The 56303-nt window shown below is 34.6% G+C and overlaps 3 protein-coding genes across 7 annotated transcripts; all 3 read left to right on the forward strand.

The window, feature by feature from the left end:
• The first annotated feature begins 1383 nt into the window (after positions 1 to 1383).
• Positions 1384 to 26344, forward strand: LOC133524077 (putative inorganic phosphate cotransporter). Of its 5 annotated transcripts, none has more exons than XM_061859885.1 (11): positions 1384 to 2066; positions 16340 to 16432; positions 16994 to 17214; positions 17923 to 18108; positions 19915 to 20053; positions 20735 to 20958; positions 21853 to 22005; positions 22397 to 22529; positions 23771 to 23892; positions 24212 to 24334; positions 26092 to 26344. In XM_061859885.1, exons 1-11 carry the CDS (start codon positions 2003 to 2005, stop codon positions 26266 to 26268), a joined length of 1635 nt encoding a protein of 544 aa, XP_061715869.1. In that variant the 5' UTR covers positions 1384 to 2002; the 3' UTR covers positions 26269 to 26344. The 5 variants fall into 5 exon arrangements, 4 of the variants coding, with proteins under 4 accessions (XP_061715869.1, XP_061715871.1, XP_061715872.1 ...); XM_061859886.1 differs by lacking the exons at positions 16340 to 16432; positions 16994 to 17214; positions 17923 to 18108; ... (5 more) ...; positions 24212 to 24334; positions 26092 to 26344 and adding exons at positions 5299 to 5630; positions 5875 to 6054; positions 6437 to 6575; ... (5 more) ...; positions 9434 to 9557; positions 9886 to 11868 and having other exon boundaries at positions 1607 to 2066; XM_061859887.1 differs by lacking the exon at positions 16340 to 16432.
• Positions 26345 to 26667: 323 nt separating this feature from the next.
• Positions 26668 to 36729, forward strand: LOC133524079 (putative inorganic phosphate cotransporter). Its single transcript, XM_061859889.1, has 10 exons — positions 26668 to 27431; positions 27542 to 27738; positions 29992 to 30177; positions 30369 to 30507; positions 31438 to 31661; positions 32523 to 32672; positions 33090 to 33222; positions 33690 to 33811; positions 34108 to 34230; positions 36531 to 36729. Exons 1-10 carry the CDS (start codon positions 27302 to 27304, stop codon positions 36696 to 36698), a joined length of 1572 nt encoding a protein of 523 aa, XP_061715873.1. The 5' UTR covers positions 26668 to 27301; the 3' UTR covers positions 36699 to 36729.
• A 5669-nt stretch (positions 36730 to 42398) lies between these two features.
• On the forward strand, positions 42399 to 53549 carry LOC133524080 (putative inorganic phosphate cotransporter). Its single transcript, XM_061859890.1, has 10 exons — positions 42399 to 42622; positions 46761 to 46987; positions 47368 to 47553; positions 47813 to 47951; positions 48416 to 48639; positions 48997 to 49149; positions 49489 to 49621; positions 50581 to 50702; positions 52412 to 52534; positions 53350 to 53549. The coding sequence occupies exons 1-10, from the start codon at positions 42496 to 42498 to the stop codon at positions 53515 to 53517; spliced, it is 1602 nt and encodes a 533-aa protein (XP_061715874.1). The 5' UTR covers positions 42399 to 42495; the 3' UTR covers positions 53518 to 53549.
• Positions 53550 to 56303: the final 2754 nt, after the last annotated feature.

Below are 56303 nucleotides of genomic sequence, written 5' to 3' on the forward strand. Positions count from 1 at the left end.
CCAGTTGTCCCAACTACATTGCTGACACATATCAGGTAACTATTGCACTTTGGTAAAAATAGCAGGAGCAAAAGTTATTTATTTATTTATTTTACCTTTATTGCACAATACAAAAAAGTACAAATGGCGGACTAATGCCTTAAGGCATTCTCTACCAGTCAACCATTGGGCCAAACAGAAACTTACAATTGGTGCGGAAAGGAAAATAAGTACAGAGAGATAAAAGTCAAGTTAGTAGTTTTTTGACCTAGATCTTATAAGGTTTCGGGTGTTGAGATAATATGTTCTGAAATATATTATTTTTAAGTGATTATGTATCTAGCGAAGAACTTTATTTGCATTAATGAAATATGAAATAAACCATTAGTCATTTACTATATTCGGCAACCCAGGGTTCGTCAGATCGGTGCAAGCGCAGATCAGCGACAGACTTCGTAACAACACAATTAATAATAAAATTCACAACAGGGTTTGTAAGCCTTAATTAATAATTAAAACTTAGGTACTTACAAAGACTACCACAGGTGCCGTATCAAGCTCGACCGACCCCAAGACACTAGAAGTGTTGCTATGCAGATTTTCGAAGGAAACTTGTTGCCAAATGATAATGGTCGTATTGTAATGATGAAATAATGGCGCATATTGGCTATACGCTATTTTTCCAAATATACGTCCTGCGATAACAAAGTAAATGTTTACTTTATTTGAAACTGCAAAGTAAAAAAACTATAGAAAATAAAATATAAATATTACAACTAGATGATACCATCAGATGACCTTATCACTAGACGCAATCTGAAAGCAATTAAAATTTATGATAGCTGCATCAAATAGGTACGTATGTACTTTAACGATGAATATATACGTGGACGAAGTCGCGGGCAAAGGCGACTTACATCAAATATACAACATGCAACCGCAATAACAAATTTAACAATTAAAAGCAACAATAAATAATGTGCTTTTAAAACACTTTTCGAGATAGGCAATTTGAGTTTATGGACGTCGTTTGAAAATACAAATACAATATGGTCGAGGTAACAAGTAATAAATAATGCCTTACAGGCTTATAATCCTCAGTATCAAAATAATTTTAAAACACACCCAGGCATTTTATTTCTCTTCTTCTTCCTCGCGTTATCCCGGTATTTCGCTTGACAACTAATCTCAAGATTTGGCGTAGGCACTAGTTTTTACGAAAGCGACTGCCATCTGACCTTCCAACCCAGAGGGTAAACTAGGCCTTGTTGGGATTAGTCCTGTTTCTTCACGATGTTTTCCTTCACCGAAAAACGACTGGTAAATATCAAATGATATTTCGTACAAGTTCCGAATTATTGGTACGAGCCGTGGTTTGAACATGTAACCTCCGGATTGCAAGTCACACGCTCTTACCGCTAGGCCACCAGCGCTTCCATTTTATTTATATATATTTATAGTAAAATAATAGATAAATATAAAGTCTAAATTTATGTTTTACGGATTTTTCTGCGGTATCTCTTTTTTCCACGTCTGTTAATCTTTTGTGTTCATGCCCATCAAGTCAAGCGTGCGTCAGTGATGTTGGAGACTAGTTTGCAAGCCTAATTCCGCTGTTTGAGGAAATCCTTGTGATATTAGACCTTTCAGTACTTGGAAAAGTGATAAAAAAGTGTCTGTATACCTCAAAACAACAATTTTCAGTTTGGCAAATTCCTAACGATTCGGGCCTTATTCTTGAATATTGAAACTAAAAATCAATATCTAATAAAATCAGGTCTTATAAACGGAAGCCAAATTAGAATATGTAATTATCAACGTACACTACATGTAAACAAGTTAATTACACGTTAAATAAGATAACTCTTACACATTACAAATACCAACGACACAGATATAACGTAAACAACAATTTTATCTTAGCATCTCAGTTTGACTTGTTGCTTAGGGCCTGTAGCCTGCTAGCAGGCAGGATTATTGTCATAAAATTAATGTTCGTTTTTAGATATTACGTTCTGACACAATGAAGGAAAGTGAACGGGAAAGCCGATATCAAAAGGTGCCGACCAGAGAAATTATTAAAGATAGTGAGTACAATATGAAGACACGGGGGCCTATTCGTATTAAAACAAAGACAAACTTGTATTGTCGTTTTGTTATCTGAGTTTGGGCGAGATACACAAAAGGCCAATTCGAATTTACAGATCAATATCAAATTCTTAAAATTTGGATACCACACTGACGCGTAGGTACAACTTTGCGGTACGAGTAATAATAATGTATATTAATAGCACATTAATAACAAATAATTTAAGATTGGACGAAAATCAGTAACAAATTAAGATGATTTATTTAATGTATAAATTAGCATACTGTACTGGCTTACATAGAACTTATAGATTCCGGGGCTAGCTTTGCTCAGTTAGCCCCGGAAAATGGTAAATGATAATGAGAGCAAGGAAATAGATAGTTTTAAAACTATCTAGTATTTTTTAGGGTTCCGTAGCCAAATGGCAAAAAACGGAACCCTTATAGATTCGACATATCCGTCTGTCTGTCCGATTATGTCACAGCGACTTTTTTTTTGTTAGGGGGGAAAATGCATTCCGCATACCACCCGGGTGCGGGGGGTGACCCGAGTGGTTATGTGGGACTCCCGTCTAGGCTAATGAGGCCCACGGTATTCCCACTAAAAACCCCCCATATGCCACCTCACCGCCCTAATGGTGGGGTTACGGGAACGCTTGCGTACTCATCCGCGACCCCACCGGCGGCTCCTACGCCCTGCCCAAAAGCCCTTCACGATGGTTCGACGCGCCTTCCGCCTCGGCTTCCTTGTGTACTGTAGCGGACCCCTCCGAGCCCGCCACAAGGAAGCCACGGGGCCAGAAAACTCCCCGGCGCCCGGCGACAGATCAGGTCTAGGGTTCTGCCGCAAAACCACAACGTATTTTAACAATATTTTTCACCCCTTTATATTATTTAGTATCGCTTTAGTTGTCTTGAACTTCATGTTATTTCAAAAGTAGTTTAGAAAACAAAAGCTGAATATTAGACTGTATTATTTTTGTTGTCGTTTTTGGTGAACTGTGATGTTGTTCGTGGTCATCAAGAAAGGGGAAGGCCAGTTATAGGTGGCGCTCTTGAAAACAAATTAACATTTCCTAATTATTAGTATAGAGTGTGTATTTTTGATATAACCACAAACGTGAACTAGACGTCGGTTTTAAAGCTCGAAAACGATTTTAATTTTTTTTTTTAAGTTAGTGTAACTACCAGAGCATAATTAATTTTTGTAAATTTTTCGAGCGGCAATGTATTTCATACATCATAGGCACTTGTCGCAGTTGTAACGTCGCATCACACACGACAGATCGCTGGCCCAATATTACAGGGTTCTATATTACATATTCAAAATGCTTGAAATTCAATTCAATTCAATTTATTTATTGCAATCATGTTCATTGTATACAGATGTATTACAGTCACTAAATGATACCCTGTTAGGGCACACCAATTTTCTTATTTACAAAATAACAACTACCACAGTATGTATTTATTTATTTTATACTTTATTGCACATCAAATATTAAGTACAAATGGTGGACTTAATGCCTTAAGGCATTCTCTACCAGTCAACCACTGGGTCAAAAAGATACTTTTGTTAGGTGCAGGCTTTGTACTTGAGAATAAGATATCACTACCTACTATTTATACCTACTAATTAATATAATATAATGAAATCATAAATTTAAACATATACTTTGTACAATATACTTACATAAATATCTACATATATACATTATACATGTACCTACTGTGAAACATTACTTACATCTGTCAGATAGATGCTTGCGCAACATGCGCTTGAAAGTGAATTTCCTTTGAGCTTTTCTGATATTGAGTGGAAGGTCGTTCCACAGGCGTATCGCCTGAACAGTATAGAAGTTGGTCAGGAAACCGGTGCGATGAGGGGGAAATGGAAAGCTTAAGCTACGGGAGGTACGAAGAACACCACCAGGGCGAGCGGTAACAATTTTAAATTTGGATCTTAGATATTCGGGTGTATTTGGATCAAAAAGAAAAGAGTAAAGTGTACTTAACAGTCTCAAAGATCTACGCTTACGTATCGTTACGTACGAAGCCAATTAAGTTGCTTACGATAAGCTGATACGTGATCGAACTTCCTAAGGCAAAATATGAACCTAATGCAGTTGTTAAGCAGTCTGTCCAGTTTGTTAAGTGAAGTTTGAACGATATTGGAGTAGCACACATCTGCTTAATCGATAGTGGGAAGTACAAGAGCTTGAACGAGAAGGGTCTTTGTGCTTATTGGCAAGAAGTTTTTGAACCTGTAAAGCGATCTTAACGTGTTCGTCACTCTGCGACATATATCAGACACCTGGGGTTCCCATGTAAGGCCACTGTCTATAATCAGACACAGGTTTCTCACTTTAGGTGATACCGGTATCACGACATCCTCAAACCTGATCGGTGTTAAACTATGTAAATCCATCAACGCGAGCATTCGTGGGCTCCCAAGTACGATCGCTTGACATTTGGTTGGATTAACTACGATTCCAAAAGAAAGTGACCAAGCAGAAAGACGGCTTAAATTGCTATTCATGATAGAGACTGCATGATCCATGTCCTTGACGTTCGTCTGTGTGTAAAGCTGCAAATCGTCAGCATATAGATGGTAAGAGCAGTTAATGTTAGGAGTGACCATATTGATAAAAATTAAAAAAAGAAGAGGTGAGAGAATGCCGCCCTGTGGAACTCCAGCAGAGAGATCACACCAGTCAGAGAAGGTTCGGTTGGCACGAAGTGATTGACGGCGATCTTGAAGATAAGAAGAAAACATGTATTTACTTTAAAATTAAATGTGCTAAAATGTATTGTCTAAATATGAACTAATAAATATTATTTCATCCTCTAGATTATCATTATCAATTTATCACTCAATGTCACTAAGACAATGTTCAAATTTTAGTTCGTTAAAAGTGAAAAATAGAACCCTGTAATATTGGGCGAGCGAGATGTGACGTTTTAAGTTAAAACAATGTGATAAATTGCTTGCTGAATTATTTTATATGGAAAAATTAAAGTCGTCTGTTTTTATAAAACCTATGAACCTTCAATAAAGCCTAAACTAACTTCCCTTTGGTTATGCGGTCGTATCAAAAATACACGCTGTATAGGGAAATTATAACCAATCAGAGGATAGTTACCTTTGCTATAGCCTTGATGCACTCCCTTTTTGAGGTTTAGGAAGAAGGTAGGTCATATTAGACGCTAGTTAAAAAAAAACCTTTTCAGATATTCCAGAGATACCTGTGTCTTATGGTTATGGAATTCGACATGTACAAGTTGCACTCTTACTGTTCAGCTTGACAGTTGCATATTCGGCACGCGCACATATAGGTCTAACTGTAGTTGCCATGTCTAAAACACCACGTAATGCTAATATAACCATTAGTAATTCTAGTGGTTTCATAAATGAAAGCATCTACAATAATACAGTTGATGCCATTGTCATGAGAGGAGAAGACAATAATGGAACAAACGCATTGGAATCTGAAATAAATAGAACTATCTCAAAAATAAGCAAGGAAAATGAAACAGATGGAAGTATTTGGAATATTTATATGGTAAAATTTTGTTGTATTTTCTATTATTCACTCTAAAATTAATTAACGCTGCACACAGTTAATAAACACTGCATTGATAGACATTGTATTAAAAACCAAAGAACAAACGTTATGATTTTTTACGCATGATAGTATGAGATGTATTTATGTCTAGTGTGGGGCCAGAATAAATGTAACACTTTTAATCATTTATTTCCGAAATAAAACTGTTGTATTTGTATGAAAATTCTTATATTATTTACAGACTTATGAATGGCCAAAATCAATTCAAGAGTTGATTTTAGACTCCTTTTTCTTGGGTTACTTTCTGATGATGTTTCCTATGGGAATGATTGCCCAACGTTTTGGAGGGAAGATACCTCTACAAATATGTATGCTAGTTAACGGAGTAGTTTCACTTATCACTCCCTCAGTGGCTGCATGGGTAAGACATCTTTATTTTAACATTGCAATAGTTTTGTTTGTTTAGTTTTTTTATAATTATTATTTTTTTTTTTATTAACTTTATGTAATGTAAGTATTATCCGCTTAAAACTTGCATTAAATCAAATTTTGAATACTGTAATAAGAGACAAAAAAAAAACATAAAATAAGAAGTTCACCATTATAATTTGATATCCAGACACTATATAAATATAGATACCGTGAATAATTGGAATGAAATGATATAATACTTGGAATGTAACAAAGGAATGATAATACGAGTATTATCCATGTAATACTTACTGACTTACTGATTTGAACAACAATAAACAAGAAGGTAGTCGTATTTCTTAGGTAACATAAGTTTGGTTTCAATATGCTAGGGAGGATGGAAAGCAGTATGCTGCTGCCGGGTGATACAAGGACTGAGTCAAGCAGGAGTGTACCCTAGCATCCAAACTGTACTATCTAAATGGGCGCCAGCAAGTGAACGAGGCAGATTTGCCAGCTATATATATTCAGGTGCAAAAGATATGACATGATTCAATAAGTTGAACAGATGGCCTTGAAAATCTCAAGATTCTTTTTGTTGAGGAGGGCAATACATGGCTAGATATTATGAAAATTAGACGAGGCCTTTAAGGATTTTTGATATTCTTCGGTTTTAAATAATCTCTGCCGCAGGCATACCAAATACATACCTTGCATGGTTTATAATTAAATTATAATAATTATACTAACAGCGGTATAATTTTTTTGTCATCGGCTTCCAGGTTCGACAATAGGCACTGTTATAGCATTCCAATCAAGTGGTGCATTATCATCTAGCAAGGCGGGATGGCCTGCCACATTTTGGTTATTTGGATCAGTGTGTATTGCGGCTTTTATTCTCTTGAGTATGTTTGCTGCTAGTTCCCCAACCGAACACAAAAATATCAGTGAGGAAGAGAAAACCTTCATTTTAGGAAGAATTGATGATGGTGTAAAAAAGGTATTTAGTTTTGAATATTTCCATAGAAAGTATCCGGCTATTTTTTAATTCGCGCTTTTTTATTTATGATACTAATTGTATTTCAGAGGATGAAAACTCCATGGAAACAAATCCTGACTTCAAAGCACGTTTGGGGAGCATTTGCAGCACACGTAGCTTCTGGAGTCTGTTTTGTCTTTTTTATAACTCAAACACCTACTTATATGTTTTATATACTCGGTTTTAACATTAAAAATGTATGTATATATATAATAGTATTTTGTTCCAAATTTTATATAACATATATCAAGAAGAAATATTAAAATTCTATTTTATAGTTACTACCTAAGTATCACATTCACATATTTTTTTAGGCTACCAATATATTTTCAAATTAATAAGTGATTGGCTCATGAAGCGTGTAAGACCTGGAATGTAAAATTTGTCGTGCAATGTCAAGTAGAATATTCATAGCCGACAACACTAATTTGTATTAAACCAGACATTGTCAATATTTATCGTTGTAAAGTTAACCAAGTCGTGACATTTATTTTTCAGAGCGGCGTTTTGTCCTCTTTACCCTATATCGCAAGCATTATCTTATCTGTAGTCTACGGGGTAGTGTCTGACTATTGTACCAACAGAGGTATCGTCACTTTAAAGACAGCAAGGATCGCATCGAACAGTCTTGGTATGTTGTCTAAAGATGTTTAACCCATATAAGACCAGATATAATTTTTAGACTGAACTGTAAAAGATTAAATTGTATATTCTGTCCTAGTCATTTTAATAAGCAGGAGACAAACAAGAGACAATATTGAGGGTTCCTCAGGATAAGGTTCCGTCGGGCTTACAATTTCCAATACACTGGAGCATTTTTTTAAATATGCAGCAATTTTCATATTCACTAGATAACGCTACAGTCATTTAAAATGTACCCCCACCGCTTGTTCTTTGTACAGCACAAATTGGACCAGCTCTTTGCCTTGTAGCAGTGTCATTCACTGAAAACAGTACATTCGCCGTTATTTTACTGATTCTTGGAGTTGGACTGCTTTCCGGCGTCCACGTCGGTTGGATGGTATGCATTAATAATTTAACTTTCGTGTATCGTAGCCTCATTACTAGAGGCTGGATTTCTCGTGGAATTTTTGAATTTTATTGTCCTATATAAATACTACATGTATCGACACAATGTAGAACACAACATATTAAAGAAGTTGTAGGGGTGGTTACACATAACCGTCTGTCATCGTTAAAACGTTCGCAAAATATTATTTTATGGGAATTTTCGTAGTTCATCGCTGAGTGACGTTGATAATTACGCTGATTGTGGTTATAGTAACTGGCCCTTAAAGTACAACAGGCGCTCTTATCGCTAAAAAGCGATCTCTTCCAGATAACTTTTGAGTAGTTGAAAATAGATTCATGCAATAAAATGAAAACAAAAACTTAAATTTCTTCAGTTCAGTGTTTTTTTTTTTTTATATTTTTTTTTTATGATCAAAGTCTGTTTTAAGTTAACAAGTGTTCCATGAGGTTCCATTACTTTCTTTTCTTTTTTCTGGTATATATATGGTATATAACGAAGTCGATAAATGAGAAGTCCCTATGACAGTTAAAAAATCATGAGGATTCCGGTCTCTGTTCATTACTTACTTACGTCCTGATTCTAATTTCGAATACGTCAAATATTAGGTTAATATGGATCTGATATGTCACTTTTGACGTTTTTGTTTGTAGGTCCATATCGTATCTTGACCTAATATTTGACGTATCTTAAAGTTCGAATCGGGCCGTTACGGTTTTGTTTCTTTAACTTTGCATGCGTTTATGAAAAAAATATTAAATTTATAAAGAATATCATATTTGTCACAGTCTGATTCTAAACATTTCTTTTTAAATTACGTTTGTCTCCATTTTAGTTGAACTACATAGACCTATCTCCAAACTTCAGTGGGTCTCTAATGGCACTTGGAAATACACTGACGGCGTTCACTTCTCTCTCTCAGCCAATATTGATCTCGAACATCGTCACCGACGTGGTAAATATGATGTCTGTTAAATGTTTCATATAAACTTAATCATATACTTTTTTTTTCAGCCTGTTATAGTGTCCCACTGCTGGGCAAGAGCCTATTTTTTTCTATTTTGTTTATCTATTTAAAAGAAAAAAGAAAGAAAGAAAATAGATTTATTTACGCAACAACATAGTACATCAAAAAAGGCATGCAGACATAAAAAAAAATGGACGCTAAAATAGGATCCTCACTCAGCATAATGCCGCGGCAATCCGTGGCTAAAAGACAAATATTCTTAATGATGTAGAATAGATGTTTACTACTAGTCGATTGATATAAGATAAAAGTATCAGAGAGTATGACAGTGTAAGGGAATGTCTTTTTTACAGAGAAACCGCTTTCAGTGGCGTATTATGATGTTCCTTATTGCCACTATAATCTTCATTACTAATGGAGTGTTTGCTTGGTTTATATCAACGGAAATTCAACCTTGGGACCAATTTGATTCCAAAGGTAAGATAGACCTTTGTAGCTGCTATAAATGCAGACTGTGCAATATTTTTATTATAAAAGAGTATGTACACATCACACGCTTTTTTATTATAACACATTTTCAGCTATCGATGTAGTGAAGTTTAGCTTAGAAACTTAAAATTTGAGTCACAGTATCGTTTTTTTTGGTTCATTAAATACATCTTTTTAACATTTTTGCGAACTAGTAATACGAGTAGGTTTTGGTCTTGACCAAATGAGCTTAATTCTTGCTTGCCTACCTTCTTGATATTTATACCTACATTGCGAACTTTTCTATTCTAATGAGTAATTAAACTTTGTTTTTCAGAAACCAGTGACACGGAAAAAAATAATCAATAATTATTTACCAAATGTGTTTATAATGCCAACGTTTTACGGTTTTAATCAACGATTCACCTTTATCCAATGTTCACGTCGCTTTCTGCAGAGTAAATGTACAAGTTTCTACAAAAAGAAAGTTACTATAGTAAATCAAGATTTCCCGCTATTTTTCCAAGATTGTAATACTGATTTGATGACCATAGAACGCAATAGATGTAAATGAGATTAAGTTGAACGAGAATGAAATAAGTAAAAAACAAATTTACCATATTGGTCCAGCAACCACTGAATTGGAATAGTTGAAATTTTTCGAATTGTTTGATGTTAAAAAAAAAAACAAGATTTCTACGGTTTAAAACCTCCCCTATCTGAAATTGAAATATTTATTATTCGGATATATTTATGAACTTAACTTTTATTATTTTAATTCACGGCGCCTTCCCATTCTCATTTACAGATTAGAATAAATAGTACATTACTACAGAGGCCGGGAAACGAAGGGTTGCAGGTCAAGTGTATGACGACCGGTTTGGTCTAGTGGGTAGTGACCCTGCCTACGAAGCTGATGGTCCCGGGTTCAAATCCTGGTAAGGGCATTTATTCGTGTGATGAGCATGGATATTTGTTCCTGAGTCATGGGTGTTTTCTATGTATATTTAAGTATTTATCAATATTTATATATTATACAGGGTGATTCAGGAGACGTGAGCAGGATCAAGCTTGAGCATTCAGTAAGTTATAAGCAACTGTTTCCTACCAGTATTTGTGAGATTAACGTTCTTTTATTTTTTACTGTTCAAAAAAAATGTTTTAATTTATTTACGCCATGTATGGTCACCCTCTTTGTTTTATCCATAACAAGTGACAAATTGAATGTCATCGGAGTCTGGTTACTTTTGAAAAATCGTGTCTCACTCAAGTGTGGCATTTTGTTTTCTTCATAATCAAACTGCTGTCATAACGGTTAAAGAGGTTTTAACTTTTTTAATTAAGTGTTGTAGAGTGTCCATGATTGTAGATTATCAAATTTGTCCTTCCCAAAAAGTTAAATAACAGAAATAAAGCGAGATTGTTTTACTTAAATATAATGATAAACGGTTCATTAACATTTACTGATTGTGTAGGCTTAGTCCTGCTCACGTCTCATGAATCACCCTGTATATATCGCTGTCTAAGTACCCTCAACACAAGCCTTATTGAGCTCACTGTGGGACTTAGTCAATTTGTGTAATAATGTCCTATAATATTTATTTATTTAATATTTATTTAAGTAGATATTGATATACACAGAGAGGATCAGGGATACGCGGCCGGCAACCCCGTTTCTCGCTGAGATTTGTTTTCTTAAATCTACAATGAAATAAAAAAGTTGTAGTCAGTTTGTTCAATTCGTAGGTTTACACAGCTAAAATTACGAATCTACTACTATTTGATGATGAAATGCCAGATGACGTTGGATTACAATTTGACGTTTTAAAATAAAAGAAGCTTGCTTTACAGAACTAGGTGTGTAAGGCTGTATAAAATTCCTTTATATATCATTTTCACCCATCGCACCGGGTACGTAGTATTTCGGGACCTAATTTGAAGTAAGTCATGTCAACGTTTCATTGCAAGATTGAGAAAAATAAATAATATATATCGAAGATATATTTTGGACTTTTTCCCACAATAGAACGACAAACAATGCACAAACTTTAAAGTGAAGTCTTAATATAGCTTGCAAGCCTTTGTAGGAGCCCGTCGGCAATCGAATTAATTTCCATTTTAAGTGCTAAGAGACTGCAAAATCGACAAAGAGTGGGGATTGGTGGAAAACAAAAGAATCGCTGAAAGCCGCAACGACCACGATGAAACCACAATACAAGTTAAGCTCGGGAAGACATTTAGTTTTATTTTTACGAAGTTTTATTGGAATACAAGTAACAAGTGACTGTTTTTTGCATATATAATATAAGTTTTCCAAATATCAGTATGTTTGTTATAGATAATTTACATTGATACAATGAGTAAGCCTATGCAAAATGTACATTGTACATTTTGTCTAGAACGAAAGACAGGTGATTAAAGGTTATAGTATGTCAGATTAGTCATGAGTCCGTAAAAGTTCTATGTAACAAATAGGGTAATGGTTAGGACTCAGTAAATGTATGTACATACATACATACATATAATTACGCCTATTTTCCGGAGGGGTAGGCAGAGACCACGGATTTCCACTTGCTACGATCCTGACATACCTCTTTCGCTTCCTTCACTTTCATGACATTCCTCATACACGCTCGTCGGTTTAGGGTGCTTTTGACCTGGCCTTTCTTCAGGATTTCCCTGATTTGATCAGAGAAAAGTCCGCCGAGGTCTAAATGTATGTATGTTAATTAATTAACATTACAAAATACGTTTTCATATTTTTTTATATTCTTGCGTTCGGGTGTTTATACCAAACGTACAGAGTGGGAAACATAATTTTATAAGCATAATATTTTGTACGCAATAAAGCTTTATTAGTAACAAAATATTTCAATTTCCCATTTTTGTACACCAAATATAATTTATCGTCTTTCTATAACCGATTTGGTTTGGTTTTAGTAAACTGTTTTATATTTTATAACGATTCAATCTTTTGGTTAATTTATAAATAAAAGTGTATCAAGCATTTTAAAAGCATGTTTTCAAAATATGCAATGCGCAAATTTAAATTATCTCATCAATGCGCAATGAGATACAGGCAACTTGAAAGTTATCGACCAAATAAGTAAAGTTTAATAATATGTCAAAACACAGGCAATTGCCAGGCTCCATAATAGTAATGAATGTTATTTTATGAAAAAAAAACAGGTTCCCGGAATTTTGTTTTGTGTTCATATGCTGTAAAGTATACCTTCATTTTAGATGTAGCTTGTAATAAAATTATGCGTAGGTATTTAATGCTTCTACGTATTCTCAACTAGCTGTCAAAAACAAGAGAAGTACTAGTGAATTAGAAGCCATAAACTGTTATGAACCAAATTCATACTTACTGCTTACTAATGGTGCTATCAGAGAGGCTCCTGGGAAAAGTTACAGCTGCGGATCTAATGCAACTCTTTTCTCCGTTCATAGTTGCCGATCAACTAAAACGAATGTAAGATATTATATACACGTAGCGGTAGAAATATAGTCGTCTTTGGAATTCACTCCCTCTAAACATCAGACAAGCTCCAAGTAAGTTTTCTTTCAAGCGGGTGTTACGTAAACATTTTCTAAAACAGGAGCTCAAATAATATTCATCAACATTGTATTTATAGTATGTATGTGTATGTATATGTATGTATGTGTGTCTTATATTTACAGTGTGTATGATTGTATGTTTCTATTTATGTGATATATATGTAGTTTATAAGTATATTAGTTTGCTTTTCTTTTTAATTCATTGACTTTTTATTTCTCTATCTGCACCAATTGTAAGTCTCTCTGTTTGGCCCTATGGTTGACTGGTAGAGAATGCCATTTGGCATGAAGTCCGCCATTTGTACATTGTTGTATATATTTTGTGCAATAAAGTTTAAATAAAATAAAATAAATAAATATAAATATGTATAATATTTAGGTTCAAGCGTTAGGAACTTGCGATATCAGGGTTAAGTATGGATTTATTTTTCGTTCTAAGTCGTATAATTAATTAAGAAATTGAAAAATTCCAAACAAAGGGGCATAGCTATCATTAATATGATTCTATCAAATTGTGTAAATATATTTTCCAAAATTTCAATATCCAGCGAGGAAAATGGGGTTACGTTTGTATGGAGGCGCGTGCTCTTAACTAGGTATCCTCTTAAGTTCACTAAATAACAAGTACATAATAGCACAGCGAACTAATCATTTTAGGGCCGAGTATTTATACCAATATACCGAGTATACTTTGCTAGCAAAATGAAAAAATAATAATGTATGGGTAAGCTCTATATGTTTTGTCGTTATTTATGTATATATTATAAGAAATATAAGCATGTATATTTATGTATGTATGTATTATGTATGTATGGTATGTTATTGTATTATATTTTGTTGTTGTTGTTAAAGTAGCACCGCCCACAATCTCTCTGCTTTGCCTAAAGGTTGACTGGTAGAGAATGCCTCATGGCATTAAGTCCGCCTTTTGTACTATAAGGTTTTCTTTTGTGCAATAAAGATTAAATAAATAAATATTTTCTTAAAAATATGAAATTTAACTACTTATGACGCGCAGACGTTGTGGCATCATTTGTAAAAGTTTTTGTTATAATGAGTATAAACGCGCAAAATTTAATGCAGATGGCGCTGCAATCTTTTAATTATAATGTCATTCGATAGGCCAAATTTATTTAAAGAAACAACTATCCAGAGACCAATTTTTACGATAAGACCGCTTGTTGTTTACCTCTACTTGTGTTGCTGTTTTGTTTTGTATTGTTTTCTTCTGATTGAGGTATGTAATAGTGTTTGTATTGTATTGTGTCCCTATTTTTTTTATTTCTAACAGTTGGAACCATTTATATCAAGATTTGGGTTCTTAATCTCATTATTTTGTTACATTTTATAGTTATAGCATATAGTCATAATTGATTTTCGAGAGTTATGAATTGACCCTTATATAATATATATATGAAACTAAGGCCTATCGTTTAGCTGATAGCCTTAGCTTCATAAACAATGTGTTTCATGAGGAGCCCGTAAGATTTTAATAGTGTATTCCTGATCATATGTAAAGACTAAAATGTCCCATAAACTTTTCTGGAATTCGCCGTGCCCATTTAAATAAAAAACATATTTTTATTGTTACTTAGAGCTAAACGCCTTTTTGATAAAACGCCAAAAAAAAGATAAATGTAAATAAGTCTACTTATATTCCAGTCCAGTACAGCAAGAGGCAACACACAGAAACTAAATATAATTTTAGATAGCGAGCCTGTTAAAGAAGTGCAAAATACAAGGTTTTTAGGCATAACTATTGACAGCCACTGTAATTGGATGGAGCATGCTGCTAATATGCGATCCAAAGTAAATAGTTTTATTTTTGCACTTTACGACGAATTAGCCAAACTGTTTCGACCCAAGCAGCGCTACTCGCTTAAAATGGCTACGTTAATTCTCTCTTGCGATATGGACTAGTAGTTTGGGGAAACTGTATTGACAAAGACGCAATATTTATAACACAGAAGCGTTGTATCAGAGCCATATTTGGCATACACTATATGGGCTCATGTCGCACTTATTTTATAGAAAACAACATACTCGCTTTCCCTAGTATGTACATTTTCGAAGTGTGTGTTTTCTTACACAAGTATAAATACTTGTTTGTGGAATTCCAAACCATGGGTCCCCGCGCGATAAGGCACAGTATAAGATTACTTTACATAAACCTTCGGTTAATTTGGCAGTTTCCTCGAGAAACTCGTATATTATGTGTATTCGTATTTATAATAAATTACCTGACATTTTTAAGAATAATAATTTGAATATATTTAAATCACAAGTCCAAGCTTGGCTAATACAGAGATGTTTTTATAGTATTAATGAATTTTTAAATAATGATTGTGATAATGGGATTTGATTGTATTTGACTTCAATTTTATTTTATTTCATTTTTGTTATTGCATGATTTTTATTAAGAGTAAGAGTTTAGATTATGATTTATTAGTGTATTAATGCTTCGTTTTAAGGAAATGTTTGTTTGGACTCACCAAGACTACCTGTAAAGGTAGTCTTGGTGAGTCCATGTAAAATTGTTACAATAGTAATTACCGGCAATGTAACCCATTTCTCACAAACAATAAAGATTATGATTATGATTATTATGATCGCGATGTTGCTACTATGGGACACTTCGCACAAATAACCATTTGCGGAAACTAGGGTTAAAAAAAAATTAAGTCACAGATGAACTAATCACGTATGATTTTTATGTACAAATACTATCAAATAGACAAAAAAAAACTTAAACTCATATTGTTTTTTTTTGCTTCTTTTGGCCTCAGAAATGCAATAAAAATCATTCGGGTGCCTCGTGTTAGTGTATGTAAAAATCGATTCATAAGTTACTCATATGTTATACAATAGTATCAATTATGGTTACGAGTAGTATTTGATTTGACACCATTGAATTGGGCAACGTATTTGATCAGATGTAGCAGTTGAAACGAGTTTAGTCGAAAACCTAAGCGATATTTGTGAGTACATATAATTGTAGTGGATATTATTTTTATTGTTAATATAATAAATGTGTGTGAAATGAGATAGTACTTAATGTTGGGTTACAAGAATAATTTTAAGCTATGTAAGTTGTATGCACACACACCATAAATACATATATTACGAGCATTTATTTGATTAATCAAAATATAGATTACATTTCAAATTTCAGCAAAAATAATACTTTTATAAATAGTAACCAAAATACTTTTATATGATGATTAATTCAGATGAAAACAATTATGATGAACAAACATCGCGCAACAAGGTAAAATTACATTCTCTCACTAATTTCACTGTGTACGAAGAACCAGTGAAAATGGGTAAGTTAATATGGTTTATAAAAACTATTTTAACGTTTTTAATTTTTCTCCTTAGTTCAATTTTTTTTCCATTATTTTGGAAGAAGTCTGTCTTTGAAAATGTTTTTTTAATACAATTTTTTATACTAATATACTTGTATAAGACTTTTTATACGTAAATAAGATGATATACCAGAAAACTGTTATTATTATTTTCAAGAAATTGGGGCCATTATTTTTATTTCATAATATACTTATCTATTAGGGTGGTCCACGTTTGTATGGAATAATTTTTATTTACAATATTTTCTCCAAATGGCTCTCTTGGTTCTTTTTTGAATAATTACTATAATAATTAATAATAATATCAACTTTTGACTCATAATTTACTGATCGCTCAACATTGCTTTAGAATTTGATATCTGATACAATTATATATCTCATACCTTGACAAAAAAAAAATCTTGTGGTGTACCAACTTTTTTTTGGACTACCCTAATACCTATTTTAGAAATAGTTCATAAACAACAAGAAGTTCCTTATTCCAAAAATTGGAATGTATGTTTTGTTTCTTATTTTTAGGATACGGGTACCGACATCAGCAGACCGTACTGTTGTTTTTTTGTTACATGGCAGCATTCAGCTTAAGGTCATTTATGGGAGTAGCTTTGGTGGCTATGATGCATGGTCATCATGATGATCGCACTACGAGTAATATTACGAATTCAACAAATTTAGAAGCTGAAAATAAAACAGAAATAGGAAACGTCGGAGTTTTCAATGGAATTTTTTTTCATGAACCGGTAAGAAAACTTTATAAATATTTGTAAAACATATTTGAAAACTGGGTCTATCGCGAATTTATTTTGTTATCTTTATACGTGTCGTCGCACCCCCGGTTTTAAATATTTTTAAAATGTGTTCAAAGTTTTAAATGGTAAAGTTATAAATCTGGATATACATATAATGTAAGTGCACTGAAAAAGTACGTCTTTTTTTGAACTTTCAGTTACAAGCTTTTATCACTGACTGTACTTTCTTTTCAATAAACAACGAATACTTATCGAGAGAATTCTATCAAAAATTAAACGCAATTAGGTTTTATCGCACCTCCTGTGTCCATCATCAGATCAGCTCGATGGTACGATAATATTGCATTGTCAACTTACATATTTATGTGATGTTTCAGCTCAATCAAATAATTGAAAGCGGGTCTTACACTAAGTAATACTTACATAATAACAGTGCAAGTTAAATAAAAGCTTGTAAAAACACCAACCGAGTGCGTGTTGGACCACGCATAGCATAATGGAGGGTTGCATTTGTTTGCATTGGTTTTTTGTATCGCATGATTGCACGTACTACAAGAAGAAGGGCTTTTTTTTCACAGGACTAACGTACTTTAATAAGAATATAAGTTTTGTAAAAACCTGCGTCAACTGAACATGTTATAAATAATTTTCGATGAAAAAAATCAATTAACATATTTTATGTTCGATATATTTTTACAGTTTCCAACACTTCAATGGGATAAAAAGGCTCAGGACTATATTTTGGCTTCATTTGGTTTGGGATACGTAATCCTTCAAATACCAGCAGGCCAAATCGTTCACCGGTTTGGGACGAGGTACCTTCTTACTAGCGCGTTGGTCATAAATGGATTAATTTCTTTTTTCACTCCATGGGCGGCTTATCACGTGAGTTTTAAGCGGTCATCACATTTGATGCAGATTCGCATGCTCCGTTGTGCGAGCAGCGGGGCATCACTAATTCACATATTGTCTTGCTCGACACACAGGAGCGGCGTGTGGATATGCATCAGTGTAATAATCGCATTTCATTAATAATTAATAATTTCAATAGTTTAGACGTTGCTCAAAGGCATTTAAATCTTATATAATTTTTCTCAAATTTGTAATGAAATGTTGACATGACTTAGTTCAAATTAGGCATTATTTCATTCAGCCTTATACACCTAGGCTTGTAAAGCAACCTTCTTTTGTTTTGAAACGTCAAATTGTGATACGTCTTGCCATTCAACCATCAATAAACCTATTAACTATGTTTGGTTCGTTATAACTTTCAGTCATTACGTTTTTTTATTATTTTTTGTGTTTTTTTTTTAATAACTTGTGAGTTATTAACGACGATTAGTTGATTATTTTTGCGCTACGTTGCACAGTTTAGGAGATTACAGTCTTATAAAAAAAATTGCACAATTTCATAACTTTTCCTGGTGAAATAAAAAGAAATCTTTATTAGGGCTTTATCTCCGCACTAAATAACCTATCACATTAGGAACAATCATCATCATCATAATATTTTTATTATGATTTCATTTCGAGTTTGAGAAAATCACTTAGACTTAAAACCAGTTATTAATTATTCCTTTCTTGTTTCAATGTTTTTTCTAGAGAATGTTTAAATGAATGTTAAAAAAGAAACAAACTTTCAAAATGTCAAATATAAAAATAGGATATAGTAGGATTTCATTCATACAAGTAATTAAAGCAATCCTGTAAAAACATTGAAACAAGAAAGGAATAATTTTATTTTCACCACAGCAACTGTTAAAGGCCCTCTTGATTGTACAAAAACTAATGAGAAAGTTGCATTTTATCCACATGTGGGGCAAAGTAATCAGATGCAAATTGACTGGTAGAATTGACTTTTAAATGATTATTTTTTTGCGATACATTTTTTATTACGTTCAGTTGGATTTGATTAGGTTTGATTTTTTTGGTATTTCATAGTTAGTATTTTCCTCGCGTTGGTGTGGTGAAAAAATTTGTGTTTCACTCGGAGGGAAAGTTTGTTTAACCCTCGTACCTTGAACGCCTCGCAACGCTCAAGATTCCACTTCTCGAACCACGAGCGTAGCGCGTCGATGGTCGAGTAGATTTTACAACGTGGACTGGCGGGAGCCGGCGCTGTTTTATATGCATGTAATATGCAATAACAAAGATCAGGGCTAATTAAATAAAAGATTGTTTAGGATAAGGATCCATTGTATTACATCCATAAGACGCCATTGCTGGGAGTGCCCTGCCACAGATAATCATATTCATGACATATATGTCACAGGCGCCCAGCCCGCCGCCGGGGCCGGCCGGTCGCCAGCGGCGGGGCGAGGGGCAGCAGGCTGTATGACAGACGCAACCCTGCATGCTAACCGATTTATCAATTAAAATTTGATTTATATGAAAGTTTATTTTTTTCTCGCAAGTGTGTTGAAAAACGTCGTATGAAAAGCATGTGCTATGGTCATTACACACATCGGCTTTCTTATTGCGCGCTCGCTTTCAGCTCACGCGCACAATATCGCCTCGTGTGTAATTACCAACTTGGCAAACTTGTATCACAATGTACAGTCAGCTGCAGAGAAAAGGTACCCCCCTGCATATAAATTTTGTATGCAGGGGGGCACTTTCTCTGTGCAGCAGACCGTACTATAAATCAATTCATAATTAGTTACTGATATTAATTTTTACTCTGATTTTCAGGGAGGTTGGATATATGTCATGGTTCTCCGGATAATTCAAGGCTTAGGTCAGTCTTGTTTCGTAGCAGGTATGCACAGGGCCTTTGGAAAATGGGCGCCGTTGGAAGAACGAAGTCAATTGACGGCGTTTGCGTATGGAGGTATAGTTCAAAACCTATGTAGTAAATAATACCTTACATGTATAGTGGGAAGATATTCAAATTGACTATTATATGTCAGCAATTTCATGGCTAAGATAATAAACTGACTGAGTGAGATGATTAAATATTTACCTACAAAAACAATTGTATGGGAAACTCTTATACGAAATCAGTAATAAGTACTTATAAGTTCTCCCTGTAAGAGTAATATTAAAATAATAGACGTAGACGTAGTAACGTAAGAATTTTTTTATCTTTGATATACATTTCTCAAATCATCTAGAAATTATCGCATATGATAAAGTCATGTGATTTTGCCCCAAAACGAACGGAAAACTGGTACCGTGTGTTCGACCTTTACTCGGAAATATATAATCAAATATTAAAGTGGAGGCTATTATTGCTTATAATTATCGTGGTATCAAATTAAACAAAAATACATCATGACTGAAAAAACTTAGCCTAAAATAACCACCCCTGCATCGTGCCTGGCTCAAAAGTCCACATATTCCCTGCATCATTCCTCCGCTAAACTGCTATGGAGACCTGTAATGGCAATGAAGTTTCAGTTCTCAGATGAGCAATATTAATCATTTCGTCCACTGTGGTTAGTGCAACCGTATCATCGAGTTCCAATCAACTGTTTGCGTCGAAATCTTTACAAAAGGTTTTTACTTTTAGGACAACCTTTAGGAACAGTCGTGGGGCTACTATTGACAGGCTACTTAGCAGCTTCGCCCGTTGGATGGCCGGGAGTTTTCCGCTTCTATGGACTTTTATCACTGTCCGTCGCGATCATATTCTGGCTCTTTGGAGCTGACTCACCTGGACAACATCCGCGAATTTCTGTTGCTGAGAGACAGTACATCGAAGAGGCTCTGAAAAATTCTGGGGCCAAAAAAAGGGTAAGTAATGAAACGTATATGTACTTATGGTATATTCCATAGAACATATAAACTCTAATAGTATAATATTTAAAAGTATAACATTCACTAAGAATAACGATTATAACGAATAACAACGAAAATTATAATTTCATAATCAATAATACCCTGTAAGTATACTATCATTTATGATAAAATTCATGTAATATAATGTTGAATTAATATAACTTTAAAAATATATAACAAACATTACCAATAATAATCTAAAAAAGTAATATACTAATAAACGCCTTACAATTCTCCAAAAAAATAAGTCAGTTCAATTAGCTCGCAGTTCACCTAACACGCTCCTCCTCGCTTCGCTCGTCGTCGCACCTATCTATACTCCTGTCAAACAACACTCTTCCGTGACAGTATCTACACGCTCTGCTGCTTTATATTCAAATATTATTTAAAATGTTATTCGACATTTTGATATGTATACTAAATGTAGATTATTTCAAACGGAATTATTTCTTATGCTCGTTAGGCGAAACAATGATATATTTTATGTATGTTATATCATTATGAGCTTATACTTTTTGAAAATAGACAATTCGTACATTATACTTAACGTTATTATACGTTATGAACGTTTGTAAAGTAAAATTATACCAAAAGTGCGTATACGTTTCATGACGCACCCCCAAAAAAAAGGTCAGAAATTACTGGTCAGACATTTCGTAAGTTTATAGCAACACAAATTTGGGGCCATTCACCTTAGCAAAGTTTAAAATTTTGTCAGTTTTGATTTACCTGTACTGAAAAAAAAACTCCAATTAGATATTTAAATACTACTACCACAAATATAAATACATGCCTATTTTAGTTTATATAACAATTGGAACGAATTTAAAAAAGAGTTTCACATTTCAGAAACATCTCAAAGTTCCCTGGAAAAAGTTACTTTGCTGTAGGGGGATGATCGCTGTGGCAATAGCCCATATCGGTCAGGGTTGGTTTCAGATAACGATGTACTCTGAGATTCCATCTTTTATGGACAAAGTAATGAAAGTCGACATAAAAACTGTAAGTTTTAATTTTATTTTATGACAAGATATATTCCCTATGTTATATTAAAAATTGTGTGATTTTTTTTGTAGGTACTTAGACAACGATATATATGTATGATATATATAAATACTTAAATACATAGAAAACACCCATGACTCAGAAACAAATATCCATGCCCATCACAAGACGGCTTCATAGGCGGGTAGTACCAGGGTACTAGGCCATACAGGTCGTCAAAATTTATTTCATGTATAAATTCCATTTATCTGAATAATATATAATCCTCGTGATCCCCCTGTGTACACGTATACATTATAATTTACGTATGTATTAAATCAAAACAGTTGCTGCTGAAACTTAGGACACAGTACAGTTAAAAACATTTAACAATATATGTTGTTTTCAGAACGGCCTGCTGACAGCATTACCTTTCTTTGTTATGTGGCTTACAAACTTTTTCTTTAGTTGGTTCATTGATATGATTATTGTCAAGAAGTGGCTATCCGTCATCAATGCTAGAAAATTAGCTCAAACTATAGGTAATATTTTTCAATACATATTATAATATATCATATTTATAGCGTTCTTATTATATTATAGCGTATTTATTTTTTATTATGTGACTGGTGTAATTCTATTTATTGACAATAACAATATACATAATGGATATATACAGATGAATACTATAACTAGCTTATATCTAAAATAGGCCCTTGAGGCATTGTACCAAGGATGCTGGCGGCATTTCCTCGTTGTATCGCAATACTGATACGTTGTGCGAGGAAGCCGCCAGCTCTTCGGTCACCAGTTACGTCAACCAGACGTTTCGCGATTTCTCCAAAAAATAGCATATTTGTGTCTCGCTGGTGAGTAATGGCTCTCCTTGTTACATCTTCCACCACTTGTCACATCATCATACGTATAGACACATACACGATGCATCTATAACTCACAAAAAAGGAACATCGATCTTATAGCCCAACGTGCTCTCGTAGCTCTCGTAGCCAACGTGCCAATCGTTAACACTCCGTAGCGTAGCGTAATCATCTCTTTCTTTTCCATATTAGTGCGGCAGTGACAGTTTGCGCTTCGTTCGCTACGGAGCGTTTACGATTGACACGTTGGCTATTCGGCCTTTGCCCAGTAGGCGACCGTATACAGGCTGGATTACGAGTATTATTATTATAATAATATTATCAAATCAGAACGTTAAAAAACATTACCATAAGTAGTATAAGTACGTTTTCTTAAGGTGATGGATACTATGAAAATTATAAATCATTTTTTACTAGCCTGTTAGAGTGTCCGACCCGACTGGCTGGGCATAGGCCTCCCCTCTTTCCCATTCGGTCTTGTCCAATGCACGTACTTATTGCATAATTGCACATTTCTGCCTCTCTTTATAAAATATATCAAGGTACTTATATAATACAAATATCTAAAAAAAAAATGATACAAATCATTACACAAATTGACTAGGCCCCACAGTAAGCTCATTAAAGCTTGTGTTGTGGGTACTGAGACAACGATATATATAATATATAAATATTTATAAATACTTAAATACATAGAAAACACCCATGACTCAGGAACAAATATCTGTGTTCATCACACAAATAAATGCCCTTACCAGGATTTGAACCTGGAACCATCGGCTTCATAAGCAGGGTCACTACCCACTAGGCCAGACCGGTCGTCAAAACTTAATAATTGAATGATTGACGATTGCTCAATTAGCTATTTCTAAAATCAATTTCAATCAATATGCTTGCGCTTTCAGGTACTATCCCAACGATGTTAGGATTATTCTCTCTTGCCTACGTGAAGAAGGACATTATTGTCGTGGAGACGATTCTAATCCTCACTTGCGCTTTTGAGACGGCAGTGTTTTCGGGATTTTTCGTAAGTAAATATTAATAGTATTATTTAATTAGAAAATACCTTGATATAAATTTAAGCGTTATCTGTTGATTTTTAAACAGGCTATGGAATAAATAAGTAGATTGCGTATTCCAACAAATATATCAAAAACAGAGAAACGAAAACTCAGTTATGTCGATTAGCTGTTGGAACTAAAATAAACAATAAATCCGATCCTTTGAAATCTTTAACGGTCAAACGATAATGCTGTTTTTGACCCAGTCAAAGTACATAATAAAATATTTCAAACTGTCCATAGTTTGTCCCTTTGGCTTGGAATCTTATTGATTTTTGTTGACAGGTAAACATCATCGATTTAGCTCCAAACTTTGCTGGCACCATGATAAGCATTAGCAACTTCATAACAAACGTGTTTGCCTCTGTGGCTCCTGTAATTGCTGGACTCGTACTTAATAAAGATGTTGTAAGTGTTTTTAATTATTTGTAAAATAAGTCCAGCTGATAGTCGATCTCATTAAATAAACAGACAGACAAGTCTATACTGTCAGTCAACTGAACACATAATTGCTATTGGCCGGGTGCACGATGGCAGAAAATCATTTTTTTAACGCAGTTTAATGCGCGAAATCTAATCGTTTCTCATATAAAACACATTTGGTTTGTAGTTTTACTGAAAATAGTGAGAATTATTTATGTATTTAATATTATTATGTCACTATTATTCGTTGGTCTTTCGTTACAAATTAAATTTTAATTATTGTTGTGTTTTGATAGCATACCTTGTGATCCTCTTCTAGGAATACGTATGATGTTATAAATATAAAAACATTGTTCTTTTTATGGATTTTAAACAGCATCTTACACCTATAGTACGATTATGTTATCTCCTTCTTCATCGTTCTTGGCCATACGCTTGACTTGACAGACGACAGACAGAATGAAGTTGAGAAGATAATTCATAATTTCATAGAAGATTGACGTTGAAAATAACATTTGCACAGTATGTGCTATCAAAATCGCTGCCAACTTAGCTTAACTCTATGCGTCTGGCCCTACTCGCCAAAGGTATGCTTTTGACTGTTTTTCAATAACTGACATTATAACTATTATTACATCACCTAATGTTAGTTTACTGTAGGTATTATCCATACTATTTTATTAACAAGCTAGCATTCAGTGTTGCAATAACCGAGATAACATGTTTAGCCGTTACGTTTTTTATTCCCATAAGACTCGAACAGCTTAAAATTCTTAAAATAAACTGTGTGAAATTCTTAATTTAACTAACGTATTTAAATTGTTAACGATTAATAATATAGTCGTGTAAATAGCGTTGCGAATTATAAGAATGTGATCTTTTTTAGAAGTTAAGAATGGGTATAGTAAGTTATCCCAAAAAAATAGATGTACACCACCACGGACTTTTTTGTAGACCAATCAACGAGAGACATTCCCACCATACATTGTGTTGTTATATCTCAAACGGATTAAGCAGCGTTTTTCGAATAAAGCTCCTAGACAGCGTGATTTTTTTCCGACATCTTTAGCAAACATCGTCATATTTCAACCAACTTACACAAAACCTTAACGAATTATACAATATACACCTAAACCTTCCTCAAGAATAACTCTATTAAGTTAAGTATTCATGAATCAGTATCCAAATCGTCGTAGAAATCTGATATTATATCAAAATTGTTTTAAATAAACAACGGACCAGTTTAAAACATAGACAATGACAGACAACGTCAGATTAATTAAGTCATGTTTTTTTTCTATCGAGATATATTATTACCTAGCCTCTAGCGTAGAACTGGAGTTACGCCATTTTAGAATTAGTACACATTAGAAAAAAATATAATAAATTAAATACAAAGCCTAGTGAAAAAAATAAATTATTAGCGTATTCCTCGTTTCAATTATAATGTAGAGAAGCAATAATATTAAAGGGTCAGTAATATTAAATATTGTCAATTGCTCGCGCACTAATAATAGTTATAATATGTATTGGAATGATAAATAATGTAAACTATTGAAATATAATAATTAATAAAAGAGAAGTCGGGTTTATATATGTGAATTTTATTCTCTCGGTCGAGCGGTACTATATTTATGTTATAAATTGCCAATCATAAATAGAACAGAGGTTGGAAACCATAAATAAACTTATTTGAGAATTTTGAGATTTTTAAGTGAATTATTATATATTTTTTATTACAGACAAGCCAGCATCTATGGGGGAATTTATTTTTCATAGTAGGGGGGATTTATTTGGTAACTTATTTGGTATACCTCTCTATTGGCTCAGCTGAGGTTCAAAAATGGAATGACCCTGAAGAAGAAACGAGAAGAAATATAGAGACAGGAGAAGAAAATCCAATGCTACATACTACATGATTAAGTTATTTCAAACTGGAATTTGTTGATCCTCTTAAAACGAATACATACTTACCTACTCAAGTTAAAAATGAAAGTTGTTTGTTTGTTTGTGATACTTATATCTAAGATAATTAGAATTAGGATTCATTTGCAAATGAAATATTTTTCTAACAATTACCTACACAATGTTTAAAACATTTACAATTGTCAAATATTTTTTTTGTGTTTTGTTCAAAAATAATACTTACTGCTTATGAAATGTTATCATTCTCATCAGCTATAGAGCCAGTCAAGTTAACAATAATATGAACTCAATGTCGGGAAGACCGTTTATCAGGCAAGTCCGTCTACAAGCTATAACTCTCTTTTTGTCTAAGTATGGTGTTTAATTTACGTGGCGGATATGAATAGATAATAGTTTTTTTTTTCTCAGAGATATTCTAAATTTGAATATAATGAATACAATCGATTTCGATATTATTATGATGCAATAATAACATTTTCAGAAATAAGGTATTTGTTGTAACCTACCAGTTTATTGCAGATTGTTATTTGCGGATTTTGAAAGCATCATAGAGGGCTTATGATGTGTAGATAAAAACTATTTATGGCCCAGAACACATCCCGTTGATTTATCATTTAAGTATACGCCTTTAAGATAAGAGTATAACGATAACTAACGGTTATTGTTGACACTGAGAATTTAAAAAAAAACTACGAGTAACAGTGCTAAAATAATTCTCATTAAGAAACTCGATAAAAAAAATCTTGTATAATTTTGTATTGGATAAGTAGGTATTGATAAGGGAAATAACATTCTGTGAACATGCTGCTTTTCCTAAAACATTCATTTTTAATTATTTGCATTCCTTACCAATAAACTCATACGAAAGTTTAAATAAATAAAACTATGACAAGTTATTTATAAAGGGATGTCATATTATTTGATCTGATAAGAAAACGTGTATATTATACACCTGAATAAGGAAATACTGACAGTAAGGTAAATGAATAAGTACTAACTTGTACTTTAAACTTTTGAGAGTGTATAATGTATAATTTGGAAAATGGGAAAAATACCAAACTACTTCATAGCGAAATTGACGCTGAAAGAAAAAACAGTGATATTGAGGAGAAAAATGAAGCTAAAATAACTTTATCTAACACAACGAGACAAATAGGTAGGTTTCACAGACTTGGCAAATATTGAAGGTTTCATGTGTATAAAATAGTAAAGATGATCTAAATATTGTTTACGAAATCGAGTCATCTAAAATTACGATTTTTTAAGGATACGGCTACCGACATGAACAGGCTGCCCTTCTGTTTGTTTGTCTGACGGTAGCTTACAGCATGAGAACTTGCATGGGAGTAGCTCTGGTGGCTATGGTGTATAACCGCCATGATATAAGATCAGATATTCAAGGAAATAATCAAACGGATATCGGAAGTGTTGGACTTCTAAATGGAATTTTATTTACTGAACCAGTAAGTAAAACATTGTTATTATTTTTATAGTTTTCAAATGGTTTATAGACATAAATAATTACATCCTTTTTTTCACATGGTTTTAAAAGCTTTACAAATTACATTGAGTAAGTACTACTATACATTTAGTCACGCCTTAAATGCAGATCTAATTGAAAATATATATATAAAGTTCTTTTAATAAAACTATATAACACCATGCAAAAGCAAAGCTTTTTTCACTTAAATTAAAATAACACACTACGATAATTTTATTTCCAAAATAATTTGTAATAATGATGTCACATATAAAGCCTTTAAATTCATTGCATTAGTCATTTAATATTTTGTATACATACCGTTTGTGTTTAGTTACTACAATGTTTGCGTCTTTGTTTCTTAAGGAATACAATAGTAGGCAATGCAGTAGGGGTTTACATACCCCGCACCTCCACCATGTAAAAGGGTTACAGTCTAGCTGAGGTGGGGAATGTAAACGCTCCAGGGAGATTTCTGATATATCTATATTAATATTTTTTCGTCAATCTAATAACAGAAATATCGACTATCGTTGCTGCTTGCCACTTTCAGAATCAAATCGCCTGCAGATCTTTATTTCTTCAGTAGGCCGATAGTTTTGAATTCAAATAATTGTTGCCAGCTATCTATCTCGAGACTGTGAAGGTTGGAAACCAAGGTTGGATTACAGTACCTATTAATTCGTTGTATAAAGTATTATTGTAAATATAAATATAGACAAACACTAGTTAATCTCACCTGGACCTACATTTACCAACAAGTTACTGGTATAGGTTAACTGGAAGAGATCAGTCTTTAGGGATATGTTCGCCTTTGTACTACACAATTATACTCTATCTATTGTAATCAATATTTATTTTTCTCGTACTATAAAGTGTTTACTTACTTACATACTTAGTTATTAATTAGGTACCTACTTAAAAAAAAAATTGTGCGAATTCGCTCCCAATTTCCGTCATTTTGCCTACTCATTAGCACGTGTGCAAATTGTGAACGTCTAGGTTTCCAATGTTTCAAGGCTAGCTTAAAAGTATCGGATCTGTTGCAAGGAAATGGTAGCATCAAATCATCAAACAAATTGATAGTAGTAGTATTATCTTGTCATTTCCATATGACTAAACAAAGGATTTAAACTTGTCGACATTTTCTGGTTGTAGTTCCGGAAACACAACGATGAATAAAAGTTAAATTGAAGTATTATAAATACGTAAAGAATAAGTATCTACCAATAATATAATCATACCTTTTTAGGGTTCCGTAGCCAAATGGCAAAAAACGGAACCCTTATAGATTCGTCATGTTTATTTATAAATTCGTTTAATCGAGTTATAACTTAAATTTAGCCAAATAATTTAACATTGTCAACGTTTTTGACAGTGAAGTACATATAATTAATTAATATTTACGTCGAGTAATATTTTAGACTGTAGCGTGGTAATCCTTTGCATAATACATTTGATTGAATTAAATTGGTGAATGAATAAAATAAATTATTTTACCTAATCATAAAGTCAATCATACGATTAGGCGGAGTGTTTTAAATGTCATATTTTCTATGAAGATAAATAACTTTTTTTTTTATTATGGTTCACATATTAACACACACGATAAGATGTTTTCCTTTGGCCGCGTTCCCACTATGTCGTTACGATAGTAATCGTACCGCCCTATATATGAACACCTCGATTTAATTAAGCAAGCCACTACACGACGATAACCGTTGTATATGTGAACACCTTTTAAATATATATGGTACGGCACGACTATTTGTCGTCGCTATTCCGCAATATAATAACTTGCTAGTCAATTAGTAGGTAATGCCGGATTAAATAAGGTGCATTGGGATAAGATGGAACGGATTTTAGACGAGATGAACAGTGTTGCATTGAAACCACCGTAGATCAAAATACAAAGGTTTGTGTGGAAACATTGTACATTAAGGTATAAGAGCAAAAAATATACTTTCCTGTCCCATCAAAAGTACTCTGATAATATGGTATCAAACAGTAAACAAGAACTTCTAAAAGTATTTTTCAACAAAAATAAATAAATAAATAATAAATATTATAGGACATTAATTACACAAAGGAAATAAGTTTAGTAATATGTATTTTTCTCTTACACCCAACCAGTATGAATTAACTAATGACTTTTTGTCGTATCCCTGTTTTAAACTTACCTTACCCCCATCACAACGCACCTTATATTATTTGGCTATTTTTGTTTCCATTTCAGTACCCGAAATTTCGATGGAACAAAACAACTCAGGACTACATGTTAGCTGCATTTTCGTGGGGATATATGATTTTACAGATACCAGCAGGCCAGATAGCTCACCGGTATGGTACCAGGTATCTTCTTACCGGTGCGCTGGTAATAAATGGGGTGATATCATTTTGCACTCCATGGGCGGCGTATTATGTGAGTGTAAAAAATTACTTATATATCTGGACATCTTTATTAGAAAAGAGGACTTATGGCCAAACTAAAAATTTCCTATAATGCGTCGATATTTGTGTGCTACAGTGAGATACAAATAATCGTATCGTAAGCCACATTAGCCTTATACGTTAAATGATATATTTTAAAAAGCATATTCAACATTTTTTTAGGGAAGTTGGGTATTTGTCGTGATTTTCCGAATGATTCAAGGCTTAAGTCAGTCTTGTTTCATACCAGGCATGCACACGGCATTTGGGAAATGGGCGCCTTTGGAGGAACGCGGCAGACTGTCGGCTTTTGCATATGGAGGTAAATATGAATTTACCTACTTTAAAAGCCCATCATAAAGGGCACCGTCTTCCTATCGATTCATATGGGAGAAGTCTTTCAGACTAAACAAGCAGCCAAAAAATGTTATTAAGTAGTTATAGTAGATGGTTTCACAAGGGAGCAAAATGACATATTAACTGCTTGGGCGTAAAAAGAATCCTGAATGAAGTAAAGAATTCTATGAAAGAATCCCGAGCATTGCAAGGAAATAGAATCCAGAGTGTAATTAAGGGATTCAAGCGTTAGCGCCTAAGGTAGAAATAGTATTGCTATCAAATGACACTCTGCTTTTCACATCTCCTATGAAGAAATTATTATGTTTCAAGATATTATTTAAGCTAAAAAATAATATGTACGCAATGGATTTTAATAACATTGTAATCGATTATGTGTATTGCTTTGTGTCAATACTGGCAAAATGTCACGTTAATCCCTCCTAGCAGGGAAGAAAAGTGCCACTTGCGTAAAAGTATTTTTCACCACACCAACTGGTAAAGGCCCACTTGATTGTTCAAAAAGTAATGAGAAAGGTGCATTGTATCCACATGGGCACAGTAATCAAATGCAAATTTTGATTTGTTTCCTTATGTCAGCTGGTAGAATTGTCTTTTAAATGATGATTTTGAATGATTCATTTTTTATTAAGTACGTTCATTTGGATTTGGTTTCATGTTTTTGGTATTCCATAGTTAGTATAATTTCTCGCGTTTGTGTTTCACTGGGAGGCAAAGTTTAACCCTGCTTTGAAATTCTCGCAACGCCCAAGATTCCACTTCTACGCTACGCTCGTGGTTCAATTTTAGAGTCTTTCGCAAGTTCGCAAGCTCGGGTATCAATATTAGCACGAGCGGTTAAACAACAACTTTGCCCCTTGTAAAACAAATAACTATTAAATGGTTGTAATTTCAGGTCAAGCACTAGGGACAGTATTAGGGTTACCGATAACAGGCTTTATCGCATCTTCGCCACTAGGCTGGCCTGGCATTTTCCGTTTTTACGGACTTCTTTCACTCGCCGTCGGGGCCGTTCTGTGGTTCTTCGGAGCTGATTCACCAGCACAGCACCCACGAATATCTGTTGCTGAGAGGCGATATATCGAAGAAGCCTTAGGACAGACTGGGAGCAAAGGAAAAGTAATTAAATATATTATGTTAACGTGCATAGAAAAGTTTATCATTATTTCTCTTGCTCTGTTATTGTGTTATTATGTAAGGTAAACATCCTAATGCTCAACATGCTAATGCCTATTGCCTAGTAGATGACAACCTGCTGTCACTTCTATGGCGAATGACTTAAATTAAAAGATGACATGTAAGTGCTCACTGCATACATCAGTTTTGGTACCAAAACGCTTATTATTTTCGTAGTCGACATCTAGCATCGAGTAACGTTATTATCAGTACCGCTACTTGACACTAGATGTCACGAGTGTTGCCACTGACGAAAATTGTATATCTCAACAACTAATATTACAAGCAGGAGTTGAAAATTGAGTTCTTTGTTGATGAATCGGAACTCAATTTTCAACTCTTTCTGCTTGTAATATTAGTTGCAAAATTGTTGTCTCGGTTTTAATATTGACTGAAAATTGTTGAGCATTAGACTTTTCCTTCGTCGCAACATCTATTGTCATGTAGCAGTACTGATAATACCGCTACTCAATGTTAGATGTCGACTACAAAAATAATAAGCGTTTTGGTACCAAAACTGATGTATGGACTGAGCACTTTATGCTTACTTCTTATTTCTCTGTGGTTATATGGAGTCTGATATCTATTCTACCGTATATTACGGGTAACCCACTGAATTTTTTTGAATTTTTTAACTGCTAATTTATTGTGAATATGGCTGAAATCTCTAGAAACTGATTTAAATAATAATTCTGGTTAAATTTGTGGAAAAGATTTGGCGAGATTTAGGTTTAGCAAAACCTAGTTTTTTTATAGATTATCTTTTTTTTGTTCTAGTTGTATTAATGTTGTATTTTTTTGAAGCACCTGAAAGTCCCATGGAAGAAGCTGCTACGCTGCAAGGCGCTATATGCTATCGTGATAGCCCATATAGGTCAGACCTGGGGTCAGTTGACCTTGTACACGGAGGTCCCCGCTTTTATGGACAAAGTAATGAAGGTCAATATAAAAGCTGTAAGTTGATTAGACACATACATGTATTTATCATACAAACTAAGTAATCAGAAATCTGAATCTGAAATCTGAATCTCAGAATTCTGTTTGCTTTGTTATATCTATGTTCCCTGTTTTTGGAGAAATTGTATTTTTATTTCACTAGGTAAATACAAGATAGCAATAGTAAAGCATTACCAACTTCGATTTTATTGTTATAACAATTAAACTTTTTTTTAATAAAAAATATGTTTTAAGAACTTAAAAAAATATGTTTATTTTGTAACGGACGTAGGTAAATATGCTTTTGTCTTATATAAGTATGTACTTAATTTAATTATCTGTAGCCCTTGAGAAGAAATTAAGTAGAATTTCTAGCTAATTAATGATCATAAAGAAGTTGAACATGAATAATCTCAATTAATTTATTGTTTTCAGAATGGCCTTTTAACAGCATTACCTTTCTTGGTGATGTGGTTTGCCAATTTCTTTTTCAGTTGGTTTACCGATATGATCATTGTAAAAAAGTGGTTAAGTGTAACAAATACTAGAAAGCTGGCACAATCGTTAGGTGAATATGATATTTTGTTTTAACTATTATAGTAGAAGTATAATACTTCTATCTTTGCTAATTTACACCACACTAGCTCGTAAAGGCTCTCTTGATTTTTCACAAACTGCTGAGAAAGTTGCAATTTATCCACATGTGTGGCAAAGTAATTTGATGCTTTTGGACTTGTTTCCTTATGTTGGCTGTTAGAATTGACTTTAAAATTATGAATTTTGAATGATAAATGCTTAATAACGTTCATTTGGATTTGATTTAGTTTGATGTTTTACAGCTATTTTCCTCGCGTTGGTGTGGTGAATATTTTTGTGTTTCAGTCGGTGGCAAAATTTGTTTAACCCTCATGCTCTTCTTCTTCTTGTGGATCAATTTTGGAATCTATTGCTTGCTCATGTATCAATATTAGCACGAGCGGTTAAACTAAATGTTTGCCCTTTTTAGTGGTGCTACCCTAAATTTTGAATTTTCAGGTTGTATACCAGCGGCAGTCGGGCTAATCTCCTTGGCATACGTTAAGAAGGATATTGTTGTTGTAGAGACTATTCTAGTTTTAACGTGCGCTTTCAAAATAGCCGCTCATTTGGGCTGGCATGTAAGTTCTTTTTACTGCTTTACACGAATAAGAATTAGTTTTTAGATTATGTGAAAAATTTGTAATAGGTAAATCATTATTCTTCATAACCAACTTTAAAATCCTATTAAAATATAAGTCACACATCAAGAGATTATAGGTTAAATGATCTAATTTGAATTTGAACAACGCTTATAAGATGTCACACCGATACGATACTGATCAGTGTCAAAAGTAACATTTCTTCAACCAAAAACGTCACTTTTGACACTGACAGATGTTGTCTACTCGTATAACATTTTGATTTCTCTTGACAGGTAAACCACATTGACTTAGCTCCAAACTTTGCTGGTACCATGATGAGTATTAGCAATGCCGTATCAAACGTGTTTGGATCCCTGGCACCTGTGGTTGCAGGGTTCTTACTTGCCGATGACGTTGTAAGTAGATAAGTACTAGTAGCTCGTGATAAGCTTAAAAAAATGTAAAATTAAAAAAAATACTTCGTTCAGTCATTATCACATCGAACTTACAATCTTCTTAAGCGCCATAGATTCTAGTGGCGCTTAACTTGTTTATGCCGCCCAACAAACATTATACCGTCAGTTACAGGCTTCTTTAAAACTTTAATCTTTTGAACGGCGTTATAATAATCTCAGTTATAGCTTGGAACGTTATAGAGGAGTTAAGAAATAAATTCCACTCCAACAGTGGTTCTAGAGCTACAATGGATGATGTTATGCAGAATTGAGAGTAATAATAGTGTTAATTACAGCTACTGGAGTCAAGCTTTATAGCTTTAACCTGTTTGTAACACTTAAATCTTTACAACAGCGCCCGCTGACACTTACTGATGTTTATTGTTACTTAATGGTTACTGTGAAGTATCTTATATATCTTTAGGTGTTGTGATAACTTTAAGCTGCAGGCATGGGTTGCATAAAAGAGTTAGTCAAGTGTGTCGTAACACCAGATACTAAAAGCGTTGCATAACTCTCTTATGAAGTTTCAAGCTTTAACGTAAGTTTTGCTTATGCTCATTGTGTTAGCCGAGTACCTTTTTGAAGGCTTTCTACAGGCAATGGTGTAATGAACAGAGTTTGTCAAGAGTGTAGTAATACGAAAATTAAAGAAGATGCCAAAAGTTTGGATCATCTCATTTTTGCAGGTTTAAGCTGTAACGTTGATTTTACGAATGCACATTGTGTTAAGTAAGTGCATTTTAATGACATTCTAAAGGTAATGATGTGAGTTAACACAGTATAAGAACTCAAGGAATCCAAAGGGATACATGTCAATTTTAATATAAATTACGCGAATAAGTTATTAAAAGCATATTTTATAATATTATAACAAACCTAAAGAAAATATTTTACCGAGCTTTAATTAGTTACATTAAAATGAAAAGATTACACACTATTGTATTGTCTTCTATATAGTTAAACGCTTTGTTTGAGTCTATTATTACACTCTTATGTATACTAAAGACTGCACAATACTCTCGACTAAAGATGCTGTATCTCAAAAAGTGTAAATGATGCGTTAAGGGAGAGCTAAAGCTGTAATAGCAAGTTCGCCATTGTTTTAGTAAAGTAACCTAAAAATGTACTTGTTTGATCAATATTTATGTACAAAATACTCCATTAATAATTTTTATTTTATCATTCTATCGATGCCACGTAACTTTACTTGCCAATGGCCGACAAAAAGAACAAGTTGCTGATAAAACTTTAAGGCGTCTATTTTATTAAGCATAAGTTTTACTTTAAATCTTTAATTAATCCGGAGCGCGTTAAAATTAAGATGGAAAACATGGTATACACTTACCGTAAAATCGCAGGCGCAGCACTTTTTCACTTTTCACACGATAAAACTTCTTCTTCCTAATAAAAACTTGCGAGCAGATCGCCATTAAATGTTGCTGTGATAAGTTTTATTTTCTTTGTATCATTTATTTTATAAGTTTGATCGTTTTGGATTTCTTTGAAGCTAATACATAAAAACAGTACAAAAAGAGTTCTCAAAAAGCGGTCACATATTTAATTGAGAATGTTTTAGATATCTAGTACGCGTTAAATCGTTAACCCACTCTCTCTTATAGGTTTAACAAGTTTAAAATTCTTAACTGAGGGTTGTCTCACACCTATTGTGTTAGCTAATGATTCTATGAGAACGTAGAACCGGCTAAAGTAATAGCTGAGGGTGAATTAACTCCCTTCTAAGTACTTCTAACCCTTAAGTAACACTGTTGTATAGGCTTCCTGACACCTTTACCTGTAAAAAGTGGGGCCTGATTCGTGGTTATAAGGGTGGTATAGAGTCCTCTACCAACCTACTACAGGTATTCTTAACACTCTTAATTCTCAAATGAGAGCATTATAACAGTGATATGTAGGCTATTTTGACGCTGTCATGTTAGTTGGGCGATTTCTGCTATTTTGAATATTTCTAAAAAACGAAACGACACAAAAAGTATACATATTTATTTGTCACAAAATTTCACGAGAATTGGTTAGAAAATGCGACCTGCAGAGGATAACACGACCGGACATAGGTATTAAAGTAGTTTTGCCGTTAACGCTGAGTCAAATTAAAAAACAGCCAAATAAAGAAGTAATTTTGATTTTCGTCAATTGGATCAGATCAGGCCACCCTCATGTGTCATATCTAGTTTTTAGGATCACAAACTATTTTTTGTTGTTATAAAAAACATTAACATATTATGTTTTATCAATTTCAGGCGAGTGAATTTCTATGGAGGAAAGTGTTTCTGATAGCGGCAGGGATTTATATTATTACTGATATAGTATATGTCGCTATTGGGTCAGCCGAGTTACAGAAGTGGAATACCCCCGAAGAAGATACGAAAGGGAAAATTGAAAACGATGAGCAAAAACCAATGATATAGAAACAAAAGAAGAATAAATTATTGCTATTTATTTGTCTATTTCTGTATTTAATGCCCTTAAAGTATTATAGTCGTCAAAACGAATCATGGACCAATCAAATTATATAAAAAAAACCTTCAGTGAAATTAAAGGAAGCCCCCCCAGTAAGCTGAAAATAGTTTTAATACCTTAATTTGGCCCTAAATGCGTTTAATTCGAGTTTGCACAATTCCAGGAGGTGTGCATAAATTTTGGGAGCCTTGGAAGATAAATTTTAGCTTTCTAGACTATTTTCGCATGAACTTTAAAAATACGTATTTCGACTTCACTTGAACGACCGCACTATCAGTAGTATATAATTGTCTAGCGGGCACTTGTCGCTAAGCAGGAATAGTCAGTATGACTACTTCCATGGAAGTCCCCATTATCAACTCCACGACCACTGCCATGACCATCCTATGACCATCGCATGACCAATCCCATGATCACCCCATGACCAACCCCATGGCCAAACCATGTGCACCCCATAGCAGAACCATGAATACGCATATGATAACCCCATGATCACCCAATGGCCAATCCCATGACCACTCCTATGACTTTCTCCACTACCATTGAGAAGGTAAGTAGGAGGCTCTCTTCAATACTATTCACAATGCAAATAATTCTACTAATAGAAATAAGTCAATACTACTCAATTTCCAAATTTCGATATCGTTCGCTCAAAATTTAAAAAAATTGATCAATATAGGCTCGGTGGTCGCTCTCACATTGCTAAATTAAGCTTTAAAACCTTTATATCCCAGCGGCCATGGGTACTATGAGAATTTTTTACCGCCCAATGTCATTTATGTCTGGCAACTCTCTGAGCTATGTTAATAACCTCGGTTCTCTTCCAGATCTCCTCATTTCAAATTCGATTTTATAGAGAATTTTAGATCATAGCTCGCTCAATTGCCCTTTGAGTGACTTTGACCTTTTTTATAAGACCCATTGTGAGCAATCACGTCTGTGTTGTAAGTCTTCACTGGCAACACGCACTGGTTGAATAGCTTCATCTTAAGATACTGCGTGCAGATTCGAGTTGATTTGTGCGATACAACGACAAAAGAAATGTGTTTGAATTATATCTTATAATAATAATAATAAGCCAATCTTAATAATAAAAATACTATTTATGACGCACATTCTGATGATTAAGATAATTTATAATTTAAGAACATTCTTTTCAGATAACAGTGTAACAAGAAGTAATGTTGCCACTGATAAATACTAGCTGTACTGAATTAAGTCGTATTAAAATACGAGTATATATATTTAGTCTTTGAGAAGTTTCATAGAAAATATAACATTTCGTGGAGCTTCTTTTTTCTGGATGCATGTTAATTTTCAGAGGCTATTTTCTTTGTTAATTCTATATTGTTTCTTATCAATTAACTCAATGAATGTATAAATAAATATAAATATGTATAAGATACTCCATACGGGACGTCATACTATTTGTTATGATAATAAAGGTGTACCTATATTAAACGCCAGACTAAGGAAATATAGTAAGGTACTAAATATTAAGTTGTAGGAGGTATATGCAACTTTCGAAAGTCTATAATGTCTAATTTGGAAAACAGATGATGCTTTGGAGAAAAAACTGGGCAAGTTCGACTTAAACTCGCCCACAGAGGGTTTCGTACGAACATAACCTGTTTTATACAAATTTATAGTTTCAGATTTTTCCTTGTACTTGTAGTATAAGACGATATTACTTGCACAAATTCATGGTTCTAGATACGAAGAATAAAGATATATGGGTAAGTTGAAATACACCGCATACGACAATTTAGACTCATATAAAATGTAATAACTTTAATGATCTGACGAGGCGCAAACATGCTAATGATAATGTCTGATTTTTATTCAAATACGTGAATTGCAATACTTAATAAAAAATACACATGCGCATTTATAAACATCACTTTAAAGTTTACAAACCAGTTTACTGTTAACTATCTTTACATTGTGTGAATTATAGTTTTTGATAGTAGTAACACCGGCACTGCGGCAAGTAGCTTAGCTTGCAACTAATCGTTATGCGGAGTAGAATCGACTCCGTAACGTATGTGGTGAACGTGTTTAGTTTTAGAATTGTTCCAATAATCCAATTTTTACAGTCTTAAGATTGTAAAAAGCGGACCGACTCCTATACCGTAATGTATTATATCTTGTAAAAAATAGTACAAGTACCTAATACAAATACACACTCATATCGAAAATTACAGTCATAATATAATACACAAACTTACAATACTTGAACGCAATGGTCAGATCATCTCAGTAACTGTGTACTTAATTAATCGAATTGTTTACAAGGTTAGTCCATTTCTAACACGACTAAATCGAGTGTGTACTCGATAATGTAATTATTGGCAGGTAAACCACCTCCACTTTGCTCCAAACATTGCTAGCACGTTGATGAGTATTAGCTACTTTATGGCTAACTCGTGCTCGTGGTAAATATATGTTCTTCTTATTTTTTATTTTCATTTAGCGCCGGTATGGGCTCTGGTAGTTTGGTAAGGGCATTTATTTGTGTGTTCATCACAGATATTTGTTTCTGAGTTATGGATGTTTTCTATGTATTACAGTATTTATCTATATCTAACCCCAATATATTATCATCATCTATTACCCGCAACACAAGCCTAATTGAGCTCACTGTGGGGCTAGGTCGATTTATGTAAGATGTCTCATAAAGGTAAAGATAGTTTATTATTTAAGTAGGCATATTACAATGCGCTTATGAACGACAAATAAAGCTACACTGGCTCTAACCCTACACCTCTGACCCGAGAAGATTTAAATCCCTTCTCAATTGGAGGAAGGTATCCCAATATGGACCGGCAAGAAACTCGGCGGGACACATGTTTTCTAAACATTACATCATATAATTAACATGCATTAAATAAGAAAAAATACAATTTAGATTACTGTAGAAATCATACAATTACTTTCCTTTATAGAAAGTTGATAAAAAAAAATATATGTACATACATCAAATCATACAGAAAACATATCGGATTTTTACAAAAGGAAAATAAAATAAAAATAATAAAGAAATGAGAATATATAATTAAATCATAATAATTATTTATTATTTTATTTATTTTAAATCTGTCCGTAGATGTCACATGTTTCAACCACGACTTTTCGTACAATGTTTTTTTATCTAAAAAAGGACACTTAGCACAATTTTGTACATTTTTCCGCCTGTTCCTATCTCTGTTGCACGTTGCACGCAAATTGTCGCACCCATGATGCCTGTTATCAATGACACTGTGCAAGATGGACAGTATTATAATTATGTACGTGCGATAGACATGGAAACAGATGGATCTATGAACGAATTTTCTTATGGTACTTGTCCTTTATTTAACGGCAAGTACGGCAACAACCACTTGTTTAAGCCTTTCTTTTTACTCTGTTCTCTAATTAGTTATTTACCGTCACTGCTAGTATGAACCATTCGTTACGTCATTAGTTACTCTGGAAAAAATCTTGTGTGATGAGTATATAGGTATATGTACTAGCATAAATATGTATATCGGTTATTTATCTGTATATGGTTATCATTGGCTCAGGCGAGCTATAGACGTGGAATAACGAGAAGAAGCAACAAATAGTGAAAAGTGTGAACAAAAGCCATTGTTACAAAATTAAAATAGATATTTATAATTGTATTAATGTTCAGACTGTAAGCAAGCCGTTTAGGATTCATTCCAAAAACCTTTTTATGGGCCGATTTTTGGAGGAATTTTATAAACAGGATTTTTGAATTTATCTGTTAAAACGGTTTTAAACAGTAAACATCATTTGAAGCCGGCTACTCTTATTTAAAAATTTAACACCTGATCGCCATCCACTCCTCGGCTAGTCCTCCCTACCCCGGAGGCGGATTCTACAATTTGTTAAGAGTTTCATTTTGTTTTGACACGGCATATCAGAGAGAGTGAGCCACTCACGAATCAAAACGAGATGAAAACATTAACAAATCGTGAAATCAGAATCGGCCACCCGATCATCAAATAAACTTTTGTATTGTTCACGTTTCCTTAAGGCTCCGTTCGAATAGTGGCGTTTATCGGAATCAAAGTGCTTTCATTTTTTATCGTAAATAAATCTTAAACTTTTAATTTCTAGAGCATACTACAAATATTTATTTCAGGATCTTAGGTTAGCGTTTACTTCTTTTTCATAAGTTTAATTCTGCATTTTTTAAATTAAAATGTTAAAATTAAGCAGCCGTTAAAACAAAAACACGTTAATAATAAATTAAAGCCATTTAAATATGTAATGTTTGCGCAGTTGTCGCATTAATTAAAATATACATAAGGCATACTATTATCATGACGCCAATAATATAACAGGTACAACTAGTCATGGTTAATTTTTTCTTATCAGACACTTAAACATTATGTATTTATTATCGAGACTCCGAGCAATATTATTGAGCACGTTGAACAAGTAAGTGGTCGGATATTTATTTTTCTAATTAGTAAATAGCCGCATAGCCTAATCGGTTGTGAACCTGCCAATGAAGCCAACCTGCCAATACCTATTTTACATAATTAAATATATTAGAAGTAACATACACCTATTTCCAATAAAGACATTTAAAAGTTCACGTATTACACAAAAACACAAAAATATGTTGGACTCGACATGTTGTCGACTTGCGAAATCCAACAAAACGGTATATGTTGCGGGGCCAGGTATCTATAATAAACTACCCGGCAACATAAAGAATATTGAAAATGACCTGATATTCTACAATTGATTAAAAAAATGGCTGACTACAAATGCCTTTTATGACATGTCAGAATATTATAATAATGATTTGAATTTTAATTTAATTTATTGGATGTATGAATTGTGTTGATTATTACTATTTTATATTGTTATATTTTATATTATTTAATTTGATAATTATGACATGTCAGAATATTATAATAATAATTTAATTTAACTTATTGGATATTTGAATTGTTTTGATTATTTTTATACTGTTTTATTTTACTGTAATTGAATTTGATTATTATTATTTATTATCGTAATTGACATCGACATAATTATATATTGTATTACCTTTTGACATGTAAAATTTGTAATTTTATCAATAAAGGAATATGAATATGAAATATGAATATGAAGCAGGAAGCCCTGGTTTCGAATCCCGGTGAATTGATTGTGTGTTCATGTATTGTTTCCTATGTATTTAAGAATAGTTACATATTATGTAAGTATTTCTAAACACATGTATTTTATAACTATCATCGTCTAGTTCCAACACACAGCTTAGTGTTATTGTAAGTCTGTTCTATAGTATTTATTTATATATTATTTATAAAGTAAGTCGGTAAAATCAACATTGTATTACAGGAAATTTTTTACAGATCTTTAGCTTCAATATCGAGTCAATTCGAGTCTATAACTATGATTAACTTATATTATATCTTTAGAAATCAGGCACTTCCTTAAAATTGAATGACAATGAACTATTATTACTATGTATAGATCCGGCACAGAGAACCAGTATTTTACGCCATGAGTTGTTGTTGTTTTGACAACCATAGAAGCGGAGCGTGAATCTCGCGACCTAAAGACGTAAGCGCCATGAATTTTACATCGCTTACGACGTCCTGGTGGCATGGTACAAGTTGCGATTGCGACCATTTCATTGGGTATGGCTTCTCTATACTCAATGCAATAAAGTAATATTTTATTTCCAGTATTGAGAAATCTTCTGATTGAACTATTAATACAATGGATAATTTAGAACAAAAGAAAAACGAAACGCAAAATAATTACCAAACAACAGAAGAAGAAACAAATAATATAGTGAACAAAACTTTGACTCGGATGACTTTATACGAAGAACCTAAATATGTGGGTAAGTAAGTACACAGAATAATATACAGAATAGTATACAGTAACTATGAGTAGATTTATGGATTTGAAAACTTAAATCACCATAAAGTTTTTGTTTGGAGAATAATATTGAGATGCAAAACTCAAAAATATTGAAAGTTGTAAATTGAAGCTAATAATATTTGAAATTATACCTTTAAACGAGCAATTCTTATATATATACATATATATATATATATATATTTCGAGAATCTCGGAAACGGCTCTAACGATTTCGATGTAATTTGCTATATGGGGGTTTTCGGGGGCGAAAAATCGATCTAGCTAGGTCTCGCGCATTTTTGAGTTTCATTATGTTTTTCGAGCAAAGCTTGGTCTCCCAGATATTAATATTTGAAATAGCAAGTAGTAGTAGTGGGAAAATAATGACATTTGTACAGATAAGATTGTAGAGACAATATGGTGATAGTTTTAGCTAAAAGTCTATTAATTGAGAACAAATGAAATCTTTATAGATACTAGGTATATATGTTACTGTAAAAGCCCGAAGTACGGTAAAACCTAGGATATACCGGTAAGACCTAGGTTTTACCGATGCCGATCGGTAAAAGCCCGAAATGTGAAATAATTATTGTTCACTTCGGGCTTTTACCGACATGGATTTGGTAAATCCTAGGTCTTACCACGTCGACCGGTAAAGATTGAATCATCCACTGGTTCTTGACATTATTAGATGAAAATCTTGTATCAGTGTAAGGGGCGTTACATGTAGCGCCATTTAGAGTGATGCTTCGTATTGTTTCGGCTATTTTACTAGTCATATAGACGGTCTTTCGGTTTTGCTGAAGGTGAGAGTGAACTCTACTCACTGCAAATTCGAACGCCGTGAGTAGGGATGTAGAAGTCCTGAGAGCAGAGTAATGTACAGTGTGTCACATACCCTTTGTAAGCAATATGCCCAGTTGGTGGGAATTTTCGGGCTGTAGCTAGCCGCTGTAATGGGTAACAGAAACGCATTCCGTGTGTGCTTCGTTTTTCAGATGACTAGGGTGCACTGCATAATGCAGAGATTATCATATCGCGAACGATTGGCATCTTGACTAGGTACCAAGGTTTAGGTATAGTTTACAGTAAAAACAAATTAGGTATCTATTTATAGTTCTCGCCTGTTGAAGCGACTATGGCTGGGTAATCAAATGACACCTAGATGCTTTCAATTAAATCATTTTATTTTAAGTAAAAAACCTTTTGCCAAGCGTGAGTCATGGTAGTGGTTCGTAAGGGAGAGAAATAAGCCTGTCTGGTTCCGTTGTATGTTGGTACTCCCCTGTCATGCTAGTTGGTCGCGGTCGCGGTTTTAAGCGCCGTGGACAGCTGATGTGGATGCGAAAGGAGGCCTCTGCGCCCCTAGGAACCTAACCGCGCCGCTAAAGGGTTATTTGAACCGGAATCTTACAGCTCTATTCTGTGAGAATGCTGTCGACCGAAAGTGCGATTTTGTGTCTTAAGCAAGCTGTCAGGTACTACAAGGACAGGAACACGCCGATCTATACGTGCTTTCTGGACTTGTGAAAGGCGTTTGACCTGGTTGTGTACGACAAGCTATAGTACAAGCTTACAAAAACGGGAGATTCGATTGAATATGTCGCGTTGCTTAAACATTGGTACAACAGCCAGGTCAATCGAGTGAGATGGGCGGGAGAGGAGTCTGACGAGTACAAACTACAATGTGGACCGAGGTAGGGCTAACATCCCTTCTCCTTTTCAACGTCTACGTAAACGAGTTGATCGAGGCACTCAGCAGGGCCCATGTCGGTTGCCATACAGGTGATGAGTGTTTTAACAATATAAGTTACGCTGACGACATGGCGTTGCTGGGGCCTTCGGCTGACGCGGTACGACAGCTCATCAATATTTGTGAGGAATACGCGGCTGCCGAAGCACTGCAGCGCGTCCGGCATGTTCGCTGAGGCGCGAGTAGATGACTTTTTTGCCATCAGGCGGAAAAGAATCGCCTCCATGCTGAGACGGATGCGCGGCAGCAGCAACAGTCTACTCAAGGTGTTGGCCGAGCACCTCGACTGCCCCGTTATAAAGTTTTGGGTGGAGGTGGCAATTGGGAGAGCGAAATAGAGTATGGCAACCTGCGCCCCTATTTTCCACACATCTTAGTGTTTGGTTATAAGTTCTTGTTTTTATTTTTCTCTTAGAACCTAATTAGCAAAGTTTTAAGATTATACTAATAGTCGTTATGGATCAGTGATCTGAAATAAACGGGTTTTTTATTATTTTATAATTTATACCCAGGGTACGAGACGAAACTTAAATACGTCCTTTTTTACATATTAAAGGTTGTGCTAAAATATTTACTTTTATACCTAACATTTTATTCTGTAAGAAAAGGAGACACTTGACCTGTCCGACGCGTCGCGTGTGATGTCACGGCGCGAAGCTCATGAACGCGACCGCACAGTACTGGACCCTAAAGGCAGCAGTGCATTAGCGCCAGAGTACTCTGAACGTACCGCGCGGTCAAAACTGCTAACGTTGTTGCTACGCTGAGACTACTCTCGCGATTGTACAGTCGCGCCTAGTATAACCTAATCTTACTTTGATTAGAATAACGTGCATCGTTACACTGTATATTGCTGTCCCGCTCCCACTGATAATATATTTAACACTCGTATTTCATAAAAATAGTCATAGTGCTGACTGTTAATGTTCTGGTTTTGCTGTAGGTTTAGTTACAATTTTTCAACAACAAGTAAGAGGGAGAACACCCCCCGGCTGTGGAATATATGGTATGACTGGGCCATAAGGGGGGACCCAGCTTCCCTGCATGATCACCATCTGCTATGCTGACGACACATCTTAGTGTGGCGACACCATGGTGGCTGTGTGGGGAAGGCACATGGAAGATAACTTTTTCAGAGCGGCGGTAGCGGCAGAGATGTCAGTGGGTCGCATCGAACGCCTAGGATTGAATGTGTCCCTCCTGAAGACTGAAGCAATTGTCTTCGGGGGACCTGGAAGGGCGCTACCTGAGGACTTAACTATAGCTGTTACAGGTGAGAGGGTTCCGGTCAATTCACACATGAAGTACCTGGGTCTTATTTTTGACCGGAGGTGGAATTTTGGACTGTATTTCCTCAGGTTAGCGCCCCGAATCGTGGGTGCTGCCTCAGCCCTTAGCTGGCTATTACCAAACGTGGGTAAGCCGAAAGCCCCTTGTCGGCGCCTGTACGTGGGCGTTGTTCGGAGCATGGCCTTATACGGGGCATGAATTTGGGCAGACAGGCTCTTGGCTAAAGCCAAGCCTCTCCTAAGGCGTCCGCTGAGGGTGGTGGCCTTGCGCATAATAAAGGCATACCATACGGAGTATTTCGCGGTGGCATGAGCCCTGGCAGGCACTCCACCCAGTCCACTTCAACCAGTGGCTCGATAGAGAACACGGGGTGCCCAGCTACAGATTGACACAGGAAACAACCGGACACGGTTGCTTCGGTCATTACCTGCATGAAATTAAGGTACGCCGAAACATGGCGGTGGCAGCGGAAATCACGAGGGGACCTCTCGCTGCACGACGTCGTGTCGGCCACGTTGCGCAGCAAGAGGGCATGGAAGGAAGTTAAAGCCTTTTGCGAAACCGTGATTTCCCAAAAGGAAGCAGCGGAGCGGTTGCGCGAAGATAGTGCAGATGCGCTACCGCTCCGGCGTAGGCGGAGAGGGAGGGTCTCCTCCCTAAGTAGGCAATATATCCTAGCCATCAGCTAGTTGTCCCCCTCGTAGAAAGACCTAGATCTATATGACTAGTAAAATAGCCGAAACAATACGAAGCATCACTCTAAATGGCGCTACATGTAACGCCCCTTACACTGATACAAGATTTTCATCTAATAATGTCAAGAACCAGTGGATGATTCAATCTTTACCGGTCGACGTGGTAAGACCTAGGATTTACCAAATCCATGTCGGTAAAAGCCCGAAGTGAACAATAATTATTTCACATTTCGGGCTTTTACCGATAGGCATCGGTAAAACCTAGGTCTTACCGGTATATCCTAGGTTTTACCGTACTTCGGGTTTTTACAGTAACATATATATTTTTTATTTTTCTTCGTTATATTAATATTTACATACGTTAATATGTTTAATTCAAGGATACGGCTACCGACATCAGCAGACATTCCTATTATTCGTCTGTTTGACAGTAGCTTACAGTATGAGGACATGCATAGGGGTGGCCATGGTGGCAATGGTGCATGGAAGCTCTGATAAAAATATTAACACGACTAAATTAACTAGTTCCTCAAATTCAATTGAAGCTGATAATCAGACGGAGATAAGAAACGTTGGAATACTAAATGGAATTATATTTTACAAACCAGTAAGTACTAAATGTCTCTACCTATTTAATATTCTATGGTTTTAAAATAAGGTTAAATTTATAATGTAAGGTTTCCCGGGTTTAAAATAAAAGGTTGTGTTACTTTTATTCCAGATTTAGTCGTAACTAAATGCAGAACTTAATAATAACAAGTAGCATTTGACCAAGTTATAATTTTCGTGGAAAATATTTATTGTTTTATGATTTTTTTTCTTTCTTTTTTTATACCCCAGGTTTAAACGTTCGCGGGAGGGAGAGGACACAATTTATTTGCACTGTTCTTTTAACTTTTAAAACATTCATTTTAAATACATAATTATTTACTTAATTCTAAGCCATTTATTAAACGGAGTCACAAAATTCGTAATTTTTTTTTCAAGTACCCAAAATTTCAATGGGACAAAAAAACTCAAGACTACATGATGGCGGCATTTTCGTGGGGATACGTCATTCTGCAGATACCGGCGGGCCAACTTGCTCATCGGTATGGTACTAGGTACCTCCTTACAGGCGCGTTGGTTATAAACGGAATAATGTCTTTTTGTACGCCATGGGCGGCCTATTATGTAAGTAATAAGATTGTTTTTAATATTCAGTACATCAAAGTAAAAAAAAATGTTAATGCTGATAAAAGTCAAGGCCTTTTTTGGATATTTTCGCAAAGTGACAAGGGATAATGCTGTCCTTTCCAACCCATTAAAAAAATTACCTTTAATAGTTATCTTCTGGTAATCTTGCAGTACATTTTTTTTTCAACGTTTTCTCAATGTCGATTTCAAGATGGTTTATATTTTTTGTCATAACCGCTTTGAACATATTTTTTAGGGAGGTTGGGTATTTGTCGTGGTTCTTCGAATGGTTCAAGGCTTAAGTCAGTCTTGTCTGATACCAGGTATGCACACAGCATTTGGAAAATGGGTGCCTTTAGAAGAACGAGGCAGGTTGTCGGCATTTGCATATGGAGGTAAGTTAAACACTATTAAAATATAACCAATCATTTCTAGAACGAAACGAAATTACCTATTTATAAAATGTATAATTTTTGGGTACAATCTTACACAAATCGACTAACCTGAACCTAAGCCAAGATTGTACTAGGCTCCGGTATGCATACTTATATAGATAAATATGTATACTCAGATAAGATTCATAACTCAGGAACATAAAATAAATATTCGTGAAACACAAATGCCCACACCGGGAATTAAACTCGGAACCTGAATGCATAGGGATATATTGCCTACATTTACTTACTTTTGTAAATATTTCTGTTTTGCCAAACTATTACTCGTAATTTGTTTACCTTCATAATTATAAGGAAGGCGTTTAAGCAACTTGTTTACCCACTGAAATCTCTTTATTTGTTTACTTTACCTACCGACCCACGATATTTATAATCTTCTTAGTAGAAATTGTTATTAATTGCAGGCCAACCTCTAGGAATTGTCTTGGGGCTACCAATAACAGGCTACATAGCAGCTTCTCCGCTTGGCTGGCCGGGGATTTTCCGCTTCTATGGACTTTTGTCATTATCCATGGGGGCCATCCTCTGGTTTCTTGGAGCTGATTCCCCTGGCCAACACTCAAAAATCTCTGTTGCTGAGAAACGGTACATCGAGGAGTCTCTGGGAGGAACTAGTACCACGGGCAAGGTAAAATAAGGCTGGGTAATCCGCCAATCAATAATTTATTTTTTGACAATACGAGTACTTATAACAATAGCTTTGCCTTAGCCATTGAACTATTATTACTACGTATAGAACCAGCACAGAGAACCGTAGATTGTACCATGAGTTGTTGTTGTTTTGACATCCAACCATAGAAGTGGAGCGTGAATCTCGCGACCTAAACGCGTAAGCGCCATTAACTTTTACGGCGCTTACGACATTTTGACTAACTACTCCTTTTTTGAGACGAGTAGAAATCAATGATAATGGATATTCTGCAGGCTAAATGGTATTAACAATATGAAAAAGTCACTTATCGTAATCAAAGAGTTGTTCTTTTAGAATCATCTAAATGTCCCTTGGAAGGAGATGCTACGATGCAAGGCGTTGTACGCTATCGTGGTTGCTCACATCGGGCAGTCCTGGGGTCAGTTGTCGTTGTACACGGAGGTTCCGGCGTTTATGGACACAGTAATGAAAGTCAACATAAAAGCCGTAAGTCGATGACGTCATCATTTTGCTTGTAATGGTTATACTTTCGTTAATTGAGATAATAATTTTTTTTTTTTTTTTTTTCTATTTATAATAATAAGTATTATGATGCGCAGTCAGCTGTAGATATAGATAATCCCCCCTACAAACAAGTAATAAAGCAGGAGGAGTGGGGTCAGTTATCTCTGCAGCTGATGACACTGCAAGTTGAATAATTCATACTGAACTTAAACTATTTTACAGGTAGTGCATAATCGGATTGATCATGTCATGTTAAACATGTTAAACAGTTATAGTCAAATAATAACAAACAATGTCTTTCATTGGACGGATCATTTTCAGAACGGGCTCCTGACAGCATTGCCTTTCTTCGTGATGTGGCTCGCTAACTTTTTCTTTTGCTGGTTCGCCGATATGCTCATAGTCAAAAAGTTGCTATCCGTCACCAATACTAGAAAATTGGCTAATACATTAGGTAAGAATTTTAGATAGAAAAGTCTATTTTTTATATTCATCAAATCTATTATTATGTGATAACTTAATATCATTTGTATAATAAATATTTTCTTTGCCTTTAGATAAACAGTATTGTTTAGAGTAAAAATGTAATTGATTATATTACTTAAATAAAGTAAGTAAGTAAACACTTTATTGTACGAGAAAAATAAATATTACATAAGATGGGATATAATTGGGCAGTACAAAGGCGAACTTATCCCTAAGAGGGATCTCTTCCAGTTAACCCATACCTAAAATAGTAATTAAAAACTATATCTTAAGTAATTATATATTATTACATACTATATACTATTTATAAATAAATATCTTTATATACATATATAAATAAATATATATTATGCCCGTACACATCTTCCTACCTATCAGTAAGTTCTTCATCTGAGAGCCATAGTTTTTTTAGTTCATATTTTAGCGATGCCACTGATTGACACTGTCTCAAAGGAGGTGGTAGCGCGTTCCAAAGCTTAACAGAATTTACGGTGAATGATTTGTGTTATGATCGATGTTTATGAATCGGGATAGAGAGGGAAAGATCGGTGCTAGAGCGTAGCCGGTGGTCACTATCGTTTGCTAGAAACTTGAACCGCTCAGAGAGGTAGGGTGGGGACGAGGGAATGAATAGTAGAAAGGGGCAGATTTCCGATTTGCGAATTCAAGTGCGTCTAAATAAACCAAACCAAACATATGTAAACAGGTAAAATAATCAATTAAACCGATTGGTATACATATAATGGCAATATCTTATAAAATGGTTATTTTACATATATATTGACACCTCCAACAATAGCTCAATCAATTGAAGGGATTTTCTAATAGTGAGGTTGTTATAAGAGTTATAAAGGTTTCACTTTATTGACGGACAAAAAATAAATTAGTAAATTTAATTTTTTTACCATTATTGCTTTTGTATTACAGGTAGTGTCATACCTGCGTTTGGACTTATCTTGTTGGCTTACGTTGAGAAGGATATTGTTATTGTAGAAACAATTTTAGTTATCACCTGTGTCTTCAAGACCGCCTTTCATGTTGGCTGTTATGTAAGTTACTTTCAATTCACTGTTTGCAATTTCTATACTATTATTATTATTATTTATTTTTTTATGGTAGAGGAGGCAAACGAGCAGACGGATCACCTGATGGTAAGCGATTACCGCCGCCCATGGACACCTGCAACACCAGAGGGGTTGTGAGTGCGTTGCCGGCCTTTAAGATGGGAGTACGCTCTTTTAATATATTAATATATTTAGTTTATATTTCTTCATATTCCATATTAATTATTCCTTTAATATTCGTAGTTTCACGACGCGGAACAGGGCTTTAGGTTATGCCACACAAATAGGGCTTAGATAAATAAGTCAAGCCAGTCAGTTCAACAGAATCAAAACAGTAATTTGTGATTGTGATTTATTATTTTAAACTTAAAGATATTTAATTATTTCACTTTATAAGGTTATTTTCTTTCACGTTAATTTACTTTGAAATTCCTGCCAACCTTATTATTAACGGTTCTGCAGTCGACCCTCTGTATGATACGATCTCTATTTGGAGGGTTTTTGTACGGAACCCTAATTAACGCAACCAAGTGTGAACAGATTGCGTTATCATTTAATGTCAAGAACTTGTGATGAGGATAGTAATGGTTAAAGCCAATTTATGGAACATGAGAGAAAAAGTAATTTTAAGCGACTACGTATTTTATATGTGTTCACGTATGCTTCCAGCCAGACCATTTAAATGATTTTTTTTTTAATTTGGTACTTGAAGTGTTTGTTATAATGGGTGATATATATTTCATAGAATGAGTTACATTCACGTTTTTCCTGTAGATTAAGCAAAGTTGAGAGGGTAAAAAGTTATTTTTTACGCTGCACTGTTAAAGGCAGGATATATGTTTCAAGTTACTTATAAAAGTAGGTACTTGAGACTTATATAAGAAAAACGTAATATATTTGAACCCGGGTCGTTAACTTTCGTTGGTATGTCCACAAAAGGGACCTTTTTATAAAATAAGTTTGACCCTAATATGAGTATTGACATGAAGACGTCGGGAATTTATAAACCCAGAAATGGTGTCCGAGGACTAAGGGTTGGTTGCACCATGAAGCCGTCTGTCACCATTAAAGCGTTCGCAAAATTTTATTGTATGGGAGTTTTCGTAGTTCTTTGCTGAGTTATGTTGATCAGTGTGGTTGGTGCAGCTGGTCCTAAGCGATCGTTAACGGCTGTATATTATTATATTTCTAATAATTTCTATGCTTCATTCTTAGCGATTTGTTTAAATATTGTAGTTGAGCTCCATATTACAGCCTAGCACGGATATTTAAAGTAAGGAGATTTTAAAATTTCCTACTGGCAACACTCAATCGGAGGTGTCGTAGTGCTATTGTGTTGCTAGTGATAAGTACTTTATTGAATTCTTATAGTTATTAGTTCAATTTAAGCAATAAATACTGTATGACAAAGTTCATGCAAACATTATTTAGGGTTATAAGTATTAAGCATTCAACCATTCTATATTCCACGAGCTAGAGCATCTTATAGTGACGTGATGTCCTGATAACTTTAACTTAACATACAGTTTGACTTGTTTTGACCAGTAATTCCTAAGCATATACCCTTTAGAAATATAAGCGAGCATTAAGCAGAATTCAACCATTCATAACAATAATGAATAGAGAACTAGGGTATATCCTTGTGCCAATTTTTTTTGATATAATCAAATTTATAGCTTGATTTATTTTGACAGGTAAACCACCTCGATTTGGCTCCTAATTTCGCTGGTACGATGATGAGTATCAGCAACTTTGTAGCTAATATATGCAGTTCCCTGGCGCCAGTGGTCGCAGGTTTTATTCTTGTCGCGGATGTCGTAAGTATAACTTTAATTATTGACTCATTTTAAATTTACTTGATATGGTGTTATAGAACTTTTAGCTTTATAAATACCGGTCCAGCAAATAAATATACCAGCTTTATAATTATGAATAACCATACAGAGTCTGCTCATCTTCTCCTTACTTCAAAAAAATGAGGTGAGGGGTGAGGATAAAGAGGTGTCACAAGACTTTAAACATAATATCCAACTCAAAGAGATGATGGGAGGTGGAGGAAGCGTGTCCTAGTGTGGAGGCCTCGTTCAAAAAGACCAGATCACATACCTCCAACTAGATGAGAGGATGATATTAAAAAGATTGCGGGCCCATTCTGGAGGAGCAAAGTAGCAAATCGGGCTGCTTGGAGGAGATTTGGAGAGGCGTGTGCCCAACAGTGGGCGCATACTCGCTGAGGAAGAGATCCAACTCACCACTTATGTTTCCACATTTACCCTCGAGAACGCAGCTCTAGCAGTCCGACTCCGGGCGGCCGGCAAAGGTTAGCCAGAGGCAGAGGGCACTGCATCACCCACCCACCTATCGTGTTGCAGAACTTTCCAGAAGAACAAGGTGGTCGCTACTTTCCAACAGCCCGACAACAAACTCCCTGCGTCGACTTGATTTCACTGGAGAAACTAGTGGGTGATTGGGTCGTCACATTCTGATGCCAAATACTTGAACCAAAATTATTATTTGCCGCAAATAACTGAAATAAACAATGATGTCCAAAGAACTTCTTAGTTAAGTCTACAGCAACTTGGTAGCAACATAATTTTATATACATTTATATAATTACTTAAATCTATTTCAGACTAGTGAACTACTTTGGCGTAAGGTGTTTTTGGTAGCTGCTGGGCTATACTTGGTAACTGATCTGGTTTACGTCGTCATTGGCTCGGCCGAGTTACAGGATTGGAATAACCCTGAACAATGTAAGAATAAAAATATAGAAAACGGAGAACAAACACCGATGTTATAGCTATTTCGTAATTAAAAGTTAAACAGTTTGTACATTATTGTGTTTAATTTCGTTAAAGTATTTGCTATTTATATATCATGAATATTTATTGAGACGTAAAACTCCAGATATCGGCAATTAATGTCTGAATATTCTCCCATATTCCAAAAAAAGTTCCGTATTGCTCATCAAGTAAAATGTACATCATGAAAAATGTTGTCTATACTTACCTATATTTTCACGTCACTTTTTTATGCTCCGGAGTATTAAATGACTATTCAGACGTCGCTCGCTAAAAAATATTACCGCTGTATTTCCTCGGTAACTTGTTAGTGTCAGGGATTTTCTCATGTTTTTATTTTTACTGGCCAGGTCCGGATAGGCATATAGTTTTTTTAATATCTGGTAAATTTGACGGGCGGACTACGGAGGCTTTGTGATTTGGAGGTTTGGTTACGAAACCTTAAAATACAGGTAGATGTATATATACTTGTTTTATGCTGAGTATATTTTATAATTTTTTTCACATAAACAAAATCCATATTAATATAAAAACGTGATATTTTGAAAAATTGCCATAGTCAAATCCGACTTTATTACTCAAGCCAGACGTAAATTCAACAAATTGTTTGCAAAAAAACTAAAGAAGCGTTGCAGTTCTGTTAAGCTTAATTGGATTCCTTTTGTTACTTACTGGTATCGGGATTGCCTGGTACAAAGACCGATATCCACAGAATCTAATGTGCGTCACGCGTCATTTTGTTATTAGTCGACTTTTGTTTTTAATATTCAGGGGGGGGGGGGTCAATTATCTCTGCAGCTGACTGTACATGTTCCTAAACCTTCGCTGACCGAATGATAATAATGTAAGTATTAAAATTTACTCAGTCCTATTGCCGTGTATGAGATGGCTATAATGTGATAAATGATGGGCAAAATTAACTATTTAAAAGACCTAGGTAGGCTAGGTATATCAATTTTTTTTTGTAACAATAACGACGGCTATAGCGGTTACGAAGAAATTAACAAATTACGATTTTTTACTTTGGAGCAGCCTGTATGAGTTGGTAGCTTCTAAGGTCTAAGCACTAGTCACCGACATGGGCACTTTATTTTATGGAAATATAGGTTAAATTTGAACAACGAAGATTTTTCTGTATTTGTACTTATCCTTGTCACTTTGACATAAAGTGCCAATGTCGAGTACTAGTGCAGCGTCGAGCACTAGTAATTCCACATTATTATTACCTATCTTTTTTATTTATGACACTAATAAGATTCTAACTTTCGACAAAAGTCATTATTGCCGAACATTCTCGAAGTAATTGTCAGAAACACTGGTAATGATCTAATGATTAATACAGAAAAAGTGTCGCGTCTCCAAGAGTGTGTTATCACTTCGTTAGAAGAATGCCATTTTATCGCCTGCAGACACTCTTCGAGTGCTTTTGTTTCTTATTGTTAGTGTTCCTAATCGGATCAAATTCCGCTCAATAATAGCTTTAAGAAATAATGCCTTGGACAGCTAACTAGAAGGGTGTGGCCTGTAGCAGGAGCAATAAATTAAACTCTAGGCGGTACTTCTCAAACTGACCAACATTTAGTTCATCAACTTTTAAAAATAACTTGTTTTGATTTTTAGTACACTTTAAAGTTTATTGCAAGACGCAAAGTATTGCGAATTTTGTTATGTTTAAATCGCAATGATGTTAACGTACCTACATTGATACCTAATATTTATTTTGTATAAAAAATAAGAGGTCTACGGGATTCAAAAGTTGTTGTATAACTAGGGCATAAAGCGACCTGTGTTATCCAAGGCAATTTATCGTTCCGAGTGTAAGCGAGGACCGATATAGGTCGAGGATAACATGGGGCATTTATATGCCTGTGTATTACTTATATACTCTGCTTTTCACTTCGATTGTGAGTAAAATATACAAAAATATCCGATATTTTAGGGTTATTTTACCGTAATTTTTCAAGACTACAGAAAATCGTACTCGGGCGGGTGGGGCGCGCTGGGCGCGCCGGTCGGGGGCTCGCCGGCAGGGCTGACAGTTTGTACATGGCAGATTTTGGACTTTATTACTAAGTTAATATGGGTCGTAATAGATTATTTTAATTTATGATCTAGAGCGAATAAGAAATTTTATGTTGCATGCGATTTAAATGTCAATTTTACGAGCATGAGAAGTGCATTTTTTATCGTTTGAGGAGTATAAAGTACGAGTACAATATTATGTTTTAATTCTTTACTCGTGTTACAGGTCACACCCGGTATGTACTGGAAAAATAACATTTCTCGTAAATACTGGCAAGGCGTTTTTTTGTAGTAGACGGCTTTGTTACTTATACGATTCTACGTTAAAATAAGTAAGTAAGTAAGTAATAGTACATTACGATACAAGTGCGAAACATAGGAAATTCGAAACGAGTGGCGATAAATTAAAACACGACCGAAGGGGTTGTTTTAAATCGACACGAGTTGCGAATTGCCTATTCGCACATGTATCGTACAACGTTTTACAGTATGGCCCTTTAAATGTTCGACACAGTAACGTAATATGCTAATTTTCGCACTAGCGCAAGTAGCACCATATATGTACTGTAAATACTCTTTATTGCACCAACAATTATACATTTTACATACATGTAAAACTACAAGTAAATTTTAAAGAAAAATAGAACCAGGGAAAAACAGGCGGTCGTATCGCTAAAAAGCGATCTCTTCCAGACAACCTTTGTGGCATTTGGAGTCGAGACACTAGGGCCGTGGGGTCCAAGCGCCAAGGGCCAAGTTACTA

Source organism: Cydia pomonella, chromosome 13 (assembly GCF_033807575.1).
Source record: "Cydia pomonella isolate Wapato2018A chromosome 13, ilCydPomo1, whole genome shotgun sequence".
Taxonomy (NCBI): domain Eukaryota; kingdom Metazoa; phylum Arthropoda; class Insecta; order Lepidoptera; family Tortricidae; genus Cydia; species Cydia pomonella.

Coding starts and splice junctions, on each gene's coding strand:
- LOC133524079 (XM_061859889.1), top strand. CDS start 27,302: ATGTATAATTTGGAAAATGGGAAAAATACCAAACTACTTCATAGCGAA. Junction 30,508..31,437: donor GTCGGCTTTTGCATATGGAG/GTAAATATGAAT, acceptor TTGTAATTTCAG/GTCAAGCACTAGGGACAGTA. Junction 34,231..36,530: donor TCTTACTTGCCGATGACGTT/GTAAGTAGATAA, acceptor TATCAATTTCAG/GCGAGTGAATTTCTATGGAG.
- LOC133524077 (XM_061859885.1), top strand. CDS start 2,003: ATGAAGGAAAGTGAACGGGAAAGCCGATATCAAAAGGTGCCGACCAGA. Junction 20,959..21,852: donor ATTCTGGGGCCAAAAAAAGG/GTAAGTAATGAA, acceptor TTCACATTTCAG/AAACATCTCAAAGTTCCCTG. Junction 23,893..24,211: donor CAGTGTTTTCGGGATTTTTC/GTAAGTAAATAT, acceptor TTTTGTTGACAG/GTAAACATCATCGATTTAGC.
- LOC133524080 (XM_061859890.1), top strand. CDS start 42,496: ATGGATAATTTAGAACAAAAGAAAAACGAAACGCAAAATAATTACCAA. Junction 47,554..47,812: donor CGCCATGGGCGGCCTATTAT/GTAAGTAATAAG, acceptor CATATTTTTTAG/GGAGGTTGGGTATTTGTCGT. Junction 52,535..53,349: donor TTATTCTTGTCGCGGATGTC/GTAAGTATAACT, acceptor AATCTATTTCAG/ACTAGTGAACTACTTTGGCG.